Here is a 52840-nt window from a genome sequence, read left to right as displayed (position 1 = left end):
ATTTCCAAACACCAATTAATATATGACAGATATATTTATCTATCTGTGGTAAACAGAGCTTAACCATTTCAAGACTCAGACCATCCGCACCTTTAGCATTAGATTTAATATGACTTAAAATATTTACAATTTCAGAACCTTCAACCAGCTTTAAACTAAAATTGAATGTATCATTCATCTTGTTGTTTCTATAAAATTCAACTGTCTGCAAACAGTCACCGTCCGTGCCGGCAAAAACAAAGCAAAAATTATTAATCTATTAGATCGAATTCAATTCCGTTGGGATAGAGGGGCTCTTTTTGGAATTCTGGATATTCAAATTCTTGAGGGCGCGATAAAATGCTGAAGAGTTGTTCTGACTTTCTATGAATTTCAGATAAGCAGCTTTCTCTCTAGAAATTGATAACTTTGTAAAAATTTCTGTATCTTTAAAATAGCTCCAGGATTCTGGATTTCTATTTTTCTTGTAGTTATACAAAGCTTTATCGCGTTGTTTCATTAAATATTTTACATTAGGTGGAGCCCACGGCATACTGTTTCGAAATTAAATGCCGTCTTTTCAGGGCATATGCTTATTAAATAAATCAAGGATATTTGCTGTCAAAAAACTCAACTTTAACTTATTACAACTATACGCAGAATCTTATACCATGGTACTAAATTTAGGTCAGTTTTAAAATTAATTCATTCAAACTGATTAAATCTCTATAAGTTATGAGTTTAGGTGGAGGCTTCTTAGTTTCAAAATTGAGCTCGCAAAACACCAGACGGTGGTCAGAAATATGATCGGCATTCCGTGTCCCTGCATCGCTACACATTTCTGGGATACTGACCAGTATACAATTAATTCTGAAAAGTGATGTATAGGGTGTTGATAATCTGTTCCATGTTATAAGCAGTAAGACATAAATTAATTTTAAATTTGATAAAAAATTCACATTCAAACACCAACGATAAGTATTTTATCATAAGTAGGAGTTAAAAGTGACATAACCTGATCAAAACCACTTACCGCTCGATCAAGGTTACTTCGTGGTGGGCCATACACAACACCCAAAATCAGCGGAATCCGTCCAAAATTGATTTTCAGCCATAAATATTCCAGACCATCATTTTCCCCATTTAAATTATTTTCAAAATTTAAAAACCTCGCAACTATAAACAGCTTCTAACAAAAAGTCCTACACCCCCTCCGCGACCAGCCCGATCATATCTATAGAATGTATATCCCGCTATGTACATCAAGTCAGACGATATGTTTCCTGACAACCATGTTTCAGTAACTCCAAATAAATCATAAGACTCACTGGTAATTAATTCTGACAACTCCGCAAAATTATTCAAAATTAAACCCACGTCAATATGACCAATTTTAATTTTATTGTTACTCCAGCACTTCATATATATCTGGTTTTGGACTTACTAATTTCCTGTGCCTTTTTGAAACAAACGCAATCTTTGTCAAAAACTAAATGGTTGAAAGCAACATTTGAACAGTTCAAAGCTTCGCTTGAGGTGTTTACAATTTTGTACATTCCCAAATACTTCTGAATTACACTCACTACTCTTGTGGTTTTTATTACATAATGGACAGACATTTTCTTTTTGACGACAAAGTGCTGCTTTGTGACCGTATCTCCAGCACTTATAACAGCGCAATACTCCGACATATTCGTACGCCGGGAAACTATTCCACTCAATATAAATTTTTTTATTTTTCATAATAGTTGCAAACAACTGGGGAGTGACCTCCAAAATAACATTGTGATTCTTTCTATTGTTTGTTTGTACTTTGAATTACCTTCAAATTACTATCGCAATTTGTCGGTATATTGTATTGTCTTTTAAATTTCCATAAGCTGTTTCAGCGGTTTGTACATATTTATCTGTAATGCCTACTATAATTATTTGGATTGCCAGATGGGTCGTTCGACATCATATTCAGCTGATAATCTGTTTACTGCTGCATTCCGTAGTTTTTCTAACGATTCACCGTCGCCGCATTCCACAACAATTGCACCTTGGCCGGCGCTCTTCACATTTTTTACTGACTATTATAAACCGCCGTATCAATTTTTTGCTGATAGATGTTTTGTCGCACTCTATCTTGACTTCATTTTTAGGTTTATTAATAATATCTGCGAATTATTTCTTTTAACGACACTGGACCAAGTTTCTTTCGTTTCAGGAACACACTCTAACACATCTTTACTTTTCTCGAGACTTTTTAAAATATCAGAAGAGTTTTTTATCCACGTATCAGTTTGTTGTTCCAATTTTCAACCTGTTCTTCGTGAGAGCCTGACCTGCCTTCACCAGAGTAATACAATTGTCACAATACCACAGGAGATTTCCACACTCTTTGATTGCCTTCAGCACATTGTCTTTTATTTGTACACAGTGTATATGAAAGTTATTTTCACCAAAATTTACATGCAATTGATTTGAATTGACAAATTAAAATTTCTGTACAACCGAGAGCAACGTGTGCACTCGGCGCATCTCGGACCAAAAAATTAATGTTTAATTCATCATGCCATCTTTGTTTCATTGATATTGTCAAAAGAGATATTTTTTGAAAAAGATTTTGTTTGGTTTAAGTATGGTCGACATTATACCCGAATAGGTAGGGCAATGCCGATCATTTTCGTTTTGTAATGTTTTTTAAATAAATATTTTATTTTGTTTAATATCTATATTTTCGCCTTTTCTTAGTCTTCTATAATTGTATTTTGTTAAATTTAGCACAAAATAAGTTTTAAATTCCAGCTAGTTTGAGATATATTAATTATTTCCCTTAAGTGGTCGGTATTCCCCATATTTCCCCTATACAAAATAATGACTGACACTAGGATAATTGTCAAATAATACACGACAACATTGCTGAACATGGCGTAATGTGACCAACAAGGCGATAATAAAAATCGGTTTAAACTAATTTTTGCAGCTTTAATCTAAATAAAATACCTGTTACAATCATTTACTCTATAAAGTATAAGAAAGAACTGCTTGGTATCTTAAATTAGTCAACAAATTTAAACATTTGTGCTAAAATTTAATTTACTCAGGTTTATAGGCTTTACTGTCAATTTCGATGTGATTGATGACGTGCATCGGAAAATGTTTTAAAATTTCTATAGAACATACATGGACAATTATTTCAGAACACAAAAAAAGGCGTATCAATAAATATTGCTGTTTTAAGGCAGTTTGGAAAAACTCGCCTTAGTCAAACCAAACCAAACAAAGTAAGTGTTCAGGTGAATTAAAGACTGTGCCAGGCGAAGAAGTTTTATTCCTTAAGTCATTTACAATAGCCAAGTGTCCTTAGCAACATTACCGGATTTCGCTAGCCTCCCATTATAATAAATGTCCTTGGCAGCTTTTATAGTCTTACGATAAACCCTTCTATAAAGTTTCACGTAATTATGAAAGAAGACGCTCTCCGTGAATTTTTTAAGGTGAGATAATGAGCGCATGTTCTTTGAAGATATACGCAAGCCTGTAGTAGACCAAGGTTTGTACCAAGGTAGCCCAAGTCTGTAGTAGACATGGTTTAATTTTGATAGGCCTAAGAGGAAACGCTTTGTACGCCACATTAGACAAGGTATTTATAAATCTAGAAAATTCGGAATCGACGTCAGCCGAGAGGACAACCCACTCAGTTGTTAGACATAGGTGGTGGAAATTTAGAACATTTTTATCCGAAAAAATAGGGCCCAATTTACGCGAGGTATTTTTGCATATGGATTTTGGCAAAAACTTTGTCAATACTGCCTCATGATCAGAGAAACCTGAGTGAAGGACTCTACAGTCAACGAACTCCGGGTCAAAAGACGACACGATATAGTCTATAGTACTAGAACCAGTTTTAGTTATTCTAGTTCCGTGAGTCAATATGCATGAGTATACCAAAAGAATCAAAAATGGACTGGAGAGACTCCCTAGCTGCACACACACTGGAAAAGTCAATATTTAGGTCGTCACACAAAATTAATTTACTTTTTATAGGTAGGCCGGGATTCAAGCAAGCTTAGCAATTTTTGACTGAAAATATGTACGTCAGCGTCAGGTGTTCTGTAAATACAAATAATATAGAGGTCAAAAGCATTATGATAAACGACGGAAAATTCAAATTTTTTTTTTCGGATATTAGAGTATCGAACTTAGTTACTGCCGAAAAGTCATTGTAGACATTATCATAGCACCTCCATGAGATGAATTACTTCTATTGAATCTAGTTAATGTAGTGTAATTTTTGACAAATACAGGCTCATCCATATTTAACCAATGTTCAGTTATGGCAACAATTTCTGGAAAATTGAGCTCTTCTAATAAAATATATAATTCACCCGTTTTATGTCTTAAGGACTGAATATTAATTAAGAAAACACTAAGCTTGCTATCGTCTAGTTTTTCAGAGGGTGCTTGATCCTCTGTTCGCGTCATTTCACCTAAAAAATTTTATTTTTATTTGGAGAGCCATTGGAGAAATAGTTGGTATGACTTTCCCTAATTCTCTGAAGCTGTTGAAGTTTTTCCGTTGAAAAGAATATTTCTTCGCATTCTATTTCATCACGCGAAAGCGGTTTTGTAACGCTAATTTCCTCGATTTCCCAAAATTTCGTGAGAATTTTATGTAGATCTTGACAGTTCGCTCCGATAAGCATGTCTACTGAACCAGGTCCTAAAAATTTCGGATCTGCTAATTTTAGATTTCTTGGAATATTTAGAGCATCTGTATTCAAATTTGAGTACCCGGAAATATTAGTCATTTCCGGAAGAATAAAACATGTTGCTCGAGTTTTAAACTTGCCTTCTATCGCTCGAATTTCGACATTGCATTTATGTTGAATTCTGGATGCAGCATTACCTATACCTAAAACCGTTAAATTAACCTTATGCCTATCTAAGTTTAATTTTTTACAAATATCTTGTGTTATAAATGATGATTGCGAACCGCAATCTAGCAGAGCACGCGCATACGCCAAACTTATATAACTATAATATAAACTTATCTAACAAATGTATTTGAGCAGTGGAAAGTAAGACACAAATAGGCCATGGGTGTCCCAAATAAAAAATATTTTTTTTCTGTTGAAAACTCTTAAATTATTAATTTAAAAAAAAATATCTTATCTAACTTATCTAACAAATGTACTTGAGCAGTGGAAAGTAAGACACAAATAGGCCATGGGTGTCCCAAATAAAAAAAAAATTCTGTTAATAAAAAAAAATTCTGTTGATAACTCTTAAATTATTAATTTTAAAAACATTATACTTAAAGTATTAAATCCTACGTAAAAAAGTGCTTTGGAAATGTTTTTACAAAAATACAAAATGTTCCATAGTAAAAAAGTTACAGCAATTTGTTAAAAATGCACATTTTTGAAAAACACCTCGTAACTTATAAACTGTAACAGATATCGATGTGCGGTGTTCACCATCATGTTTTTCATAAAAATTGAGCTCCAGACACCAATATCAGTTTTCACGTATCTCCTACAGAAATGGATGTTTCCCTTTAAAAGCGTCGAATTTGACCCACCCTGTACTTACCCTTTCAATTTCAATGAGAACCAAACTGGGTAAGATTATTTTTATCAGGTTTACGATAGTACGGGAGGTGGCGACACTTTTCATTATCCCATTTCATAAAACTCGATTTATCTTTTATTTTGTAATATTAATACCGCTGATCAAGAAAATGAACTCCTGCCACCTCTTTAGCGGGACAACGATTAACGGCGGTATGCAAAACATGTTGAAAAAAGGTCTAAATGTTTAAAATAATAAAAGATGAAACTTTTTCAATGTTTTAATAACATTTAAGTAAGGCATGAAACGCCTTCCTGCCACTTTTTCGGTAGTCCGATAAACTCCTGCCATAATTTTATTTATGGAAAAAAAATATCCATTGATATAAATCATAAAAGTTGAATTTTTTTTAACATTTCATTAATATTTACAACAACTAAAAAACATGTCCTGCCAGTCATTTGATGGGACCTGGCTTCGGCAGGAGCTAATAAAGTGATAGAGTCTTGACATAATTACAGAACTGAATTTGTTTCAACAAGTTAGATTTTTTTATATATACACCAAAAATATACAATGTCAAAAAGTTTATAGACACGTATCTTCGTCGATCTATAGTTTCTATAAAGTGGATAAATCGTCGATGTCAGAATTCTCGCTATCGCTGGAATCGTTGTCAAGTTGAATGCGCTCACGCTCCATTGCATCATCGTCATCGTGTTTTCATCAGTTACCGTATCAGGACCTGTAAAACGATTATGAATCAGTTCGAAATTAGTGCCATTGTTTTATCTATTATTAATTATTACTCACAGAAAAAATTATTACCTGTTGTAGCAGCCTAAAATAATTTCTTATTTTTGCGCTACATCTCTAGCAGAATTTAAGCAAATAATGCCCATCCCTAGTCGGTACCGCTGCAATTTTGGTAGTACCGTGAATGCCGTTCGATGTGGTGGCGCAGGGTTGCCATTTATATTATTATTTAAATTTTTCTTTAAATGTTATTAATAACTTTCCTGAAGTTTCCTTATTTCGAGCACAGTTTGGTGTGTATTTACTTTTTGTCGTCAGAAGATAATCTCTGGCAGAATTTTAACGTTTTATTCGGATTTTTCGACACTTCCATTTCGACCACTGGTGAGAAGTCCCAGGGTGGTTTTCACCTTCCCAGAGAAGTTTTTTTGTACATCGTTTGTGGCGGAGAATAGCCCTGCGAGTATGTCCCTTACCAACTCAAGGGGAAGATTTGACTTTTTGGAGTAATTTTTTGGACGAGTTTTTTTAAGAAGATTTAGCAGTAGTTTTTTTGAGCCGAAGTTTTGAGCAGTTTTTGGTTTTTATGAATGGTTCCGTGAAGGTTTCCTGTTGGAGGCTGGTGTGAAATTGACGAGTTTTTCCCCTTTTCTGCAAATTTACTAAATAGCCTAGCTTTGAGCATCAATTAAAACGAAAATAATATTTGCTATGAGAGATTCAGAATTTTATAACTATTTAAAATATATTTAACCAACATCAACACATTTAAACTATATCTAATAACAATAAAAACTAAATAGCAAACCAAGACTAGGGTTCCCAACTTGAGCATCGGCGATTCAGGGACAATTATTTTTAAGTTTTTAATTAATTGAAACAAAATATTAAATATTAGAAATTCAAATATATTATATGTAAATGTGATTTTTGGTCCCCGGCCAAGGCAAAATTTTCGCCGGGACAAACTTTCTGATTCCTGGTTAATCCCGGTCAAACCGGGACGGTTGGGAACCCTAACCAAGACATGAGATTTTGCTACAGGTGTTCGACATATCGACCGTCTTCTGTTATGGACAGACGGGGCAGTTTTGAACATTTCTCGCGGAATTCATTAACTCAGTGGGGGTGAAAGATACTCTCTCATAACTGCTAAGTATTTCTAATTCTTGTCTAGATTATAAGGAAGAATAAGGAACCTTGGTTAGCTATTCAATTATTGTTGAAATTGGATGCAAAAATTTGCTGATAACTTCAGCGCTCAGAGGCGATTGTCTTGCTGGAAAAATATGTTTTCGAGTTCCATTAAGGGCATATCATCAATAAGGGGTCCAAAGCCTACTAGTTAAAAGTGGCGAACTTTTAAAAATTCTGTATTTCGAAGGGAATTATAACAAAATATCAAGTGTGCTATATTTTTGGAAAGGTAATTTTAAATTCTTTTCAGTTAATTAAAAATATAGAGGGTGTCCCAAATAAAAAATAAATTTTTCTGTTGATAACTCTTAAATTATTAATTTAAAAAAAATTATACTTAAACCATTAAATTCTACGTAAAAAGGTGCTTTGGAAATGTTTTCATAGAAATAGAAAATTTTCCATAGGAAAAAAGTTACAGCGATTTGTTAAAAATGCACATTTTTGAAAAACACCCCGTAACTCCGAAACGGTAACAGATATTGATGTACGGTTTTCACCATCATGTTTTTGATAAAAATTGAGCTCCAGATACCGATATTAGTTTTCGTCTATCTCCTATAGAAAAGGATGTTTCCATTTAAAAGCGTCGAATTTGACCCACCCTGTACATAGTTTTTTATTAAATTTTCTTGTTTTAATTTGAGATATATCATTACTGAACATTTTTAGCCTGTGGTAATTTTCTTAATTTTTTAAATATCACCTTAACTTGGCTTAAATTAAGTGGTACCAAATACAATATGGAAAAATAATTAAATGAACCTACACCTATTGTTCACCAGACGAAAAGCAGCCGTACGCTGCGGTTTTCCTTTTAATTTTTACCATCTGTTTTTATAATTTTTCCTAACCTTTTAAAAAGTCGCCGCACTGTGTCATCGGTTTCAGCAGTTTCATTGATAAGTATATCGCTGATTGAAGTTGGTAACTGATCACCGTCAAACCATACCAACTCCAGCTTATTATCTAGTTCTTTCAATCCACAATCTGTAGGAGATAGCAACGTTGGGTATGGGAAGTGTGCATTACACCACACACTGGAAATATAAATTGCCCTCAAAATTTGTTGTAACTCCACTTTGCACGGGGGTAATATATAGCCATCAAAATTAGCCACGATGGAAAATTGTAAATGCGTCGTATTCGTGTAGTTGTAAATATAGTAAAACAACGATAATGCAGATTGTTTACATTTAAAAAAAAGATAAAAATTCCATCAAAGCCAGCCAAGATATATATGGATAATGCCGATATAATGCGGATAATGCTGAGAACAGGGTCTAATTCGTTAATACCATCAAATAAATAATAAAATTACAAAACACGTACACTGAACGAAATTATCTAAATTTTTAATAAACCTAAATAATAATTTTGTAGAAATGAAAAATGTATATAACTATTGATGTAAATGATTCAGAACGCGCGCATACCTGCGTATATAAGCACTCAATATAGGTATATAACGCATTGAGAACCACATTGAGAGCCTTTAGATTTAGAATTTGGAAGCCTAGAATATTGAATATATAAAGGTGTGTCCGCTCAACAACTTTGCTCCTACCAAAGCCAGGTCCCATCAAATGACTGGCAGGGTATGTTTTTTAGTTATCGTAATTATTAATGAAATGGCTAAAAAAATTTCTACTTTTATAATTTGTATCAATGGATAATTTTTTTTCGCATAAATAAAATTATGGTAGGAGTGTATAGGTCTACCGAAAAAGTGGCAGGATGTCGTTTTATATCGTATTTAAATGTTATTAAAAAATTGATAAAGTTTCTATTTTTATTATTTTTAACAAACTTTTTCTTAACATAAGTAACATATCGCGGTCAATCAGTGTCCCGCTGGTACCCCTGCAGGAATCGAGTTTAGGTTTCGACAGCTTTGAAATGATACAAAAAAAGTAAAACTAATCGTTATGAAATCTTACATAATTTAGTGTCGCCACCTCCCGTACTTATAGGCCACAAAAAAACTTTGTTTAGAATGAAATTTCATAAAATAATTCACCATATTATTCATACTCAGCAGTGGCGGATAGGGAAGGTGCCCACGGGGCCAAGGTCCCCCCTAAAATCTATAAATTGGGTTAAATATTAAGCTTTTGGGTCAAAATGGCGCTCTAAAAAGCATATTCTACGTTACTTTTTATTTGGGCCCCCCTAAAATATATTCTGGCCCCCCCTAAAATAAATTCCTGTATCCGCCCCTGATACTGAGATCACATGAAAGAAAATACCAACATGTTTATCGCATATATTTTATTGGGAACATCGACAAAATCAGACAAATAAACCGTATACGAACGACACACTAGAACTCATTACAGAGATTACAGATTTCAGTAATTACAGCATTTTGCATATTACTTCTTTTGACAATCTGGCAACACAGGGCGTCAAAGGAGCTGAAAAACCTCCTAAAAAAACTGTAGCCGGTTATCGCCAGCGGCTCTCAAAATGTTTTTTTTAATTTTCAAAGTTAAATAACTCGGTTATTTTTAATCTATTTTAAAAATGGTAAACATGTTTTCTTTGACCAAATCTACCACCACTTAAAATATCTGCACTTATTTCTGGGACACCTTGTATAATAAAGTTAAAACTCTATTATACAAGGTGTCCCAGTTTTATCTTAATAATTTATATTCTTACTAGTTAAAGCCTGGTGCATCCGCCACGACATCAAGAAAAAAATACTTTTTATTTTTATTTTTTAATTAAATGAAAAACAAAAAATCCGGCGACGACAGTTTTTAGAAGAGCCAATTAGCTATCTTTTAGTAAAAAAAAGCAACTTTCTAGAGCAAGTCGTTACTTCAGTAGAGACGACACAGATAAAAATTAGCATTTTATATATGTAGATATTAATAAACTAGAATATACATCATCAAAATGTTTTGTAATAAAAGTAATAAAATAAATACGAACTTATTGTTCAGGTCCCTCTGTGACGTCGCGATTTAGAACAAAGATTTGCTGGGAATAGTGGGAATGAACCTGTGGAACCTTGTCTGTGTGGAATGAACAATCCTTTCTTCGGCCTTGACCAGTGTTGCCAGATATTATTTTAGCTGGTCGCCACTAGAGGTGGCGAAAGTCGCCAAAATAAAATAAAAGTCGCCAAATATTTTTATACTAAACCTACAAAAATCTCAAGCAACTATTTCATTATAAAGATTATACCTATCACAATTCAAAATATGACTAATATTTTAAGTGGTTTGATGACGTCACAAAGGGGAAAAATGGCAGATTGGAAGAGAGAAACGTGCTGAGAACATACTGAGAACCTTACTGAGAACTAAACTGAAGTCACAAACGCCAGTTGATAGATGAGCAATATAAATCGATATCTTCGGATATTGATTTAATAGTAGATTATTTTCTTTTATCTATGGATATTGATCTACTAATATGTAATTGCGATTTTTGCCGTTTCGGGAATCGATGTCTATAATAATTACAAGAATTAAGTCAATATTGGGAATGCATTGATTGACTGGTGCCATAAGTATCTTAGCCAAAATCGCCCAAATGGCGACTTGCGATTTTCCAAAAATTCAGGTCGCCAGAGATAAATCGCCCAATCTGGTAACACTGGCCTTGACAACAGCGCCGCAGCGAACTGACGACTTGTATCGCATATCGCCTGCATATCGCATTTGTCATGCGTCAAACGCAGCGTCATCGACAGCCGACGGCCGACGCCGACCGATCGTCAACGTGGATCGTGAAGAACAGAAATATCCGCTGCGATCTCTTGCCAACATGGCTGCGATTCGCCATTCAGACGCATTCAGTAGTCGCCATTCTGTTTTTTAGTGCCGAATTCAGTTAAATTTCAGTCGCAATCGTAGTTGTAACGTGTTTTTGCAATGGCATGTGAACCATTTACCGGCGAGCAAGACCGAAAATTAGTAGAATTGGTTGAAGTGAACCCGTGTCTGTACCAATTAGACCATCCGTCACACAAAGATGTAGAAATGAAGATGCAAACTTGGGAAACAATAGCAGAAGAGATCGGAAAATCGGGTAAGCCAACTTTTTTAATCCTAAAATGTAAAGGACAATAATTATTTTGACTTGGATGCGATAAATTTTTAAATCGCTAGACGGAAGCGACATGTTGAAAGTCCAAATTGCGACAGATTGCGACCATAGTCAGAGCCATAGTTGAACACAAACAATAACAACTTGTCTTCCACATGACGATTATGGCGCGTATTTTTATTTATATTAAAGCGGTATTTTACCAAATAGTTACCATATTTTTTGAAGAAAAAAAAACTAAAAACATGGAAGAATATTCTTAAAATAATTATAAGTTTTTTAATAACAGCAAAATAACAGTAAGGTACTTCCTGGTGGCGGTATTGCCAGATTGTCAATAATGTCCGTCTTATGCTGACGAAATAGGCTTATCCCTATGAATAAAAAATACGTATTTATGCATTAAACATTTATTAGTGTTAAAAATAGCCTGCACATTCTACCGTATGATCGAAAAAAAAACGGCGTCAGCGATGGCTATGAAATGAAGATCGCTGATTTTTTATGTAAAATTATATGGGGAATGTCATCAATCATCATTTCTAAGCCAACTGGACGGCGTTTTTTTCGATCATGCTGTATATCAAAACATTATTTTCTACTCTTCAGGATCTATACGTATTTTATCTATATAGGTGCGCACAATAAAACAAAAAAGCTATGCAAATTCTTGATTAAAATGAGCTTAAAACAATAATAAGACTAAATTTATTATATTAAATACAGGGTGATGTGTGTGACTTAAATAGCTTATATTAGAGTTTAGTCTGAGTATTTTTTGTGGCGTCGCTAAATCGTGATCTATAAAATGCTGTATCTGAAATATTTTTTTATGCAAGACCCTTTTCTAAAAAAAAACTTTTTTAGAAAAGTTTACCAACCCGTATGAAGTTTTTTTTTCATAAAATACGTCCAAGAATCCCCTCTTTAATATTAGCATGTAAATAAGAAACACCCTGTATAATTAACAAAACAACGAAAATTATTTAATGTAAAAGGAATTTTAACGTTGATGAAGGAATTTTAACGTTGCTTCTTCATAATGGTGTTTAATAATTTGTTTACATGATGAAATACAACAAAACAGACATATTAAAAAGCAAGGTAATAAAATAAACAAAAAAATAAAAAAATATTTAAATGTCAACCTCACTTCTTTAATATTGACACTTCTTTTTTTTGCTTGTCAATTTGCGTGTGCCAATGAAAATTTGGGTGCGAGAAGTTTACTTGTCGCACTCAAATCGACATTAAATTTGCTCAACACTAGTGTGGTAATTGTGAAGTGGGCAATTAGCGTTTTTTTCGACTCCAAAAGAATGCGAAAAGATATACTTTCCCAGCATGAGTAATAAAAAAGACCATTCAACACTGGTGTCTACTGTTTACATATACAGATTCTTCTTCTCCATCTTACTTTTTCTGTTTTTTATCTCTGAAGTGAGTCGAATTATTTATTATTTAATGGTTGTAGTAGTAAAGAAGTTATAATTCTTATGGGGAAATAGCATCATAAAAGAAATTACACACTTTTTTAACCGTCCAAGATAAAGACTACTTGACTATAAAACGTTCTGATTTAAATATTATACAATGGTGTGGATCCGGTGGCTGACCTTGAAACGAGTTTCTGCTGCATATAGTCACAGATACTACGCATGCGCACATCGTCGATGTTGCCAGATTGCAGGTTATTTTGGAATTATTTTCAGAAGAAAACAAATATTGTATTTTTCAGCGTTTTTTGTCAATGTATACCGTATGATCGAAAAAAAACGGCATCCAGTTGGCTGCGAAATGAGGATCGATGACATTTTCCATATAAAATGACAACGATCTTCATTTCATAGTCATCGCTGACGCCACTTTTTTCGATCATACGATATTATTTTGGTATTATTTTAATATTCACACAATACGTGAACGCTTATTATGTATTTTCATAGTCAATAAAATTAAATAGAAATAAAACTCTAATCTAATTGCTCTAGATTTATTATACTACGTTTAAAAAGTGCTTTATTAAAAATTCGCAAAATTAAGGGATGTGTCCAAGTTTCTTCTTTTTTTGAATTTTTAAATGCTGTAGCACCATATCATGTTCATAATAGATTTTATAACATTCCATTAAAACTACGTAGGCCTTAAAAAGGTCTCCGTAATTATAACTGTAGAGTGAGCAGCAGGCGGATGAAACTGCCATTTGAATTTTGGAAACACGGCGGAGTTTCTGCCAGTAGAGGGATAGATGGCGCTGCGTAGAAATTTCATCTAAAGTCCCTAGATATTCATCTAGGGACTTTAATTTCATCATGATTTTATCAAGTCATCCACAGAGTATAGTTTAATTAACAATTCGTTTGATTCTCTGTGGAGTAATTGGAGTAGTTGGAGTAGTTGAAAAATATAAATATTTATATAAAATGTTGATAATTTAACAGTGATGTGCTTTGTTACCCTATGAATAAACATTTACCAAACATTGATATGAAGTTGCTTTCGCCAGAAACAATTATAATTAAATAATTTAATAAAAATTTAATTTCTAAGTGACCCGGATCAGTTAGATCAGTAAAATAAATTGAAAAATAAACGTCATTCCATATTTGGCAATGTCTGTCAGTTTCTGTGAAGTGGAAGTGAATTGTGATTTGTTTTTATGGGAATATTTTACGGATTTTTGCGAATTTAGAGTATTTTGGACGATAGGATTGTGAAATTTAAAAGCCAAGTAGTTTAATATATAAGATTAATTAATCCCTGTGATAATTTTTATGAAATTTCTCATAATCAAAACAAATTCTTTCAACAAAATGGCTGTCTCAGAAATTTGGAAGATCATTAATTTTAAAGTTTTATTTAAGTGTATTTATATCGAATCAAGAATTTGTATAACATATTAAAAGCTTAATTTTAAAGGTTGTGCAGTAATTTATGTAAGTGTACGCTTTTAGATAAATATTAAATATACAAATTTGCAAAGACAAACAAGTAATTTTAAAAAGATCATTTATTTATTTAAACGAGTATAATCATTAATCATTAGGTTGAAAATATATTTGTATTTACTTATTTATATATTTTCTATACCCTTGTATTATTTATAAGCCCTATATGTCCTGTTTTATTTGAAAAAAAAATGCTTCGAGTCATCGAGAATAGATTTAATAACAATTTTGTCCCTTGGCTTTGTGTATTATATAATGTGAATTGTAAGATGTTTCTATTTGAATAGGTCATTAAAGTTGAGATTAAAGTTATACCAAATTATATTCACGGTAACTATATGTCTTTTATATAATGAATTATTTATTTATAATTTATAACCTTTTTTATAATTACTTATAACTGATTGTATAAATTCTGATAACTTTTATATATACTTGTATAGTGTTGAATGTGTTATATGTAATTTTATTAACAATGTTATAATAAAATAATCAAGTTACAAATTTTTCGTGTTTTATTCTAATTTCAGGGATAATTTCAACCTAGATTATTAATTTATTTGTATCAAAACACATTATTTTTATTTTGTAAAATGTTTTGTTACAAATAAGTTCATAATCTAGATTGAAATTACCAAATATAAGTAAAAAACTTATGAACTGGCAATAAAGGTCCATTTAAAAATATGGCGCGAACTTTTAGTTCTGCCAGTAGCCCGCTTGGATCGCGTCGAGCGCGTGTTTCCAGGCTTTAACATAGGAGTTTTCATTTCTTTCAGTTAGTTATTCTATGGTGAGCAGTATTAATAGGTATCTTATTTTGTATCTGCTTATATTGCATTAATTTTTCTGTAACAAGATTTTTTTATCTTACACCTAATTTATGTGATTTTCTTATTAGCATATAATATGATCTATAAACAATATTTTTCCTAATGGAAAGGATTTGCAGGTATTAAGATATCTTATCATTTATTCTCCACACCACAAAGTATAATATGTAGTAGAGGTATTAAGACATAAAAAAATTATAAGAAATATCTTAATATAAATCACAAACTAACTTAAGTTTTAAGTTAGTCTAATAAGATCAGAAATGAATCTTCACCATATTATCAAGATATTGGTATTATATAGGAAAGAAATTACAGTAAATTAAGAAAAGAATATACAGGATATTAAGTACACACAGTAACAGAAAAACAGTAACAGAAAAAGATAAAGCATAAAACTTATTTTAATCCTATCAGCATTCTTCGATAAAATATATACCTACAATGGCTGCAATAAATGTGTCATATTGATGATACAAAATAATTCTAATAGGTTTAAAACTAATAAGAAAAAATCCGTAAATGATAATTTTTAATTATAATGTAAATATATAAATAAATATATTATTATTACATTATTATATATTACTTAGAACTCCGATTACAATTATAATACCTTAACTTCACAATCTCCATTATCCTTCTTACCTTAATTTTTGATATCAAGATAAATCTGAAATTATAAAATTAATTGTAGAATTTGAAATATTATTATTACTGATTAACAGTCAAAAAACATTTGTTTTTGACTAAACATAATTCGAAAATAAACTGCAATGTGGCAACATCGACGATGTGCGCTTGCGTAGAATCGATGATCAAATGCAGCAAATATGGGTTTCAAGGTCAGCCACCGGATCCACACCTTTACCAAAATATTTTATATTCTGCATTGCTTCATTAATTAAAATTGATATTTGACGTATTGCAACAATTTTTGACTCAAAATCTGCTCATTATTATCAAATTACTGCTCATTACTAATAAATCTGTTGTTTACGATACTGTCTCTTGTAGGTTAATTTCCAGTATCTTAGACAAAATTAGTCAAAGTGATCAAAGGAAAGCCATTGTACCCAGCAAAATAAAATACTAATTCACCGCAATACACCAAAACACTTTACTTTTGCACTGGACGCGCGTTTCGCTAACTATGTTAGCATCATCAATAGATGATTAAAAAACTAGCACCGTTGATTTTAAGAAATAAGAAGATGTGCAACCTAATGGGCGATTTCGTGGCACAAAACCTGCCCAACATGTAGCTGGCGTTACCGTCAGCCTATTCGAGAATTCCGAGATTTAGTTTAGCTCTGCGCTGCTGCGCGCTGAGAGTCGTTTACAGCGCAGCGGATAAAGAATACTATATAGTATTTCCAAAGTCAGTTGGAAGTAGTGAGACAATTCCTTAGTCCCAACGACGACAAAAGCAGTGACAAAGACAGTGCCGAAATTAAGAGACTCAATCTATTCCAAATGACTTCAGGGTACCTATTCTTGAAAGCGAGAGAAGGGAGTGGTCCCTGGAAGCTCCCGTGGAATGCTCCCTCACTCGACCTCCCTGAAAACGAAATGTCGTATTCTTGAAATACCGAACGCACCGAGGAGTATAAGGGAGGAATTAGAATCGGGGAACAACGTTGCCGGTTTGTACAACCAATAGAATTAATAATATAATAATATAGAATAATTTGTTTGTGTCTTATGTCTTTGTGCCTCCCGTAAGATCACAAAAGGGCTTTTTTGCTTGTCTTGCACTAAAGTGAATACAGAAACTTTATTCAGAGATGTATTATTTTCAAATTAATGAAATTAATACAGCGGGGACACACAAACGACTTTTAATGTTTTATCTAAATTTCAAATTGTTTAAAAAAAATATATATACTTTTTGGAGTTTTTATCCATACTCAAAGGCGTTTGGAATATATTCCACTATAATTTGCTATAACCGTAATTTATATATGTATAAGAAACCTTTATTAAGCATTTATTCTTTTTAGACCTTAATTTTGGTTCTCAAACACAAATGCACTTTTACTAATTTTAAAAATGGCATGTTTACTATCCACACTGCATAAAACCTTTTTTACACACATTCAAAGAGACATTTTTATCTATTATTATTATATTAAGTATGTAACAGACGAGTAAACAAAAAACATCGTAAATAAATACGTTAAGTTGGGTTAGGTTTGCTCTCTCCCTCGCTTTATAGTAAGAGAACTTACTACTTAACTCCCTAGCATCTCCCTAATTTCTTACTCTCTCCCACAATATTTTTCAAGAATACCGATACTACCAGTTTTATGATTACCACGCCCACTTCTCTCGGGAGTTCTACTCCCTGAAATTCAAGAATAGGGACCCAGATAAACTATATCATAGTGCTGCTAGCAAAGAACAATCGTAGAGAAGCGACAAAAACCGTCGGCACTATTGAAGTGAGGGGACCAAGTTTTGTGACCTTCAAATTGGCGTACGTAACAGATCACCGGTATATAGCTACACTGAGAGAAATTCAATGAAGGCAAAAGAAATGAGAAAAGCTATACACTGAAAAAACATGTGTTCAGTAAAAAGTATATTATAAATATTTAGGAATCATATTGTATAGTAACTATCTTTTAAGATTTAACGTGTTTCCGCGGTTTGTGGATTTACCGCGTTCTAACCATTTTCTAACCTATTCCTTTTAGAGAGACATTTTCAAATCGTATCTGATAATATTGTTTGTTTCGAAATTAATATTTGAAACTGTTTTTTTAATCAAAATTATAAATAAAACAATTTTAAGAAAATTTCGAATATTTATCAGCTGTTATCACAATAGTTAAAACAAACCAAAAAGTAAATAACATGGATTAGAGTTGAGGGTTGGAACCGGGGTGTTACAACAGCAAAATAAAACACTATAATTTACCACAATACACCAAAACCAAAACACTTTACTTCTGCAGTGCATCAGCAGGTGATTAAAAAACATAATATCTCTACAATATGAGAACATAGGTGGTAGATTAAATTATTTACAGGAAAGAAAACCCAGAAAAGATTCAGCGGTTCAGAAAATGTAAGCAATATTTTTTAATTTTCAAAGAATTTTACAAATCGGTGTTTTTCGTAATATGTGTACATTTTCATTTAACTAATCTCGATTTTAAATTCTCCTGATTCGGGGGCCTCTCTCAATGACGGGGCCTGGGGCTTACAATTTAACCCCCCCCCCCTTTACTAAAGAGAACTTTTTTATTTTGTATATTCCTGTTTCAGTCGCAAAACAGCCAGGCTATTTTCAAGAAACTCTAAATTAATCCATTGTATCCAATGATATGTAATCCATTAATCCATTTGTGTTCGGGAAACTTCGGTAGCATATTCTCCTAAGTGAAAATGTTCGTATAAATATATGCTCTAAAATGCGTAGTTTTGGAGATACAGGGTGTAAAAGTTTCATTTTTATTTCGATTTTTTCAAACAATTTAATTTTTTTTTCATTTTTTTTTTAATTTAAAGTAACATCAATATTTGGATGACAATAATTGGTATCTGGAAGTTTTTTGACATGAGAAATGTAATTTAAATATGCTTTATTTTTCGAGATCTACCGGCCCTGAAAATATTTGCACTTATTTACGACTCACCCTGTATATTAAAAAATCCATATTACATTTAAAGATAACACAACTCAAATTAGCGTCGCTAATATATTATCTTTGCGATAAAATATTTAATTTTCTAATAGTTTTAATTTTCTAATTATTTTTTATTAAACGTTAACAACCTGCTAACAACTACAATCTATTTTAAGTTTTAATACTATTTAGTTCTGAAAATTAGTTCTTTCCTTAAGTACTATTATAAGGTAAGGATAAAATATAGATTAATTAATTCAAAAAGATTAATTATGAACACAAATAAAAAAATAGTAAGATTTCAGAACTTTATCATTAACAATGGCAACGCTGTCCGTATTCCGAAAACACGTTGAGATGACAGCCGGTTTACCTCCACTCCAAATTTTTTAGGCGGGATTCATTTTGTCGCTTCTCTACGATTGTTCTTCTCTGGTGCTGCTTTCAGCATATACGTATTATTTACAAATATACTCAGGGTTCCCTATTTAACACCGTGTGCAATTTCTGTGCCTTAAGAAAAGACAACATAACCCAGCTCCATATTAAAACTGCACAAGTCTATTTCACCCGGATATGGATTGAACTGCTATTGCGCCAAACTCCGATTGTTGTTGTTTTTGTTCTGTTTGGATTACTTTTTATTTGTGCGCGTAAAAAAGAGTGGTTTTGTTTAGTTTATTGTTTCCAACTATTTTTGATATTTTTCCAACTCCATGATAATGTGTTATAAATAATAAAAATATAAATAAAATTGAAGGTTAGGTGAAATGTCAGTCAACCACTTCCCTTTAACAACATCGATAATGAAAACTTCTTCAGGTGAGGCATGCGCAGTTAAATCAAATATCCGGGTGAAATAGACTTATGCAGAATTCCATATTGTTCTTTCACTGTTTGGGCTTCACTTTTATGGAGATTAGGCTGAGTATATTTGTAAATAATACGTATATGGCTTTCAGCCGACAAAGTGAGCGGTTACCGGAGACAGTGTTGCCAGAACGACTGATTAATCTGTAGATTTACGGGATTTTGGGTACAGTACGTTGATAATACGGATTTTCTATAATAAAACAATTTAATATAATATTATATGATTAAACAAAGAACGGCGTCAGAATTGGCTTGGAAATGAAGATCGTTGTTATTTCATATGTAAAATAATGGTAAATGTCAATAATCGTCATTTCCAAGCTAACTAAACGATTTTTTCGATCATACGACATATTCAGTATCTATAAAAGATTTTTTTTTGTTGTTGATTCTATGTTTAACACTAATAAATGTTCAATACATAAACGCGGATTTTTCATCTAAAGATATTTTCGTCAAACATGTTACAGATATTACACATTTTAATATTGCAACACTGTCGCTTCCATGCATGCACACCAGAGATATAGAGATAGTCTTTTGCTTATGTCTATATCTCTGATCCACACCGTCTTCGATATGCCTTCGCTGGCTGATTTGGAGAAAATAAGTGTTTTATGCGTTGACCGCGGAACGATAGGTGTCTACCGTATAGCACTTCAGATGTAAGGGGAATGATGGGGATGTTAGGGGAACTATATTTCTTTGGACTAGTTGCGGCTCGTGAATTCTGAAGCAGAATGGGTACAGACTCCACAAGATTTATGTTTAGTACATAAATTCTGTCCTAGTTTTCATGTTAGAAATTTCGTCATTAATTGATGATATAAAGTGTAACGGTATAAATGTCATGAAGTACTCAAACATACACATATATACCTCGTTCTAGTATATACTTGTGAAACTGAGGTCTTTACCAAATAAAAATTAGCAGATATTTTTCAATTTAATTGAATTTCAGAACTTCAATTGTCTGTATTTGAAAAGTACCGCGTTTCAAGTGTATAATTGTTAACAATTGACTGATTTCCGACTTTTATTGTAACATATAGGGTGATTCACGGCGATGGTACGTTAGCCCACGGCCACACAGAAAGTGTATTTAGCGTTTTGCGTTTTTTGCGTCTCAAGCGCTTGTTGCGATTTTACCGTTTTAAGCGGTTCTTTCGATTTGTGTCCATTAAAAACACGCAAACGACGCGGCAGGTCTGCAGTTTCTATCAAGATGTCAATTAGTAACGTCACAAGCTCGTGGATTCCCGGCCCGTCCAACAATCAATCCTGTGAGAAAGAGATAGGCGAGATCGGCGCCGTTAGCGTTGAAGAGACGAAGATGAAAGATGCTGGGATTGAATTGTGGACGGGCCGGGGCATATATTCGGAGACAAACACAATAAATTAATAACTATTATTTGCCATTTATTTTACGAATTTTAGTTTATATGTGTATAGTTTTTTTATGTTGAGTGTTATAATTATAATATAATATAATAAGTAATTATAATTATATAATATAATAGTAAATATTTCTAGTTGCTAATGCAATTTTAGGACATGATTTAGAAACATTTTGGAGTGAAATTTCTTTACGCGCGCTGGGAGTAAAAATTGAAGGCCGTAGCATACGACCTATTGAGACGGCCCTGATACACGAGCTCGTTGTAACGAAACGTGTTAACGGCTTAGAAATACCAGAGATATAGAAGGGATAGAGAATGAGCGTCAACATGCGCAGAAGGTCTAATTAAATGGGGCGCCATATTCCAGATCTCCGTGTCATTTTGTATATAGGTGGTAATCTATAAGTAATCAAATATCAATTTGCTGTTTTCAACCATACGGGGGGCAATTTAAATTTAGTGAAATTCTATCATTTATTATGGATGTATAAATACCTATCAGTAGATATATAGCTGTAGAACATTAATATGATTTATTTAATTATCATCAGTTTCAAAATTGCGTACAATATTGGCATATAAAACACTAAATATACGAATATTCTGACAAAAGACGCTATGGACAGATGACCTTTTCTTAAGTCGTAACACTCGAAATGCCATTAAATAAGTATTTACAATTATTTCATGTTTACTTATGTACTGAATTACGTGTTTCAATTTAAAATTTTTGCAAATATGGTAAAAATTGTTCTGAACAACTTTTTGTTCAAGTTGTATATTCATAAAACACTTGGTTCATAATTATTTGTGATGATTACCTTGTATTTTTAATATAAACCTAGAAAAATATGTTTTTGTTTTTATTTTATTTTTTGATTCGTCCCTTCAAATACCATATGATCGAATAAAAACGGCGTCAGCGTGTAGCATTTTTATTTCCTTTAATAAAATTGAATTTAAAAATCTATTTTATTTAAATTTGTTAGTATTGGCGCCATCTATTTGCTAGATGCCAAAGATATCAAACTTAATTTCTTACAGTTTACTTGTCTTGTTTATTAGCGCCATCTATTCGCTATATGCAAAACTTCCTTGCCATTGCATTTCACTTGTATATTGGATATTTAATTTTATTAGCGCATCTATTCGCTAGATGTCAAACTTCATTTATGACAGTTCGAAACTGAGAACTGAGAAGAAGGTCTTTTTCTTTCTCTCTGGGAATTTGGATCTGAAAAGACGCGTGTGTCGGCGTCCGGACAAATTTTCCAGTGAAAGCACTCTGCATCCACTTTTCGATTTCGATTGCATGGGTATCCGATTTGGAGATTTGAAAACCTTGTAAAGTATGCAATCAGAGTATAGATCGTATTTGTTTGGTTTCTTCTTGGAACGATCACCGTAAGTTTATCCGCCATTTTATATAGCCCTATCTAAATTCTATTTCAGTTATTTCCGTTTGTTATTTCGTTTACTTGAGTATTTAATTACTGGTTTGGATCGGCATATGGTTTGAATATATTTATGTAAAGCTGATTTTCAGACCGTAAGTTGTTTCTTTATTGAGTATCTGTCCTGAGAACTATTTTTTTTATTTATAGAGTAACTATCACATGGTACTCAGTAACTACCACATGGTACTCAGTAACTACCACCTGGTACTCAGTAATTACCACATGGTATGCAGTAATAATGCAGTAATTATTGTATGTTTCACCCACTTCATTTTGTATGGACCTATGCAGACCTTAAGACAGTGTTCCTGACATTACAATCGTTCTTTTGCCTGATATCGAAGACTTCTCCTGCCATAGTCATCTGCATCCACTTCTGTTAGTCTGGAGAATACCTACCTACCTGTTTACATCATAAGAAACTATATACAGATAAGTCTTAAGTTTTCCTCTAACCCTGAGCAACGGATTCTTTTCTTTTCATTCTATTTGGGTAACGACAGAAAAGTCGTCACAAGCGATAAGCTATGAAATGAAGATCGCTGTCATTTTATATAATAAAATTATATGGGAAATGTCATCGATTGTCATTTCATAGCCTGCATCTCTGATGCCGTTTTTATTCGATCATACGGTATTACTGTTACATAACATGTTCTCTAACAAATATTTTCATAATACATAAACATCGATTGATTTTATTCAGGATAAATATTATTAGTATTTATCCTGGTTTTGTCGACAATAAAAACTCTAAATCTTGTAATAGAATATCAATTTTATATTTCGTAAAATTATTTTGATACAAATTCAATTTGTCAAAATTCAAGTCATTAATATATTGATAAACAACTCAAATTATTCCTAAATATTTTATTATAAAAAAAAAACTGTTACCGGTAAGTTTGTAAAACACATTATGGTTTGTCTTCATACTAGAAAAAATCATTTATTTTTTGCACAAAAGAAGCTTGCCGATCCTTATTTGTCCATAATAAAATTCTGTATGTACAACATACATATACCTAATTTATTATTAAGAAAATTAGATTATATGATTTCAGAATTTTAAGATAAAATAGTTTCTTCTCAACTGTAATACTTTGGCCTCTATTTTATCTATTTAAAAACATGGGATTGACAATCCCCTTACTAAAATACATACTGGAAGGTACTGATTAAGTTTCATTGCATCAAATCCTTTGCTATAAATCCTGGCTTACAATTTAAGGCCATTGCAAAATGCTTTTGAACTTCATCATAGATTTTACAAGAATAAAAGTGTAATATTGAAACAAACACTCTTAAAGTAAAAGGGTAAGCTTCATGACTAATAGTCTCATTTTTAACACTCTTTAAATATCATCTCGTTAACAATTATGAATATCATATGATTTTTCTCAGTGATTTGTAGCACAGATACGAATTATATATGCCCCATAACAGTTTTTAAATAAGAAACTTCTGCCTACAGATTTAATTTTCTTATTGGCATAATACCCTTTCTTCCTATATAAATCTTGCCATTTTTTCAGTCCAATGTTCCTTGTTTTTACAGTTGTAGGAATACTAAAAATGCTGACTATAGAACTGGATACTATGTTTGAAAAAGCCTGTAACTGTGCATAAATCTAATTAACTGAATTCTTCTCCTCTTGACACTCTGAACACTGCTGCTGCTGTTAGAAATATTTAGCACAAAACTACAACTACCTACAGCAAACTTTACAATAAAAATGTTAAATTTTCGCTGTTCGATTAAAATACCCTATCTTATGTTTTCTTTTCCTCCAAATAATCTTCTTGTCAAGTAAGGACCAATCAATGTCAATACAATATTTGACATATTTCTGGTACACTTGAACTTGTGCTTTCATGGACACTAGAGTGCACTGTTTTACAGAAGCACGAACATTGATTCCAAGTATCTTCTTCCTCCACATGTAATAAAAACATCCTCTTCAAATGGCCACATCACACACTTATTTTTGACCATTCCCAATTACAATCACGATTTTTACAAATGGACTTTAGGAAAACTAAAAATAAACAGTTTTGGATCATCTGTAAACACGATTATGTTGTATAAAGTTACACATGAAAACTAATCATTTTTCCCGGCGTATTAGCTTTCTTAGAATGACTATGACAATATACAACAAGCCTTTTTGAATTAGTGTTTAGAATAATTGAGATAGTAATAAATTTTAACTAGATAACAACACAAACGAAAAAAAAAACAAACAGATGTCAAATAAAGAGGGGAAGTGACAGCGAGACCTGGAAGATGTCTGCCATGTTGCCGTCGACAAAAATTTGGATGCGCACTCGTCGAAGCTCATTCTCCCACTTCCATATCTCTGAGAAATACGCAGTGACGCGACGTGTGTATTTGTGAGCAGTCCACGTGTTTATCAAAAATATTGATATTTTAATACAAATTTTGTAAAAGTGAATCAAGTTATTACGTGTAAAAAAAATATTTGTTACACGTAAAAAACTATTTTTATTATTTTACGCGAATAAAACTGTTACACGTAAAAAACTATTTTTTACGCGTATAAAACTATTTGTTACTGGTAGAAAACTATTTTTTACGCGTATAAAGCTATTTGTTACTGGTAGAAAACTATTTTTCACGCGTATAAAACTATTTGTTACGTGTAAAAATCTATTTGTTACCATTTTTTTCGCGTTCATAACTTATTGTTTCTAGTAAAAAAACCTTTTGTTATGCAAAAAAAAATATTTTTTTATGGGTAAAAAAACTATTTGTTACACGTAAAAAACTATTTGTTACACGTAAAAAACAAATTTTTACGCGCCAAAAACTTATTGTTTCTGGTAAAAAAACTTTTTTACCCAAAAAAATATTTTTTACGTGTAAAAAAACAATTTGTTACACGTAAAAACTATTTTTTAAGCGTCAAAAACTACTTGTTTCTGCAAAAAAAAACCTTTTTACGCAGAAAAAGACACTTTTTACGCATAAAAAACTATTTTTTACGCGTAAGAAAATATTCCTTTAATTTATTACTTTTTCAACATTTCAAACTACACTTTTTCAAACATTTCCTTCAAATTTTTGAATTTAATAGAATCTACCTAAACAGTAGATGTTCTTTATAAAAATAGTTTTAGATAATACCCTAAAATGAAAAAAAATGCATACTATTTAATTTATTTTTATTGTATTATTAAATATAACGTCCGCCTATGACGGGGTCTCATCTTAAAAACGCTAAAAGACGCTGAAGAAAACAAACTGATTTGTTTTCATTTGCGTTTTTTGCGAGACACGCCGAACGCTACACGCTTTTGGTGTGTCCACTCCTATATAATCCTGTTATTTTGTTTTAGTCACTAAAGACGCTTCACGCTAAAACGCAAAAAACGCTTTTTGTGTGGCCGTGGGCTTAGACGATTATGGAGAACCAACCGGTGATAGATTTTTTTATGAAAATTTGGATTTTTACATAAAGGCTAAACACCCAGTATATTATTACATTTCTGAAAACTAATATTATATCATAATTTTTCTATTATAGTATATCGACTATGTGTATTTTCTTTTGAATAAATTCCCTTTTTTGTGTTTTTCTTTGAATATTGTTTATTAATGGAGTGTTTAAAGAGTTGCACTACTCATCAACGCTCGGCGCGCGCAAATTACACCAATGTATACGTACCATAAAAAATCAAAAGACTAATAAAATTGCTTTTCAACGATATATCATTATTCCTATACCTAAATCTTCCGGTTTCTAAAGTAGAGCTATTTAAAAGTTAATAATCCTATTATAGTTTCATTTCAAAATTTCGTTACCATGACAATTTTAGAAATTCAGCACGTAAACTCTCAAAAGTTTGGATATTTGTCATGGTAACGATTTTCTTTAAAGGAAACAGTCATAACAGAATTATTATCTTTTAAATGGTTTTACTGAAGAAATCGGAATGTTTAGGTATAGAAACATGATAGATCGCTGAAAAGCTATTTTATTTGGGTTTCAATTTTTTAAATAATATACATAGGCTTGAATTTAAAATAACAATAATTTGAACGATTTTATAACAAACGGAAATAATAACGCTCTCAGTTTGATATCCAGTCATATTGATAATTTATTATATTACAATTATTTATATACAGGTTGTTAATTTGTTTATTACTCGCGGCAAGAGCTTTATGGTTGAAATATGGCAACCTCGGCCCGCTCGTCGATGACTACGCGACGGGACGAGTCGGCAGAAAAATCAATAATGCATGCGTTCTCAATAGGCAGTGTTGCCATTCTGTTCCCCTATAAGTAACTGTCGAGTTAACAACCTGTATAGTTGATTTATCCAGATCGAATATGTCGACTTTCCTTAACCTATAACCAAATTTTAGCTTTCAATATACCGAATTTATGATTTAATCAATGCTTATTCAAAATCATGTTTTTGTCAATTTTACACATGTTTTATTTATTATCTCGAAAACTATTAGAGATTGGTATAGGTTAGTATAATAGAAAAATTTTGAGATATGGATGTAGTTTTGAAAAATATAATAATATACCGGGTGTTCTATTTAAAATAACAAAGATAACTAAGTCACTTTTAGCACTTTTAAGAAGCGCTTTTAGTATGAATACAACACTGTAATGCTGAAAATAATCTAGACAGATGGAGTAGGTGCCTTAATGCAAAAATCCTATCACCGGTTCTCCATAAACGTCTAATGTGCCATGGCTGTGAATCACCTTCTATATATTTGATTTTTAAAATAAAGATTAGGGAAGTTCGATAAACTGGTGTTTATTATTAATGCTAGATTCTATGTAGTTTTGTTTTTATCTTCAGATTATTTTAAAAGAACTTAGGATTTTAAGTATGTCATAATTGTATAACTGAAATATTACGATCGGCTTTTTTATTTCAGTGATCAGAAGAATCAGAATTATGATTCAGTGATAAAATCAAAGGCTATGATATAATGTATTAGGACATACAGTGTAATTGGAAAAGGAAAAAAGTTACTTTACATGATATTGTTTCTTCAAAACATTAGAACTGCCTGGTTTAATATAAACAGTTACAAATTTAAAAATATTTAAGAAATTATAGTATCAGTTGAATATACATATGGAGAAAGAATGAGATAAAAACAAGCGTACTGTTTACAAAACATAACACTCCGAACTCCGAGAAAAGCGAGTCCAAGATTCAAGCTCCGCTTAGATAAATATATCTTGGGGGTTGAGTTACCTACCAAGCGCGTCCCCAGGTGGCGGATAGGGGTAAGCTGCAGACTCTAAGGTACTGTGGTAAAGAGGATGAATCAATCTTCTCGCGGACCAGCTCCCACGTGTTTGTGCCGTGCGTGGCGACCCGTGTCGTCGGATGATGGGTACCTGGTGGTTGAGCGCCAAACGCAACACATCACTTTGGTCCGGATTTCGATTAGACGGGCGGCTAGGAACTAACCCATCCCTAGTCAATCGGCTGTGTCGTCCCGTAAGAGGGCCGACAGGGTGAGATCTTGGAGTTAGGGGCGCGTAGGGGGTTGCGAACGGGATTGTTGGGTGGCTCCTGCTTCCTCTCTCGCATAACCCCTTCACAGCGTTGCCTATTCTTTGGGATCTATATTTATCTAGCAACCCTGGTGTTCGCATGGGCTTGCCATGCGACTCCCCCTATGTGGGACTCCGTGGTGGGTGGGGAGCTAGATACATGAATTCATGTTAAATGTATGGATAGATATTCTTTGAAAGCCAAACGCGAGTTTCCCTCGCCATTTATACCTTCTGGAGCTGAGTATCAACGCTCGCAACAGCAACAACACACACTTGCAGGTAATTCTGAGTTACAAATACCAGGCCGAAAGCGTAGACAGCGCTTAACACACGCTGAAATTAAGAGGAGAAAAAAAGCGCGGGAGACGGAGACGATGTCAAACAGATATTACTCGTCGCAACGATCACCGTCTCCCAAATACAATTACTCATCACAAAGATCACCATCTCCTCAATACCACTTATCACAGCGATCACCATCTCCTCAATTCAGTTACTCGTCACAACGATCACCATCTCCCCAATTCCAATTGAAAAGAACCGCTATGCATCCCACCAATGTGCAACGCTCTTATACGAGAACGTTAGAAGAGGCACCTAGCACTAGCCGAACTCATTTTGCGGAACAATCCTCGCCCCAGAAAATCCAATCAAAATGGACAGCAAAGAAATCGAAATATGTGCAGTCACCGTTCATGAGGGAACCCAAGAAGGAGGTAAACTATAACTGGACACAGTTCATGGAATCGCCCCCGAAATATCCATCAATATGGAACCAACCTCTTTCTAAGAGAAAGCCTGAACAGCCGGCAAGTTCTAGCCGTGCTTACAATTCTGACCGGGCATCGCCTTCCAGACTTCCCCCGGTAACACAACCCGAAAAAAAGAAGTTTCATTCCGATAATACACCACCTGATTTAGCATGGAAGGCCGGGCATCCTGCGAAGAAATTTCCCAAGCAGAATACACAAATTGCATCCACATCTAAGCAGCATCAGTATCCATATTCCAAAAATCCAATTAATAAACCACCTACTTTTAAAGGAGGAGTTAAATTTTCTAACCAACATATACAAATACCATCCAAAAAACAGCAATTTTATGATTCGTTTTCCAAAAAACCCTTCAGGAAAGCAAACTCTAATTTGCCGTCTGCCAACAGGATGGATTTCGTTTATAACCATCTTACAATGGCCATTATCGAGGAGAAAGATCGTTTCGGAAAAATATCAAAGAAGAACGAAGTCCTTATTAAAGGAATGTTAATGGAAAAACTGGATAAATTTTTATTAGAAGATAGCAACAGAAATGTAAATCCCCCAGCATTTCTTTCGTGGACTTATATAAAGAAAGTTATCAGGGTTACCTGTCGAGATCAATATACTGTAGAATGGCTAACCGAAACCGTGAATAATTTAACGTTTGAGCAAAATTTAATACTATCTGTTGTTAGGGCCGATGCATTGCCTAAGATGACGAAAGTTACTCTCGAGGTTCCTTTAGAATCGACTAGTGGCCTTAACGCTAAAGATATAATAATTAATCGCTTGGCGGGCCAAAATCCGTCTCTAAACATCAGAAACTGGTATGTTGTCCAAGCCAATGAAACGATGTCGGGTCATTTCTTTGTTTTCGCACTTGATGAAAAAGATATCCTTACCTTAAAAAAAGCGAAAATGAGAGTCTTTTACCTTTTTGAAACTCTTTTTCTAAGACTAACAAAAGGTTCAATTCATGTCAAGCCTCATACCTTCACCTCGTCAGTTCCAAACATACAGTCCCTTAAGACAATCGGCGCCACTTCAGCCCCAAGCGTACAGTTGCCTCAATTATCTCACGATGCTTCGGATCCGAATATACAGTCTATTAAGTCATCTGACACCTCTTTAGTTACAAACGTGCAGTCGCCTATAGAAATTTACGACCCCTCGGAACCAAGCATGCAGTCACCTAAATCCTGTAATACATTTTCACGTCCCAACGTCCAGGCCTCTAAGGAAGCTGATCCCGCTTTAGTATCAAACGAAGAGTCTCCTAAATCATCGGAGGCCTCTACAGTTTCAAACGAAACCGAAACCTCTTCAGTACCAAACAAGCAGTCTCCTGAGTCATCTGACTGCTCTTCAGTTCCAAACGCGCCATCTCCTACTGCAAGTGACGCCATTACAGCTTCAGACGCGCAGTCCTCTGTAGAAATTGAAGTCTCTTCAGTACCAGACAAGCAGTCTTCTAAGGCATCTGACACTTTAGTTCCAAACGCGCAATCTCCTACGGCAACTGCCACCATTACAGCTTTAGACGCGCAGTCCTCTGTAGAAATTGAAGTCTCTTCAGTACCAGACAAGCAGTCTTCTAAGGCATCTGACACTTCTTTAGTTCCAAACGCGCAATCTCCTACGGCAACTGCCACCATTACAGCTTCAGACGCGCAGTCCTCTGTAGAAATTGAAGTCTCTTCAGTACCAGACAAGCAGTCTCCTAAGGCATCTGACACTTCTTTAGTTCCAAACGCGCAATCTCCTACGGCAACTGCCACCATTACAGCTTCAGACGCGCAGTCCTCTGTAGAAATTGAAGTCTCTTCAGTACCAGATAAGCAGTCTCCTAAGGCATCTGACACTTCTTTAGTTCCAAACGCGCAATCTTCTGCGGCAACTGACACCATTACAGCTTCAAACGTGCAGGCCTCTGTAGAAATTGAAGTCTCTTCAGTACCAGACAAGCCGTCTTCTAAGGCATCTGACACTTCTTTAGTTCCAAACGCGCAATCTCCTACGGCAACTGCCACCATTACAGCTTCAGACGCGCAGTCCTCTGTAGAAATTGAAGTCTCTTCAGTACCAGACAAGCAGTCTCCTAAGGCATCTGATACTTCTTTAGTTCCAAACGCGCAGGCCTCTGTAGAAATTGAAGTCTCTTCAGTACCAGACAAGCAGTCTCTTAAGGCATCTGACACTTCTTTAGTTCCAAAAGCGCAATCTCCTACGGCAACTGGCGCCGTTACAGTTTCAAACGCGCAGTCCTCTATAGAAATCGACGCATCTTCAGAACCAAACGAGCAGTCTTCTGAAACAACTGAAGTCCCTTCAATTCTAAACGAGGCAGAGTATATTTAGTTCTACGTAAAAAATAGTTCTTTGGGCGAATCTACCATTTCTGGATCTCCAAATTAGGTAAGGAAATCCAGTGCAACCTGTATCCTGCTTCAATTCATAACAGTAGTGCAGCACTGTTGCGAATCGATGCTGGATGCATTGACCCAATATCAAGAACCCCGAGTAATTAGATCAATTTTTCAGCTCTTCTACTAAAGTTAAGTCAAGAAGAGCAATTTATGTTCCACTGGTCATAAACACTAGTCACTTGATATATGTCGTAATGGTTAAGTAAATGTTCATCTCACTATATTATACGCTATACTGACTTGAAGTACGGTTCCTTAAACCGCCAACAAGGAAAATGGATCGATCTACTTGTCAAAGACTGGCACGCCAATAACTGGGAATTATTCTTCAATTACTAGTGCAAATGAGGTAGTGAAGATATTAAAATATATGGGTAAGGCTAAATAAGTAAGATAACTTTATGGTTATTGTAAGCTTTGTCCTAATCATAATATACAAGAAAATTCTAATAAGATTTTCTGTATTTCCGAATATTGCAAGTGAAAGAGATTCACGTTTCGGACCCTGCTTCGGGTACAAACGAACTCTTATGCATTTGATCTCTTAAATCTCATAAGAGAGCTATGCCATCTGAAACCACAGTCGTAATACGACACGATCTGTAGTACTAGGCTACTTTATCAGAATTAAACCTCTGAAACAAACGTTTGTCTGAACACGACTGTACTAGCCTTATATATTTCAACATCAAGGAGGTTTGTGTAAACTTCTTAGACACATTGACACTAAGACACTATTGTAGGACAGGCTGAGATTCTAGCTTTTAGCTATATTAAGACTATATTCTATACAGCCCCCCTTATGCAATTCTGTCTCCTAAATCTGGTCATAGGATGTTTGTGTCATCTCTGAAACAACCTCATAACACAAAGGCGCTATTGTGATACTGACTAATAATCTCCCTTATTAAGCTATGTTTAGGAAATAGAAGTCACCTTTTTCGTTTCTACATTTTATATATTGTCAAAGGAGCATGATGGCGCCATTGTGGTACTAGCTGAAAATATAGCTTATTAGGATATGTTTTTGAAATAAACAAGCTTTATTCGTTCAGAACTCATTAAAGAGGTTTGTGGCATCTCTGAAAAAATAGTCATTGTGGTATTAGTGCTATGAATTAGCTTATTAGGGTATGTTTCAGAAATTAAACAAACTTATTCGTTTTGACCTAGAGAGGTTTATACCATCTCTGAAACAACAGGATGTACGAACGGAACCGATATATCTGTTGTACTAGTTCTAGCCTAGTAATACATATAGCTTATTGCTGTGTTAACAGGTTCCGCTTAATATACATTTCCTAGACCAAACAAACTTCTATAGATTTTTAGACTATCTTGTCTAACAATTTTAGATAAATGCAGCGCATACAGTATTGGCCATAAGTGGATGAACTTTGTTAAAATAATGGATTTTCCCTAATATGTTTAAAATTAAAATTTGAGCTATATTTATTTGAAGTCTAGTGTCAGTGCTATAAAAATAAATATCATTGTTTTTTTAAAATTTGCTTTAATAAGGTAGCAAAAATATTAAATTGAAAAACCATTAGATAAAAGTAGATGAATTACATATATATTTAATAAAAAAAATCTTATGCTAACAAAAACTGAAAAATTAACTTATACTTTACTAGTACTTAGTGTAATACCCCTTATTCTTAATTACTTTCAGCCATCGCTTAGGCATATATCCCAGAAGATTTTCAATTATTGAAAAATCGATATTTTTCCAAGGCTCTTCCAAAGCTGCATAATAATGGTCCTAATGTGTTGATCCAAAATTTCCCATAAGTTTTCTGTTGGATTCAGATCTGGGGATAGTGATGGCCATTTGAGAACAGTCACCATTTCATCTTCCAAAAACCTTTTAACCAATTGTGAGGCATGTTTCGGGTCGTTATCATGTTGGAAGTAGTGTACAACTGGCATTTTTTCTTCCAAATAAGGCACTAAAAGGTTTTGTAAAATGTCTCTGTAGCCAAACCGATGCATTATGCCCTCAATTTTATGGAGACGCCCCATCCCATACCCAAAAAACAGCCCCATACCATGATTGAGTCCCCACCATGTTTTACAGTGGGTTGCGTGTACTTTGGTAGCAATCGTGTGTTGGGAGGTCTTCTTACATGTTGAATTCCATCTGATGACATCAAATTAAACTTTGATTCATCACTAAAATAAACTTTTTTTCATTGTGCCACAGTCCAGTTTTGATGTTCCTTGGCAAATGCTAATCGGGCCTTCAAATTTTTTTTTGATAGCAGTGGTTTCTTGGCGGGTCTTCGGGAAAACAACTTCTGATCAACTAATTTACGTCGGATCGTCCTTGTACTCACTGGTGGATAGCCCATTTCTTCAAGTTTTGCTTTTATCTTCGTTGACGGCAAAACTGGATCTTGTGAAGAAATTGAAGCAATAGGAAAAGTAAAGTTAATTCCACGTGGCATGTTATATCACAAGAGCTCAAATGTTTTTAAATCGCAGTTGTTCATAAAACCAGAACAAATGAAACTAACGATTTTTAAAAATACTTGGTTCATCTACTTTTGTCCAAGACAAAAAAGCAACATTTGCCAATTCTTATCTATAACTAATAAGACTAACAGAATAATTTATATTTCTTTGTAGTATTTTGGTGAAAATGTATTAACCTTTTTTTAACATACAAAGGTACATAAAATAATTTTGATATTTAACACTTCAAATTTGATTTTTTCGCAATTATTGGTATTGGTTCATCCACTTTTGGCCAATACTGTAGATAAATGTAAATAGCTCTGTACGGACGCGATCCAAAGCTTTTTAGATAATTTCGGAGTGGTGTTCAGCATTTTCCGTATTAATTTGTCTCTTGTAAAAAATGCCACACAGTATAGTTTTTGAGGAAAGGAGGAATATGTATGTCCAGGGAATATTGGAGGTTCCAATATTCAGTGGACATAAAGCAACTACGTATTTTTTGAATCCAAATAAGTTAATTGTTTTTTATTGTTATTGGAGTTTTCTCGGGAAATGTCTCGAGAAACGTTTCGATCAATTTCGACAGAATTTTATAACACGCGTCGATATCCTTCGTACTACTTCGCGAAGCAATCAAGGTCCAACTTTGTGGTGGCTTCAGGAAAATAAGTAAACATGGAGTATGAATAAATATCATTACTTTGTATTGGAGTGTAATGTAATACCACTATATTAAACTGAATGAAAAACAAAAACAGTGCATTTAGACATCAGTTACCGATGCCGATGGTAGATTAAATTGGCTATTCCTCTAAGGTTACACAAGAATATTTAGTTTTAATCATTGTCTAATATTATTATTTACAATATAGTGAAAAATAAAATTCCAAAACTTAAAATCGCAAAACTTCAAGGCAACTGTGTGTAACTGTTTTAGCGGTCCGCCTTCTATCGGCTTATAATCCACGGTGTTAAACTGTTTAAAAAATCGTCTAATTATTTCTTATTTTTGAATGTTTTTTTTATCAAACCACTAGTTGAAGCCTGGCGCATGCGCCATGACATCAGAAAAAAATACTTTTTTTTTAATTAAATGAAAAACAAAAAATCCGGCGACGACAGTTTTTAGAAGAGCAAATTAGCTATCTTTTAGTAAAAAAAACAACTTTCTAGAGCAAGCCGTTACTTCAGTAGAGACGACACAGATAAACATTAGCATTTTATATACAGGGTGGCCCATCGAAAACGTTCCGCAAGGCATAACGGCCAGGGTATTTTTTTTTCAAAAAAATCCAAAAACACGTCAATTTTGTTTGGGAGGGGGGACAACTTTTGCCCCCAAAATGATTGCAAAATCTTCAACCCTCTAAGCGGGGGTGTCATCCCCCAATTTTTTTCAAATGGGAAGAGGGGTCAACCAAGTGGTACCGCAATGAAAAGAGCGTTCTATTCTCTATATTTCCCCGCCTAGTTTTTGAAAATCAGTCGAGTCATTGAGCAATGAAGGATTGAAATTCGAAAAGTTTATTTAAACATTTATTAGAGTAAATGATAAGGATAAATTCCTTCGACCAATTTGAGGTTTTTCCTCGGGTTTTTCTTATTATTTGTAGATGTTTACGCATTTTTTCACTTGTCACAAGGCTGAACAATCAGGTGCGGTAGTTGCTAGATAGCTGTTTTGTGACTTGTGCGTTGAAGTTCTTCCCAATATTGTTAAACTGACCTACAATAGAATTTACAAAAATACCAGCCCACACGTTCTATCTCTGAGAGTTGTGTGTGCACCTCGTGAAAAACCCTGGGGTTGTCCTCAGCCCAGTACCGACAGTTGTACCGATTAACTACACCGTTCAAAAAGAAAGTACACTGATCCGAAAAACATACATTAAATAGGAAATTATTATCATTCGCCACTCTACTCATAGTTTGACAAAATTGCAAGCGACGATGAAAATCGTCTTCGTGAGTTCTTGTACCAACTGAATTTTGTACGGGTGGAACTTGTGTTTTTTTAATATTCTTTGGACACTTGTACGATTCACGCAAGACTTATTGGCTAATTTTCGTGTACTCATCGTACTATCATAGAATAATGTAGTTACCACAGTTGTTGTTGTGGTAACTACATTATTTTATGGTACTATCCATGGCAACTTGACCTCAATAGCTTCATTTACTACAAGATTTTCCCTCTGCCTCTTTTTATTCATAACGGAACCAGTTTCGCGAAATTTTACTACTAACTCGCGAACAGTTTTGCCATAAAGGTGTTTGTCAGAATGGCGTTCATTGAATATCTGCGCAACCCGATTGCCACAGTCATTATTTTTAAAATAAAGTTCGATTATTTCCACTTTTTCTGCAAGCGAGTACACCATAATTGTTAAAAAGTTTAACGATATTGAGAAGAACTTCAACGCATCAGTTACAGAACAGCCATCTAGCAACTACTGCACCTGATCGTTCAAACTTGTGGCAAGTGAAAAAATGCGTAAAAATCTAGAAATAATAAGAAAAAGCAGCAAATTGGTCGAAGGAATTTATCCTTATGATTTACTCTGATAAATGTTTAAATAAACTTTTCAAATCCTTCATATTTTCTCAATGACTCGACCGATTTTCAAAAACGAAGCGGGAAAGTATAGAGAATAGAAAGCCCTTTTCATTGCAGTACCACTTGACCCCCCTTCCCATTTGAAAAAAATTGGGGGATGACACCCCCGCTTAGAGGGTTGAAGATTTTGCAATCATTTTTGGGGTAAAAGTTGTCCCCCTCACAAACAAAATTGACGTGTTTTTGAATTTTCTGAAAAAAAAATTACCCTGGCCGTTATGCCTTGCGGAACGTTTTCTATGGGCCACCCTGTATGTAGATACTGTGTACTAACAAAAGTATCGTTTACAGTTTTCTCTCAAAGACAATAAGAAAACATTGCTTTTTAGGGTTCCGTACCCAAAGGGTGAAAACGGGAACCCTGTTACTAAGACTTCGCTGTCCGTCCGTCCGTCTGTCACAAAGGTCTATCTTATGAACCGTTATAGCTAGACAGTTGAAATTTTTACAGATAATGTATCTATGTTGCCGCTATAAGAACAAATACTAAAAACAGAATTAAATAAATGTTTATAAATAAAAAAGTACCTTCACTAAACATTATCGTTTAAGTAAGAATATATTTTAATATTATTTATACAGAATATTTCAAGTTCTCAAGTGGCCGTGTGGTTAAAGGCGTTAGGACTTGAAGGCTTTGAGCCGTAGTGAGGCAGGTTCGAAACGTAGTCAAGGCCACTTTTTTTAATGTTTTTTTTTAATTTTTACATATTTTTACATATTTATTTTTACTTTTTACATATTTATTATTGATTGATACAATTTTTAGTAATGTGTTTCTTCATTTTTTTTTAAATTACTTATATGCGCATTCAAAATTTCAGCTAAATCGGAAAAAAACTTTATAAATAATATAATGTCTATTAGTACGAGAGCTAGCAACGTCGGGAAAACAAGTATTTTAAGACATCTGGCTCTTTGATATACTTTTGGTATATTTTATTATGCTCTCTGGAACAGCGTGCACGCCGTCTGGCTGCTGATACAGGTTGCATTCACTACTGCGCATCCAAAGAAGATCCTCTATTTTTTTACTTAGCGGTTTAAATTCTAGTATTGAATAAAAACCGAGCAAGTCTCCATTAGCTCGGCGCGTAGAGCTTTCGCCTATGAAGCGAAGGTCATTGGTTCGATACTGGCTGGGGGTGCAACTTTTTTATTTTTTTTTCGTTTATATTCTGATAGTAAAGTAATAAATATTTACTGACACTAATATTAAATAAAAATATTTAATTCAGTTATAATACTTAATTAGATTGTAATGATTTAAACATAATGTCTAAAAATAAAACTAAAAATGTTGGCCGTAATTTTTTCTTGCCTCATTCATAAAAATATTTAATTCTTTTATCATTTCGTTTTAAAGATTTAAACATAATATATAAAAATTAACATTTTAATGCTTAATTAACGTAATTTCTGCCTGTCTTTCTTCAAAATATTTTTTTCAGCTATTGTTTATTATTTTAATAATACTTTTTTTTAACAGATTGTTATCTATAAAAGCTACACAAGTTTATTCTCAGTTCAGTTCGTTAAGATAACGATGGAAAACAAAATTACCTGATTAAATTAAATAAAATAAAATAATATAATACTTTTTAAACTAGATTGATTAATGTCAATGTGTAGAAAATGCGCAAATCTATGGGTAGAATATTTAATTACATAAAAAACTAGCAAAGTAATGTGAAAAAAAAACATCATTGTATCTCCATTCATAAACCAGAAATCCCAAAAAACGCACGAAAATGAGACATCCTGTACCCATGTGATGCGAAGTAGTGAACGCAACCTACCGGCGCGGCGCGGCAGCCAGACCATCCTAAACCTATCTAATAATTAATTACCACAATAATCCTTCAAAACAAATGGAAGTATCAAATTCTACTTATATACACTACGGATCATAAACCCATAAACGCCATCCGTTCTTGTGATAAAAAAAACAAATATTTAATACAACGTATTTATACAAATACAACGTTTTTATACAAATATTTAACTATCAGAATATAAACGAAAAAAAAAATAAAAAAAAGTGGCACCCCCATCCGGTATCGAACCACTGACCTTCGCTTCATAGGCGAAAGCTCTACGCGCCGAGCTAATGGAGACTTACTCGGTTTTTATTCAATACTAGAATTTAAAGCGCTAAGTAAAAAATATAGAATCTTCTTTGGATGCGCAGTAGTGAACGCAACGTGTATCGGCAGCCAGACGGCCTGCACGCTGTTCCAGAGAGCATAATAAAAGATCAAATCAAAGAGCCAGACGTCTTAAAACACTTTCTCGAAAACGTTGCTAGCTCTTAGACTATATTGTTGTATAGATAATAAATGGTACGGAACCCTTCGTGCGCGAGTCTGACTCGCACTTGACCAATTTTTTAAAATGCCCGTGGACCATACTCTTATTGACATCGGGTCAATCAGTAAGTTTCCCAATCAGCTCGATATATTGTTGATATTGCCAGTATTACTCATCAAGCAATACTACTGTTATATTAATCAATTAAGGCCGTACACAAACATAACATACAAATTTATAAATTATTCATTATAATAAAATTAAATAACAAAAATGTTGTATTTATATTCCTGCAGATTAAGGAAAAAGTTTTGTTCTTAAATATCTACTATACTGTGTTATAAACGCTTGTTCAAATATTAATCTTGTAGAATATATTATATCAACATAGAACGAGATGTAATTAACGAAATATCATCGTAACAACAGATATTTTAGAAAACTCTAGGTTTACTTATTTCACTGAGATTTATGTAAAAAGGCCTTTGTCTCGGGTATAGAAACTGACTCGTCGTGGAAGTAGCTCGAGACAATACGAAATTGAACGAGACAACAGCAAACAACCGAAAGTCACCAAAAATCCCCTCACAGCCTTCTCCGCAATTTCACGAGCAGTTTTTAGACGCTATTTAGAAATAAAAGTAGGTCAAGGTAAGCGGAGAATACGTTTTTAAGAAATGAAAGTAGGCAAAGACAAACAGATAACTAGCCGAGACAACCGGAGATAAGCCGAGACGCGACAAAGTTAAACGAGGTAACACAACTTGCCCTGCTTCGAACTGTTTTCCGCAGAGTGTAGAGGGTGTATAACGGTTGCTTTACGGACATCGTTTCAGGAACGAATCATATATTTCAGCGATATCGTGCATCGTCTCTGAAACAACAGCTATAAAATAAGTTAGTCATAACAATACTGGCAAAAATAGGAACGTGAATCTTTTCCTGTGTAATGTTCAAAATATTTTGTCTACGATTTTTTTTTGTTTTTTCATTTTTTTAGTATTTTAGTAAGATCGCACTTACAACATCGCAAGACTGTCATCTTATCATTCATCACGCTTTATAAAATTCTAATTATTAATCACTCATATTATAATAATTCTAGAGATCGCACTTACAACATCGCAAGACTGTCATCTTATCATTCATCACGCTTTCGTTATTCGGAATTCGAATTGATAGTAACGTCATCACCTCATAAAGTAAAACAGGGTAAAACACTCGAATCAGGTTTTTTGTCTCTCTCACTCTCGATAACGATAAAGAAAGAGATTATGCCGAAACATTGACCACTTTGTGTTTGTGAGTCATTGCATACGAGGTGATTATGTTTTTATAATTCATTCAAAAAAATCCAATTATTTTTCGATAATCAGATATGATGACGATTATTTTCATATTCGAAAATTGTGACTTACAAATCCATCAAAGAAAAATATTTTTTTATATTTTTTTAATTGTTCTTAATATAATAAATCATCATCATCATTTTCAGCTTATTCAACCATTTGCAATTGTATAGTCTCCCCCACATATTTAGGTACTCTGTACTTGGGCCCATTGTTGTCTATTGTTGACTATGCGAGCCCAAGTTATCCCTGCTACTTTTCTAATATCATGGTCCCTTCTCAGGTTCGGTCTTTTTCTAAGTCTCTTAATTCCTCGAGGGTACCATGCTGTAATTTTTGTGGTCCATCTGTTGTCCGTTCGTCTTGCCAGGTTTCCTGCCCATTGCCACTTGAGGGATTTGATTCTGGATGGCATCTATTACCTGGGTCTTTTGTAGTATACACTCTATTCTTTTGCCGTCTCTCTTGGTGATTCCCAGCATATTCTGTTCCATTGAGCGTTGTGCGATCTGCAGTTTCCTTATAATGTTCGTTTTAATTGTCCAGGTTTCGCATGCCATAGGTCATGACTGGTAGTACACATTGATCGAATGTTTTCTTTAGCTTTATCTAATCGAATATGATTGAATTTCTTCTATAATTACTCTATGCTAACTTAATTCTTCTGTTGATTTCTGGTAGTTAGATATTATTGTCCCCCGTGTCTGATATACAGGGTGGTCCGAACTGTATTCCGGAAACTTCGGCAGCATATTCTGCAGATAAAAATAAGTAAAAAAGTTCGTATAAATGTGTGTCTTAAAATGCTTAGTTTCGGAGATACAGGGTGTAGAAGTTTCATTTTTATTTCGATTTTTTCCAAATAATTTATAAAGTAACTTCAATATTTGGATGAAAATTTGTGTCTGGCAGTTTTTTGACATGAAAAATTTGATTTTGATGTCAATATGACTCAAGACCGGTTTGAAGAATAATAACTTTTTGTCGGTACCTGTATAAGACTACTGAGTAAAAAAATATACATTTATGACGTTTTTTACTTAAAAAAGGTCTCTTGGTAAAAATCGTTACGAATAATAGTTCTCGAAATACCTATTTGGAATCGAAATTATCAATACCTACATGTCATCATTGACATAAATTAAACATGTTGACTAAATAGTTATTCGACTGGAATCATAAATTTTAAATGTTTTTGTGCCAAAAGTTTCAACAGAAACTGTATTATCAGTGGCGGATATAACAGGCCCGCAGGGCCCGCGACGCGGGCCCCACAGGTTAGGAGAAAAATATTAATACTGCGGTGGGAAAGTCAAGTCCGTTATTGAAATTTGTAAAACAGCGAAAAAATACCAACCCTTTTACCTGTTTAAAATCATACATTCATTATAATTTTATTTTGAAAATTGAAAATCGATCTGCAACATTAGTTTAGAAGAAGATTGATAGTTTTGGCTACAGCGTGCCATAATCTCACAAAAAGTCTGTTGGCATCGTACGCCGGACTACAAGCGCTGATTAAAAATCAGCAACTAAATGCAGAGTTTGTACATTGTGCCGCACACAATCTGAATCTCGTAGTTAACGATAGTGTCAAAAATATCTTAGAGATTTCAAAGTTTTATGATATTTTAGAGAAACTTTATGTATGTTTTAGTGATAGATTGCCACGCTGGAACGCCTTAAATAGTGAAATTAAAGAAAATAAGGCAGTTATTTAACACTAAAAAGGTTATGTCCCACAAGGTGGTCATCCAGACTCGATGCCTTATTTTCGCTCAAAACAAATTTTATATGTATTTTGAAATGCCTAACCAGTATTGTATTGGTTAGCAAAAAGTCAAACGAGAGAACAAAAGCCTTATTGGCGCTCAAGAATAAAATTGAATGTTTTGATTTTATACTCATGTTGGAATTTCAATTTGGAGTGATGCAAAGTGTCAACTTAGTATCCAAATTAATGCAGTTTTCTAACGTGGACCTAGAAAATGTCACCATTAAATTAAAAAAAGATTAAAACTGATTTCACTGATATGTGCTCTAACCAGTTTGACGAGATTGTGGATAACGCTAAAATCTTAGCAAAACGATGGAATATCGGTCCAACGTTGAAAAATCGCCGACAGAAAGTGGCGAAACAATTTTTTGACGAACTTGCTTCAGACAGAGTTTTTATTTCCGAACTTGAAAAATTTATTGCTCAACTTTCTAACCGATTTATCGGTTTTGAGAACACAGTATAGCCGTTTATGTTTTTAAACCCTAGCAAGTTAGGTAATATGACTAAAGACGATCTAATTAAAAACTGCGACAAAAAATTTAATTAATAAATACGGAAACGACTTGTCTTCAGAATTAGATAATTATATTTCTCAATTTTGATCTCTATTTTCTGATGACATTGGAAAAATAGGAAGTATTTGGGAACTGTGCGAGTTTATATTTAATAAAAATTGTTTGCTTTGCAGTAGTCTGCCCAATCTTTGCACAGCTTTGCAGTTATTTGTGAGAATACTTGTAATGTCAGCTAGTGGTGAGCGTTTATTCTCGAAATTAAAGTTAATCAAAACTTTTTTGAGAAATGCCATGGGTGAAAGTCGTTTGAGCTATTTAGCGATCATTGGCATCGAGGCTGAGAGAGCCCGAAACATAAATATTGAGGAGTTAGTAGATACTTTTGTAAAAAGAAAAAAAAGAAAATTTTATCTGAAATAAAAATATATTATGTACTAATAATGACTACTATTTTGTTATATCCCCTCAAATTATTGGTACATGTTAAATATAGGAGCGTTGTCTTAGTTCTTTTTATACGTGCTCATAATAATAATTACTATTAGGGGGCCCCCATAAAAAGTTTCGCGGGGAGGCCCCCGAATCCTTATATCCGCCACTGTGTTTTATTATTTTTTTCACAGAAAAATTTATGATTAATATAAAAAAATAAAAATTTCCTAAATTTATTATTTCAGTCAAATAACTACTCAACGTATTTATTTTTTATCAATAATAACATGTATTGACTATTTCCGTTCTACATACATCTTCAGAACGGTTGCTTGTAGAGATTTTTACCAAGAGACATTTTTTATGTAAAAAGTCACTGAAACGTATATTTTTTCACACAGTAGTTTTATACAGGTACGGACGAAAAGTTATTACTCTTTAAAACAGTTAGACCACATGTAGATGGCGCCCACTACAAATAGGAGTCATATTGACACCAAAATCAAATTTCTCATGTCAAAAAACTCCCAGACACCAATTTTTATCGAAATATTGACGTTACTTCAGAAATTATTTGGAAAAAATCGTATTAAAAATGAAACTTTTACACCCTGTATCTCCGAAACTAAGGATTTCAGGACATACATTTATATAAACTTTTTTACTTATTTTTATTTGCAGAATATGCTGTCGAAGTTTCCGGAATACAGTTCGGACCACCCTGTATATCCCGAGTTGTGTATTAGTTGTTCCAAATATATACAGGGTGTTTCAAAACAAATGCGAAAAACTTCAGGGGGTGATTCCTTGTTCAAAATAAAGGGTAATTTGCTTCATAAACGTTGGGTCAAAAGTCAACCATTAGGGAGATATCGCGGTACAAAGATGGCGGAAAAATAATTTTTTTTATTTTTTATCTTGAAAACGAAAAGAGATAGACTAATAAAATTTTATGGAAGCATTACTGTTATGAAAACACACTTTCTGGTAATTTTTTCACTTCTTTAAAATGAGTGGAAGGGGTTGAAATAAACTACCCCTATCATTCTTGTTAACGAAATTTAAAGAAAAATCTTATCAAACACACGCAAAAAAATTAATTTGGATAGTTTAGTTTGTTTAGAAACTTTTTTATCTCTTGTATTTTTTTGATAAAACTCGCCGATTTGAAATTAAAAAATAAAATGTAAAGCATTACATGCCAGGACATAAAACTTTTTCTGATAAAGAATCTAGTGGGCTGCTGTAATTTTTTTAGGAAAAAATCTAGTCGGCCGCTGTTACTTTTTAGGATGTTCCTAATATTATTTTATTTGACATTACTCTACTGCAATACGTTATTATCTAGATGATTATTATTATCGTTATTATCACTAGATTCTTAATCTAAAAATGTTTTTTGTCCTGACATGTAATGCTTTACATTTTATTTTTTAATTTCCAGTCTGTGAGTTTTATCAAAAAAACACAAGAGGTAAAAAAGTTTCTAAACAAACTAAACTATCCAAATTAAAGCATTTGCATGTGTTTGATAAGATTTTTCTTTAAATTTCGTTAACAAGAATGATAAGGGTAGTTTATTTCAACCCCTTCCACTCATTTTAAAAAAGTAAAAAAAATACCCTAAAGTGTGTTTTCATAACAATAATGCTTCCATAAAATTTCATTAGTCTATCTCTTTTCGTTTTCAAGATAAAAAATAAAAACATTATTTTTCCGCCATCTTTGTACCGCGATATCTCCCTAATGGTTGACTTTTGACCCAACGTTTATAAAGCAAACTACCCTTTATTTTGAACAAGGAATCACCCCCTAAAGTTTTTCGCATTTGTTTTGAAACACCCTCTATATTCTACTATTTCCAGTGTTGTGTTATTTATTAGAATGTCTTTTCTGTCTACTAATTCGTTGTACATTACTTTAGTTTTTGCTAAATTCATTTGAGATCTACTAGGATCTACTTTATTGCTGGCTGTATTTAGTTCGCTAATTTATAATCGAGGACTAGAGCGAATTTTCGCTCGAGTTATCCCATCACTAGTTTAAATGGTCTAAAACAAAGGTTGATATTGATATTATTAAATTTAATCATATAATTAGTAATCATAAAAGTAAAATGATTGCTTATTTTTAGAAAAAGAATGCCGCTGGAGATGGAGGAACATCAAAGACACATACATAAGAAGACAGAGAAAGTTAAAGAACAGTAAGAGAATATCCCGCGCACCTGATAAGTGGGTTCTGGCTGACATGCTATCTTTTCTAGATAAGTCTAGATATACCCGGCCGTAAGTAATTAATATATTCTGACCAATTAGGAAATATATATAAAATACCTATCAATCTAGTTAATCTACTTTTGAATTAAAATTATGTTAATTCTAAAATGAAAATTAGAATGAGCAACTGTCATTATCATATTATACAGAGTGTCAAAAAAATCTAGGATCTATAAGGATAAAAGTACCACCAGCAGTACTTCCTACTCTAATGAAAAGTACCCTTTCAAGATAGTGGAGTAAAATCGCTGAGAAAAGGTATAACCACATAAACTCGTTATGAAATGATCGGTTAGAGCTTTGTGCATGTGAAATGACTAATTACGACCTTTTTGGAGGGGTCAGAAATTTTTTATTACGGAAAATGTCAAAAATCTGTCATAAATGTATAACCATGTTTTTTTACCTTTCCTACGCGATAACTCCTAAACTAATCAACTTATTCACATACTCTTTTTTTTTTAATCGATTGGGAACACATAGGCGGTGATAGCTGAGGTAATTAAAGTTCCATAATGAGCGTATTTTTTTTGGAAAATGGATTAAACTTCAAACATTAACTTTATTGTATCATGGTTTTCGGTAAGCGAGAAACTTTTTTATTTGAAGAAATTATTACATAGTATCTGCGTATGAAATAAAGAAAAAATATTGAAAAAGTTTTTAAAACTTGTTACAACCTTCTATTACTAATAGTTTTGTAGTTATTCTGATTTAGAGTTATCAGTACCCGTGCGCGCGCTGTAGTTAGAGACGCCGCGCTATACCGCTCGGCCTGCATCACGTTGTACGGCGTGCTAGATGTGGCATTAATTTATGTTTTAGAGTAAATGTAGAAAATTCTTTTAGTAAGTAAAAGAAGTTAGATTTATGATTACTTTAAAGAAAGTCATTCTTTAAAGTAATTATTTAATATCTGAGCAGCACATATATGTAGGTGTCGATTTAATATAACATATTTTTGTAATATTTTTTTATGAAAACATGATTACATTATTTTTATTACATAATAAGGACATGTCTTGAAGTTTGCATAGGACTGAAACTCGTTTAGTAAACTACGAATTTCTTCTTTTAATATATATGTAGGTGTTATCATTTTTGTTTTCTGCTTTTGCTCTTTATACCACTTACATAAAGATTTAACAAAAGCCTAAAAAGAGCATCGGCAACTAAAGTTAGTCCTCGACTAGCCCTGGAATATTATTTTTTATTCTACATCATTTTACATGTATTTTCGATGTAATTATCTGTTTCCTTAAAAATGGAAAAAAGGCTTCCATCTCCAAGAATATACTCAATACTGACAAAAAACGCCAGATTAAGGTGCATTCCGCCTAGCATAAATGTTAATTTCCCATGTAATAATTTAGGATTATTCTGTAATATTTCGCGAGCTTTTGAATAAATGACCAAGTGTGCTGATATATAAATATTTTGTTTTAAAGTTTGAGCTAATAAATATACTAATCTCACCATCGAAGTATATGGTATCACATTCGGTAGGTGGATTGTTTATAAATGGCAAGTATAATATTTTGGAACGAAAATTTCGTTGTCAACTAAAGTGTTGTTAAAATCAGTCCAGTTTAAAAAAGCTACTTTACTTGCATGCTAGATTACTTACTACTTGTCATGCTAGATTCTTTTTTAGATTTTTCTCTTCTTCGAAGGTTTTTTTAGGTACTTTTCTATTCAACGTTATAGATTTTAATGAAGGATGTTAGGCTAGATAATATTTATTTGATCTCTAACTATAACAAAGTATTGTTACAAAGCCTAATAAGCATGGGAAATTGTTAAAATTGAATTAACTTAAGCCTAAAAACCAATAATACTTACATTATATTGTCAAGAAAAATGGCCTATCCGCCAGAAATTAAAAATGTATTACTGGTTGCCTGCACAACCGCAACGTATCCGCCAGAAATTAAAAGACTTTTTCAGGCGCCATCTTTTAGTCAAGTCGAGAAGTAAGGGAATCAGACAATAGAATTGTCTGGTATGAAGAAGTACGCTTTCGAGAATTGGGAAATTTCGAGAAGCAGTCAATAGAGTATATAAGCCGGAGCCATCGACAACTGAGACAGTTTTGAAATTTGAATATACCGCGTGGAAATTGAAAATCGGACAATTTGGTGAAGGAATCTTATAAATAGTTAGTTTGTTGTGTGTTATAAGTTAGTAATTGTGTATAAAGTGAGAAAAATAAATTCGTTAAGTATTTTATCGTGAGTTTAAATTAGTGGACCCACGGAATCCGTAACAATTGGTGTCGGAAGTGCGATTCAAGAGGGTTTTAAGAAGAAATTAAGTGGATTGGAAGATTTTTAGACCAAATTAGAGTATTTCTATGGTTGGTACAAGGGAGCAGGCGAAGAAAATGGAAGAAGTAAGCAAATTATTGGGCGATTTTATGGAGAATATGAGAAGAGAGAAAGCAGAAGAAAAAGAAGTAGAAAAATTACGCCGTCAAGAAGAACAGGACCGGCTTGACAAAATTTTTGAAGATTTGAAAATTCAACGACAACAAGAAAAACAAGAAGAACAAGAAAGACTACGTAAAGATAAGGAAGAGGAAAAATTACAACGACAACAAGAAAAAAACAAGAAGAACAGGGACCGGCAAGACAAAATTTCGAAGATTTGAAAATTCAACGACAACAAGACAAACAAGAAGAACAGGACCGGCTTGAGAAAATTCTGGAAGATTTCAAAGTTCAACGAGAGCACGACAAACAAGAAGAACAGGACCGGCTTCAGAAAATTCTTGAAAATCAAGAAATTAGACAAGAACGGTTGGAGAAAATTGTTGAAGATTTAGAAGTGCGTCGCCAGAAAGAAAAATTAGAAGATCAAAACCGATTTAAGAAGAACTTTGAAGAACTGAAAAAAAGGCAAGACATCCACCTTCAAGAAGCCGTAGAAGATCTTGAGGAACGCCTTCAGCAGAAAATGGAAAAATTAGAGATGGACCTACAGAAGACCAAGGTACAAGTAAAGACACCTGGCGTTCATGGAACTGCGAACCTCAAGGCCCCGACCTACGATGGACAAACCACCTGGACGATGTACCACCGCCAGTTTGAAGCAGCCGCCGCTGCCAACGGATGGACTGACCAGGAGAAAGCAGCGGCACTTGTCATCGCGCTGCGTGGCCCTGCCCTGGAACTGTTGCAAACTATTCCTGCAGCCCAACAGCAGGAATACCAAACTTTGGTCGCTGCACTGGACAGAAGATATGGCGACCAACATCGACGCCAACTTTACCAGGCACAGATCAAGACACGCCTGCAGAGGTCCGGAGAGAGTCTGCAGGAATTTGAAGCAGACTTACGTCGGCTGGTACACCTAGCGTATCCTGAAGCACCGGAAGGATTTAGGGAGGAACTCGCTGCTCAGTGCTTTATCAGCGGACTGAGGGACAACGAATTACAGAGGGCGCTGCAAATATCCCGATTTTCTACCAGCAGCGAAGCACTGGTCAGGGCGCTGGAAATCGAAGCTGCTTTTAGCGCCATCCCTAGACCGAAGATAAGATCGGTAGCGGTCGAGGAACAGCCCGAAAACACTCACAGAGGTTTGGAGGAGATGTGTAAGAAAGTCGACAAACTATGTGAGCTACTAATAAACAAGGGAGTCAGCAACACCCAGACAGAAAACCAGAGAAGATTCCAGGACATAAGGTGCTTTAGAGGTGGCAGGAATGGCCACATTAAACGGTATTGCCGCGTTCAAATGCGATCCCGTTCACCATCCAGAGAACGTAGGCACCAGGAAAACTAAAATCAGTCAATACTAAGGGGCGAGTATTGACTGGGGAGAACAGAGCCCCAAGGATTTTTTCCATTAGAAATCTAGGAAGAACCGCTGACAGTTTGGTGATCGACGGGAAAGTCAATGGAAAGGGAATCCGAATGACAGTGGACACTGGCGCTATGGTTTCGTTGGTGCGGGCTAACTCAGTGCAAGGATTGAAGCTGGTGCCTCTGAGAAGAAGAGTGTGTTTACGTACAGTTACGGGGGAAATGGCCGTTGTACGGAGAGGCTATCGTCGAACTGAAGTTAGGAAATTTGAAGTTCCAGCATAGCGTTTTAGTGGCAGATATTGAAGATGACTTCATCTTGGGCATGGATGTGATTCGTCAACATGGATTTTCGTTCGATCACCAGAGAAATATCTTAAATATTGGAAATGAAGAGTTTATGTTATCTCCAGACGAGGGACCAGGAAGAATGGATGTAAGATCAGCGGAAACTGTGGTGATACCTGGTAATACCGAGAAGATCGTATTCGGTAAAGTGGAGAAAATCGCTGGGTGCTGTGTTGGACTGGTACAAAGTGTCAACAAGAAACAAGATAGGTACTTAGTAGGAAAATCATTGGTGAACACCGACAAGAATATACCGATCAGAGTTGCGAATGTTTTCCCGAATTGTGTCAAGATTCAAAAAGGTGACAAGATAGCCATCTGCGAACCTGTAAGAAGTGTCAACCCGATGTGATCAGTGCCGTCAGCTGTTACACAAATGACATCCAAAGAAACACTAAAACATCTAGAGCAGCCATGGGATCACCTAACATCTGAGGAGAAACAGAAGGCTAAGGAGTTCCTGTTTAGGCATGGCAGTATTTTTGAAAAGAACAACAGTGGAAGAACGGATTTTGTGAAGCACCGGATTAATACTGGTCATGCCCAGCCTATTCGACAACGTCCTAGAAGGGTGCCCCTTTCCAAACAACAAGAAATGGAGACCATGGTAGATAAGATGCTAGAAGATGGAGTTATCGAAGAATCATCGAGTCCATGGTCATCTCCTGTTGTTTTGGTGACGAAGAAAGATGGTAGTACACGATTCTGCGTGGACTATCGGAAGCTCAATGACGTCACTAAGAAGGATAGCTACCCACTGCCACGTATAGACGACACGTTAACCACACTGGCAGGTTCGTGCTGGTTCTCCACTCTCGACTTAAAGAGTGGATACTGGCAAGTTGGTCTAGACGAGGAAGACAAAGAAAAGACGGTTTTTTCTACCGGAAACGGACTATATCAATTCAAGGTCATGCCGTTTGATTATGCAATGCTCCAGCCACTTTCGAACGTCTCATGGAGGTGGTGTTAAGAGGATTAACTTGGAAAACGTGCTTGGTTTACCTCGACGATGTATTGGTTATGGGAAGAACTTTTGAGGAGCATTTGCGAAATTTAGAAGAAGTCTTCGGCCGCATACGGAATGCTCACCTGTACTTGAACCCGAAGAAGTGTAGCTTATTCCAGCGACAAGTGGAATTTTTTGGGCCATGTAGTCTCAGCAGACGGAATTTACACTGACCAGAAGAAAATCGCTGCAATCAAGGATTGGCCTAAACTCGCGACAAACATGAACTTAGAAGTTTTCTGGGTTTATGCACCTATTACAGAAGATTTGTCAAGGGATTTGCCAATATAGCTGCACCCTTACATAGACTTACAGGTGATGAAGTCGGCTACGAATGGAACACCGATTGTGATGTAGCCTTTGGAAGACTTAAGGCGGCTTTATGTTCAAGTCCTATTCTAGCCTACCCGCAACAACAAGGGAGGTATATCCTGGATACCGACGCCAGCAATATCGGCATAGGTGCAGTGCTATCACAAGTGCAAGATGGCGAAGAACGAGTGATAGAATATTACAGTCGAGTTCTATCCAAACCAGAAAGGAATTACTGCGTTACCCGGAAGGAGCTGCTAGCAATTGTGAAGGCAGTTGATCATTTTCATAAATATCTGTACGGCCAAGAATTTTTAATTAGGACAGATCATGCGGCTCTCAAGTGGCTTATGGAGATGAAACAACCTGAAGGTCAAATAGCACGATGGCTCGAGAAGCTCCAACAGTATCACTTTACCATCCAACATCGTCTGGAAAAATGCATGGTAACGCAGACGGTTTATCCAGAAGACCCTGTCAAACCGATTGTAAGCACTGCTGTAAAAGGGAACAACGTGAAGACACTGTCATGATAAGGAGTTTTAAACTTGGAACCGATGAACAGTGGACGACGGCACAATTGAGGAAAGATCAAATGGAAGATCCAGACATCGGAGCAATACTACGGCTCAAGGAAGGTAACGGCGAGAGACCACCGTGGCAGGATATTGCGGACAGAGGGCTGGTTTTCAAAGCTCTCTGGGCTCAGTGGAATTCACGGGTGATTGAGAATGGATTGTTAAAGCGCACGTGGGAAAGTGCAGATGGCAGGACAGTAACAACTCAGTTACTGGTACCAAGGAAGAAAGTTACCCAGGTATTGGAAGAAATTCACGGTGGTAAAACTGGAGCCCATCTTGGAGTAAACAAGACCTTGAGCAAGCTGAGAGATCGTTTTTACTGGGTGGATTATTGCGAAGATGTCAAGAAATGGTGTCGACAATGTAAAACTTGTGCAGCCAGCCAAGGACCAAGCACTCGCTCTAGGGGAAAAATGAAACAATATAACGTTGGACTGCCATTCGAAAGAATCGCTGTTGACATTGCAGGCCCATTCCCTGAAACGCACAAGGGCAACAAGTACGTTTTAGTAGCGATGGATTATTTCAGTAAATGGCCAGAAGTTTTTGCCATTCCAAACCAAGAAGCATCGACTGTAGCTGAAGTATTGGTCAATAATGTCTTCAGTAGATTTGGAATTCCCTTAGAGCTTCACACTGACCAAGGAAGGAACTTCGAGTCAAGACTGTTCCAGAAGATGTGTGATCTGCTTGGTATTCACAAGACTAGGACAACAGCTTTACATCCGCAGTCTGATGGGATGGTCGAAAGATTCAATAAGACCATTGAAGAACACCTCTCGAAAATGGTGGCCGAACATCAAAGAGATTGGGATCAACACATACCGCTGTTCCTAATGGCGTATAGAAGTGCAGTTCACAACACCACCGGACTTTCACCATCGAAGATTTTATTTGGTCGAGAATTACGGTTGCCTTGTGACTTGGTGTTCGGATCACCAGACGACGGCACCACAAATGTAGAGGACTACGCGGATGAACTGAAGGAAAGGTTAATGGAAATTCATAAGGCCGTAAGAAGTAAGATTACGCTAGCCAGTGACCGGATGAAAGCTCGTTACGACCTCAGAGCCAATTCTACGGGATTTCAACAGGACGATATGGTATGGTTATATAACCCACAGCGCAAGAAAGGGAGGTCCCCAAAGTTAACTCCAGCATGGGAAGGTCCTTATACAGTCATCAAGAGGATAAATGATGTTGTGTACCGGATTCAACGCAGCCCTAGAAGTAAGATGAAAGTAGTTCATCTGGATCGATTGAAGAGATATCAGACAGAAACCTTGATCAGGACGATCAAATTTGAGAAGGGGGGCAATGTCAAGAAAAATGGCCTATCCGCCAGAAATTAAAAATGTATTACTGGTTGCCTGCACAACCGCAACGTATCCGCCAGAAATTAAAAGACTTTTTCAGGCGCCATCTTTTAGTCAAGTCGAGAAGTAAGGGAATCAGACAATAGAATTGTCTGGTATGAAGAAGTACGCTTTCCGAGAATTAGGGAAATTTCGAGAAGCAGTCAATAGAGTATATAAGCCGGAGCCATCGACAACTGAGACAGTTTTTGAAATTTGAATATACCGCGTGGAAATTGA

The 52840-nt window shown here is 34.5% G+C and overlaps 1 protein-coding gene across 2 annotated transcripts; it reads left to right on the top strand.

Annotated features, from left to right (window-relative positions):
- Positions 1–11168: 11168 nt before the first annotated feature.
- LOC115878829 lies at positions 11169–31818 on the top strand. 2 transcript variants are annotated; one of them, XM_030895435.1, is made up of 4 exons: positions 11169–11535; positions 27627–30944; positions 31155–31433; positions 31560–31818. In XM_030895435.1, the coding sequence occupies exons 2-3, from the start codon at positions 28437–28439 to the stop codon at positions 31374–31376; spliced, it is 2730 nt and encodes a 909-aa protein (XP_030751295.1). In that variant the 5' UTR covers positions 11169–11535; positions 27627–28436; the 3' UTR covers positions 31377–31433; positions 31560–31818. The 2 variants fall into 2 exon arrangements, with proteins under 2 accessions (XP_030751295.1, XP_030751294.1); XM_030895434.1 differs by having other exon boundaries at positions 11170–11535; positions 27627–31433.
- The last annotated feature ends 21022 nt before the right edge of the window (positions 31819–52840 follow it).

Source organism: Sitophilus oryzae, unplaced genomic scaffold (genome assembly GCF_002938485.1).
Source record: "Sitophilus oryzae breed Bouriz unplaced genomic scaffold, Soryzae_2.0 scaffold_1532_pilon_pilon, whole genome shotgun sequence".
Classification (NCBI taxonomy): Eukaryota; Metazoa; Arthropoda; class Insecta; order Coleoptera; family Curculionidae; genus Sitophilus; species Sitophilus oryzae.
This window is presented reverse-complemented; position numbering and strand designations above follow the sequence as displayed.

Coding starts and splice junctions, on each gene's coding strand:
- LOC115878829 (XM_030895434.1), top strand. CDS start 28,437: ATGGATAGATATTCTTTGAAAGCCAAACGCGAGTTTCCCTCGCCATTT.